Genomic DNA, 72,089 nt, shown 5'->3' on the forward strand with positions numbered 1-72,089 from the left:
AGGTCCCTTACTTCATCGAGTAGGTCGAGGTTGGTACGTAGCTCATCTTCGTTCGTCTGGTCACTGTATGCTTCCAGTCACAGCGTAGGTACTTCGATCTCTACGGGGATAACTGCTTCGATGCCGTAGGTGAGGTTGAAAGGAGTCTCTCCTGTGGCAGTCTTCTCCGTGGTTCAGTAAGCCCATAAAACATTGGGTAGCTCATCTGCCCATAGTCCTTTAGCTCGGTCCAACCGTGCCTTCAGTCCGTGGAGGATGGCTCTGTTTGTGACTTCTACTTGATCGTTTGCTTGGGGGTGTGCAACTGAAGTGAAATTATGTCGGATCCCCATGTCTTGGCACTAGTTCTGGAATTTGATATCCTCGAACAGCTTGCCATTGTCAAAAATCAGTACCCAGGGTAGCCCGAAGCGGCACACAATGTTCTTCCAAAAGAAGTTTTGGACATTCCAGGTTGTGATTGTTACCAGAGGTTCGGCTTCCACCCACTTAGTGAAGTAATCCACTGCTACTACCAAGAACGGCTGGTTGACAACCATGTGCCACTTGAATTCTTTGTGTGTCACGCCCTTCTTGCTGCTGCAAGGCGCACTGCGAGATCCAGGCGCAGTATCTGCATGCATGCATCGTTGAACCACTTGATATAGCTCTGGATGGACTCTCTCTCTAGACTATGTTGAGAAGGCTTTCCTCAGTTCGCGGCACCGCTTGCTGGTGACAAAGTGGGATGTGAAGGCTTGCGCGAACTGTGCCCAACTCCTTATCGATCCAGGTGCCAAGTTTCGATACCATGTGCGGGCCACTCCTCTGAAAGTGGTGGAGAAAGCCATGCACATGCAAGACTCACTGGCCCTCGCCAGGTGCATCTGTGACTGGAAATCGTCTACATGATCATTCAGGTCGAACGACCCGTCATACTTGTCAAGAGGGGTGAGCTTGAAGTCCTTGGGCATTGGAACAGCCAGGAGCTCGGGAGACAGGGGGGATGGAACAGAAAGGAGGGGAGCTTTAACTTCACCCGAGCTTACCTCTTCCCTGCCTCTGAGCTCGGGCAGGTTGTGGGTGGTAGTTTGGCGAGCTCGGCGGCGACGTCTTTGCTTCTTGGCGGGCTCGGCATTGGTGTTGCTCGCCTCCGTACTGTCAGGGATAGTCTTTGCAGAAAGTGACTCGGGCAGCTGGTGATGGCTGCGGACGAAAGGGTCCTGCTTAGAGTCTGCAACCAGGATCTCAAACTGGTTCTCAAGGAGCGAGGCCTCTAACTTCGATTGCTGGGGTGACGTAGGCCTGGCAAGTTGGGATCCTCCTGACCTAACTGCCCGCGGTGAGACCGAAGTGGCTGGTCTTTCCTTCCTACAGCGGGAGGAGGCTTGGATCTTAGGGAGGTTCTGGGAAGCCTCTTCTTGGCGAGAAGGGCGTTCATTCTGGCAGCAAGACCTAGCTTGTCGCGAGGCCGGGTGCCTGGGAGGGAGTTGAGGCTAAGGCTGAGGTAGCTAAGGGAATTGCTGCTAATAGTGGTATTGAGAGACTTGGTGCAGTACCTGCTACTGGTAGAGCTGAAATTGCTTAAACTGCTGCATTTGGGCTTGCATGGCCCTCATGGACTGCACTAGGTTGTCGAGCTGGCTCTGGCTGGTCGCCAGAGGGACAACAGTTGGTTCAGCGAAGGTTGTCTCAACAGAGGGGGGAAGGGGAACACTCACAGGCGCCACTGCTCATAGAACGGTCAGGCTAGGGACTCCGTCCACTGAGAGGGGAATGGTGAACTGCCCAATGCAGACCAGGGGGACCTGGAGTCGTTCCCTCATGATGTCCATCTCCATGCTACGTCCGGCATTGCTTGAAGAAGCCATGAATGCTGAGTTTTCAAAAAGAAGGAACTGTGAAAGCTTAGAGGAAGGCTTTTAGAAGCGTTTCCCATAGACGATGCCAAATGATGTGGCACGATCCGGGCACTCCTACATGGTTGCTGACTGGCTCCTTGCTGGCGATGGACGACACCTGAGAAGATGGAAATGAAGGATTCTCGGGGATTTTACCCAGTGGGAATACTCCGATGCTTAAGTCAGAACGTAGGGGAAAGAGAAAAGAAGAGTGTAGGTCGTGCTTTATCACTATGCTCAAGAGATTAGCTTGCGAGCTATGATGTATTCAGTCTAAGGTATGAGAATGCTAAAATATTGCAAAGTCTGAAGATCCCCCTTCTCTCCTGCCTCGAGGGCTTTTATAGAGGTGTTTTTGTCAGATTGGGCGTAACTGCCACTGGGCCCCTGCCATAGCCGTTACTTGCCAGGGCTGCGCAGGTGGCCGTTGCAATGTATTCCTTGCCCGGGTGAGTGACACGTCTCCAATGGGCAGGCGCGCCTTCGCCTGCTGAGAGTCGTGGGTGCAGACTGTCGAAAGGATAGGGACTATGCCGTCAATCGAGGGACATTGCACAGTCTGACCAGTACGGCCTGTCAGATAGAAGCTTCCTGAGGAATGCTCACGCTGCTCGCTTGCGAGCTACTTTGTAGCGAGCTTAGGAACACATCAGTGTTACCCTTATTAGAGTTGGTCCCTGGGAAGACTTATCTGCTTGGGGGCCTGAGCGAGCTGGTTTCCCTAGCTCACGAGCTAGAGTTGCCTCGGAATATCCCCTTTGGGGTAGCTCGGGGAACCTCGGAGCTCGCATTGTAGCGAGCTCTTCCTTCAGCGAGCTACTTTATAGGTTTGTTACTTGGTCGCACCTGGCCACGACGTTGAGCTGTTACTTGTGCTGAGTCAGGTCCACGTGTCATCGTTTCGTAGGTCAGGCCAAATCGTCCCCCATCAACTAGTCCAATGCTTTAGGTATATATCATTGATGTTGATACGTATATATAAGTCAACATATAGAAACTAAATGGTTTTTCATAAACATTTTTCCAACCAGTAGAATGTATTTTGACATGCTTCATCTCTAAAAATCACAAAAAAAGAGACTTTTGTAAAGGAACCTATAAGTAAGACGGGAAGGATATAGAAGACCGTCTCCTTGAAAAATGAAGATGGAACGGCGTTTAGGTCAAGATTGCTAGTCAAAGTAATAGGTATGTCTTGGTCTTTCAGGAAGGTTGGGAAGCTTCGGATGACAATGATGGCCGTCCCTAGAGATCATGCTATGTTCCTTTTTATAGAAAAGATCCCAAGTTTATAAGGAGAATGATCTAAACGAAAATATTTCCTATTAGGAAAGGGAATCTTTGTCTTTATGTTGGTTATCATAAAAACATCATTGGAGTTTCACCACGTGTCTAGTGAGATCCTTCAAAGACAAAGTTTTCTTTCTCCTAAGGATTCTCACGTGGAACATGTTGGCTATGTCCCTTTATGGGTTTCCTTGCGGCCACGTGTCAAAGACAACATTTGAGTCTGGTTGACGCATTTTGGCATCTGCTAAGTCACCTTTGAAGCGCCTCATCACAACTCGTTGTGACCAGGAGGAATGCCAATCACCTGAAAACGAGTGCTACTGATCTCAGGGTCCACCAAGTGTTACAATGCGAGTTGCTTTTTCATGCTCATCGTAAGGTAGCGGTAACAAGGATTAAAATATTGAAATGATACGCTTGATACGGGGCACTCGATATAGGTAGGCATGGGCATAGGATACGCTTCGGTACAGGAGTGTATTAGTCATAGGTATCGATACAATATGGCCCTGTATCACACCCTAGGTTAACAAAAAGGTAAGAATGACTTGATTCAGCTTTTGTGGCATGTGTCTTTTACTTTTTGAATAGCTTTCACATGTTTTCGATGGAAAGTACATTCCACTATCAAGAGCCCTACTTCAAGATAAAATAAACTGTAAAAACATTTTACTTTAGGACAAAAGAACGAGGAAGAAGAAGACTCTATCATAGTAAAGTATACTTTTGAATTTTTTCTTATTTAAATTTCTATGAATTGTATTTTTATTTTGTAGATAAAGAATATGTTTGTAATTGCAGTTTTAATCGTAATTTATAGATAGATTTATTGTTAGTTTTTTACATGATTTATATGTCATGCATTCATGCTCAAAATTTGAATATTTAAATTGATATCAATTTATATAATGTTATTATATAAGAATTTTAAATAATTAAATTTCTCTAAAAGTTTAACAAAAATCAAACTAGAAGTTAAAAATAAAAAAATAATAATATTACAAATTTATATGTTTTATTCTACATATATGTTAAAAGTAAGGCATATTTTTATTTGAAAACATATACTTATTATTTACATAAAATACTAAAAAAATAAAAGATAAATTATAATGATAATAAAAAACTAAAATAAAATAAAAACTAAAATAGAATGATAATAATTTAAAAACATGTCTCTTTTCAAAAAAAAATATAGTTGTTGTTTATATAAACATAAATAAATATTTAAAAAAATAATGAAAAAATCAAAATTAAATTTACGAAAAATAAAAATACAGTGATATAAACCCATAATTATAACAATGAAAAAGTGTATATTTAATAAATAACTCAATGAAAGCACACTTATTATTTATATAAATATGCTAAATAAGTAAAATAAAAAATTATAACTATAATTGTAATAAAAATTAAAATGATAAAAGATAAAAAAGAGTGATAATTATTTAAAAGCATATTTATTATTTACATAAAAACTAAATAAATAATTTTATTAAAAATATAAAAAAAATGATCAAAATTAAAATTATGAAAGACTAAAATATAGTGATACAAACCCATAATTGTAACAATGAAAAATTATATATTTAAAAAAATAATTCAATGAAAGCATACTTATCATTTATATAAATATACTAAATAAGTAAATTCAGAAAAGTTATAATTATAATTATAAAAAAGTAAAAATTAAAAATCATAAAAACTAAAACGAAAGCATATTTATCACTTAAACAAATTATTTATACATGTTATTTGTTTATGTATATACAAAATTTGCATATTGTTCATGCATAATAAAATAAATATCATTTATGTATCATCGTTATCAAAGTGTAAGCAGATATAGTGAGAAGATTTTTGTACTGAAATGACACCATAAAAGCACCAAGAAGATATTACAAGATTTATATCAAAAAGTAATGGCATTATAAGATTTAAACAACATTTGCTTGGTGAATTTTCAAACTCTAATGATTACAATGCATCTTCATGGGAAATTTCTATGCTGATGAAACATTTTTAAGAGAAAATGAGCTCAGGAAGCAAAAGGAAATAAAGAAGCAACAGTTACAAGAATCACTAAGAGCTGGTATTATTGATGAGGGTGATGAATATAATGACGAGCATGAAGAAGAAAGAAATTTTTATACAACAAGTTGCATGTCCCAAGCTGAGAAATGGGAGCAAAAGCAAAGATGTAGATTAGAAAGAGAAAGGCATGTCTTTCAAGAATCACAGCATCAACAATGAGATTCATCAAAATCATCATTGAATATAAGCCCAAGTACAATTACACGACAATTCTCTGTAAAATAGTTGTTAAGTAAATTTAGCATCTCCAAGAAACAATCAAAATCAAAAGGATAATCTCCAAGTGTTGAAGAGTTGATCCATATACGTACAAACGTCAAGATGCGGGACAGAAAAAATTAAAGGAATGCTATAAAAGGGCTTCTTACCAAAAAGGTTATGGATTTAATGCCAATAACTCAATTGCAAAATTCTTGTTTTATAATCACATACCAGCACATAGCAACAGTACGAAAAGGAGTTAAAGACCCTATACCATATGAGATTATGGGAACTTTTCTTAATGAAGAAGTTGAAGAGCTTAAATAGTATTTTTAACTCTTATTTTCAAAAAGCTAATACATATGAATTTACTATCATGTGTAATTATTGGATAGAGCCTATAACATTACCCATCATCAATTTCATGGTTTATTGTAATTGACAAACAATTTTTCATAAGTTAGTTAATACATCAGGAAAGACACATGATGCAAATTATTTGTATAAATTGATTAGTAAAGTTGGAACAAAAAAAGTTATTCAAATAATCACTAACAATGGGAGTGCATACAAGAAAACTGAAAAGTTATTAAAAAATAAGAGAAAACACTTATATTAGACTCCATGTGTAGTTCATTGTATTGATCTAATGTTGGAATATATTTCAAAACTTACACATGTTGCTAAACTCATTGAAGAATGTCGAAAAGTTACAAAGTTTATTTATAATCACCATTCAATTCTTCATTTAATGAGACAACATACAAATCATGAGCTAATACTTACAGGGCCTACTAGATTTGCAACAAATTTTACTACACTCTAAAGAATTTTTAGTCAAAGAGCAAGTTTGAGGGTTATGATAGATTTCAAATAAATGGAGATAGTTGAGAACAACCTCAGCATCAATTGGAATAGAATAATCAATAACATTAACTTTTTGAGGCAATGTGAATTATACTATCAAATGATTGAGTCAATTATGAACATGTTAAGAATCATAGATGGTAAGAAACAAGTAACAATGGGTGTTGTCTGTTAAGCAATGCGTATAACATGTGTTACTACTGAAAATGTCAGTTTAAGATCTTGTAAGCAAATATTATCATACAAAAATAGATAGAATAAACAACTTTTTCATGATTTGCATGCCATAGGCATGTTTAGTTAATTATTTTTAATTATATTTACATAATTTGGTTATTTAAATTGATATTAATGTAACCGCTTCTAGGAGAGGATGGTGGAGCTCCCTGGTGGTGAGCTACTTGGTGATGAGCTCCCTGGTGGTGAGCTACCTGGTGATGAGCTCCCTGGTGGTGAGCTACCTGGTGACGAGCTCCCTGGTGGTGAGTTACCTGGATGGACTCGTCACTTGACCTGCTCCTAGGCGGCCTGTAACTCAGAGGGTGGTGGAGCTCCCTGGTGTAGTACAACCCAACTGCCCTTTGCATGAAGTGATCTCCTCTCCTTTGTAGGCGACAGGAGCTGAGAGACCTGCAAGAACTCCATCTTTTCCTCCTCTTTGTAGGCGGCGGGAATTGAGGAACCTGCCAGAACTGAATCAGAGGACCCAAGGGTATTTACCTGGTGGGGACTCTCCGATGCCTAAGTTAGCATTCTAATTGCAGAGAGCTTGGAGAGAAATGAGAGAGCTAGAGAGCAGGGATTACCTCCGTTTTTCCATTCTCTCCCCCCTCTTCTTTGGGGGTTGGAGTCCTTATATAGCGGTGTCCAGTCAAATCAGGTGTAACTGCCTCTGTCAAGTCAAGCATAACCGCCTCTGTCTCTCTGCCGCAACCATTACTGACAGAGCTGAGGTGGCGGGTGCAGGCAGTTGTTGCAGGGTACGGCTCTGCCAGGCAAGGGACAGCTCTCAGGGGCTGGAAGGCAGGCGTCGCCTGGCGAGAGACGTGGGCGCAGGTCTCCGGATTTGTCAAATACGATTGTCAGGCAGGAGATCTTCCTGCGATACATCAAGCTGCCCCTAAGTGGTGAGCTACCTATGCCGAGCTACTTGTAAGTGCCGAGCTCTTCGTAAGACGCCAGACTGCCTGTGGGGTGGCCGGCTGCCTGTCGCGAACTACCCATGCCGAGTTGCCTGTAGGTGCCAAACTGCCCTAAGTGGCAAGCTACCTATGCCAAGCTGCCCCTAAGTGGCGAGTTCTTCGTAAGACGCCAAGCTGCTTGTAAATGCCGAGCTCTTTGTAAGACGCCAGGTTGCCTGTAAGTGCTGAGCTGCCCTTAAGTGACGAGTTGCCAAGAGGTTGCACTTAATTGGCATGAGGTGCCAGGTGTCATATTTTCACTGGAGGGCCAAATCTGCCCTCATCAGATATCAATAATATTTTGTTATTTTTGAATTTTAGCATATTATTTACACCCAAAATACCAATATTCCTTGGATTTTAATGTCAATTAAGATCTACTAGGATCCTTAAGTCTTGTTATCATGAAGTTGAAAAGAGATGAAGATAACGCAGTTAGGGCATTATAAGAAGTAAAAAGTAAAAAATTAAATGATTTTATAATAACATATTTAAGCTCTTATATTAACAACCGTTGGAGCACTTTTGGCCCTATACACTCAGAGTAGCAAAATCGTCTATCATATAAGAACTTAGAAATATTAGCTTATGTCTACTACAACATGAAGTTAAAGATAAAAAATTTTATAAATGATATGAAACGTTTAGAGAGATATCTTTGAAATTTAAATGATATGAACTTAGAAATAATAATAATAATAGTAAATAATAATAATAATAATAATAATAATAATAATCTTTGAAATTTAAATGATATGAACTTAGAAATAATAATAATAATAATAATAATAATAATAATTATTATTATTATTATTATTATTATTATTATTATTATTAATAGGAAAAAGATCCATTAATAGAAGAAATGAGAAAAATAACAAACTTAGGACATTACATTTAGAATAATAAGAAAAATGTTCATTTGATTTATCCAAAAGAAACTAAGAAGTTAATTTGTCCCTTTTGCAATGAACTTACAATAAGAAAACTAATAGAATATGATTTGCCTTATTAGTTTTTCTTTTTTATTTAGGTTATAATTATTGATATGTTTTTTCTATTTTTTCTATATGTTTGAAATTTTATAAATGTATATTTTTTTGCATTAACTCGCTAAGTAATTATTGATACTTGAGGATTATGCCTCACGCCTTGAGGTTTGTAGCTTACACCTCATTCTAACAAAGGCTTAAGCCTCACATCCAAGTTGTGTGGCTTAAGCCTTGAGGCAAAATTTGTGCGCCTAATCTCAAAATATGCCTCACTACTCAAGGTTAAGGTTTAAGCCTTTTAAAACAACAAAATGAGCAATATATTTAAATCGCATGTGCACCTAGTGGTGTGTACCTAAGTAATTGGAGAGAGAGAGAGGGCTAGCCGCAAACAGTAGTAAAGAAAATGACTTGCTATAATATGATAGTTGAGAGAATGACCACTATCCAAATGAAATCAACTTGAGATTCAAGTAGTGATCAGCTACTACTAGAATGTCAAGGACATATGTAACTACAAAAATGTAAATATAATTGAATAATAAATAAAGCAATTGTAAGTGTAAATGTAAAGCAATTAGAACAATAGTTAGTAGTGGAAAGATTTAGAAAGCAATAAAACCCTAAAATTGCTAAACTAAAGAATTAGTGCAGTCAGTAATGTTAATGAATTAATAGCTTAATATCTACACTAAACGACCATATATCTTGCATATGAAAGCAAAAAAGGAAAAAAAAAAGAAAAACAAAGTAAAAAATATATACATAATTTCAAGTGATCAAGCTATTGCAGACCGAGAATGTTAGAAATGAAAATAAATTGCAAAACTTGAGAAGAAAAAGCAAACAACACATGGGACACAAGTTTTTTTATTGAGGTTGAGCCAACCCTACCTATGTTCTCTACCTCAGACCACTATTGAGGATTTTCACTATTTGACTACACTTCTTAGGCTCTGACCAAGCCTTTACAACTAGCAAATATTTTATATGTGCCAAGCAAATTTGGACCAATAAGACTTTTGGGTGCTTGCAAAACCTTATAGTTGGGCTTAACAAATGTGCCAACAAGACCTTGATGGTTTTCAACAAGTTAACACCTACACAATGTTCAAAATATCGCAACGTATCGATCGATACATATCGTTCCAACAAGATCTCGATACACGGCTGATACGAATCCGAAATAGTCCGATACAATTTGATACATTTGATCATTTCAATTCATCATTACTTTAGTTAATTAATAGTTAATACTAAAACTCTCATTAGTGTCGTTACTCATGTATTTTAGTTTAATTTCTCTTTCATTAATTAGTCAATTACTCCAAAGCAAATGTAAATTTGAATTTGAATTTTAGCGCCTAATTTAAACTCTCTCGTTAATTCCTTTAATTAATGATCCCCTCTCATTAATTTCGTTTTGTTAGTGTAAAAATTTCAAATTTTAGCTATACAAGACTTGAACCTTGGTCACTTGATTTTAACAATCATAAATTCGCCAATGAGCCACACATACTTGTTTGCTATGATCATATGTATTTTTAATTTTAAGTAAATTTTCACTTTAATTAATGATCCCCTCTCATTAATGCTAGAATTAATTATTAAAATTTATATATTAATAAATATTAAGATTAATTATATTGTTTTTTTAATTGACATTCACGTTTTAGTTTTTTTTTACATTTTAGTTATTCCATCATTTTTCAATGATTACTAATTTTCTTGATATGTCACATTTTACATAAACCATTAAATTATGATTTTTTTATATTTAAATAACTTTTACATTTATATAAAATTTGTACATATTGTTAATAATATATTTTTAGGATTTATTTAAAATTTTTATTATATTTATGTGTACTTTGATTTTTTTGTCTCTATCCATACATATCCAAAGTGTATCCTGATACATCTCTTAAAATTGTCTTTTCGGTACACATTACGCTTCCGATACTTTGAGCCTTGCACCTATATACTTAAATATTCTTTCTTTCTTTAACATAGGAATATGTTTACAAGTTAAAGCAACCTCTCAATAAACAAATATTAACAATACAAGCACAACCTATTCTAGTTGCTATAATACTCATAAATGCTCAACTCTGAGAAAAAGATCCCAATAGATGAGTGAAACTATACAAGCACAAATGCTTCTCAACTTTGCTCACCTCTAACATTATTGAAGCACAAGGATTTGTTCTACAAAAACAATTCTATTTAGCTTACTTTCTCTGAAAAACAACTATATACAAAATGTACAAGCAGTGCACAAGTTCTTTTTCACAAGCTTTGATTTAAACATCTTGCTTTCTCTTTTTTTTTTTCTTTGAATGAAGTTGAATTCTTCTATTTATAGAGTATTTGAGAGCAAGTGACTATTTTCTAGTCGTTGGAGGGAGTTTTCTCTCTCTAGTAATGATTCAATTTTTCCTTACATGTTAAAAGGCTTTTCAAAGATGGCAATAGTTGTTAAAGCCTTCAAATGGTCAAATCTCTTAAAAATAGTCAACTATCAATTTTATTAGTTGACCACTTGATGAAGGGAGGAATCTTTTTTCTCTCTTAGTTGATTGGTTCCTCCATTACAGTTGACTAGTAAATTTTGAATTTAGTCTACTATTTGGGGTAGTCAACTTTACTTTTTAGGGTAGTCAACACATCTTTGCAGACATAGTATTTTGCATGCCTTGTTTGTCACAATTAATCGACACATCTTTTCAGGCTATTTGACTAATCTCCACAAATCTAACATTTAATGTATCGGCTATCACAATTAGAAATACATCTTTCTGGGGTCATTGGCCACTCTTCACAATCAAGACAAACTTGCTTGACAAACACCCTAACACTTAGAAACCTTGTAGATTTTTGTCCAAAGGTTTGAAAATTCTTTTATTGATTGTCAACAAGTATTTTTCTAATATTTAACTCTTATTTAAGCTCAGGAAAGTCTAAGAACCAAACCCATTAAAGTTTGTGGTTTTAAAGCTTGATTGATTAAGTTTAGTCTTGTTGACCATCTACAGAGTGCACCGTACAATTGAATGCATCAAGATCCTGAAATGATATATACAACTAAGTACAACTTAATGTAGTCTTCTCCTTGATGAGGTGTTATAACAGATCTTCTTTAAATAGCTCCAAAATAATTAAGTCATTCATTAGCCTTTATTATTGGATTGCTCAAAATTTTTCAGTTGAAGAGATGATGATGATGATGATAGTGGTGTAGAAGTTCTTTAAAGCAAACACAACTAATCCCAAAACTTTCACTTTGTCTTTTATAACATTCTAGCTTTCATACTCTTTTAAAATAAAGAAGATTGTTAAGGATTGTTGCACACTTGGATATCCATTGGTACTCTCAATGAGTTTGTTATCGTCAAAATACATAGGGTCAACAATTAAGAAGAAAAAGACAATTAGTGATGCTTCTTCCAAAAAGGATAATATGAAAAATTTGATAAAACAATTTATGATGAGTTTAAAAGAAATTGGTTAAAGTCATGAGTTTCTTATAGGATTTTTTTTTAGCTCTAGCAACCCTTAAATGTTTTAAAAAAAAATTCACTTTTGACCCCAAATATTCAAAAGGACCATTTTTGCCTTCAAACTATGGTGAAAATGCCACATTGAACCCAAAGGCGATGATGTTAGAGACATCATTGATGATTTTATTAGACAAATAATAAAATAATAAGGCCTAATGGTGTGGCACTACTCATGTCAAAAAAATCTAGGAAATTACAACCGGGTTCCACTTAAAATTCCCAATTATTCACACATGGGCCCATTCAAATTTTGACAAAAGTTCAATCTAATCCCATTCAAGTTGCAATTTATACCCCTACGCCTAGGTTAATCAATTAGGCTTAAGTAAGCCTATTGGACCTAATGTGTTAAAAATGGTTCCTAGGCCCATTTAAACATCAAATAAAAATAGCGTATGTATGTTTATATCTAGTGTGTGTATGTACATATGTATATGGGATAGAATTAGGTTAGCATTGGTCTAGGCTTAGGTCCAATACAAAAAAATGTTAAAAAAAAAAACAAGGCTCTCAGGCCCTGGCCCAACTAAGTACTAAAATGCCAAGTCCAATCCATGCAAAATTTCAAGTTGGTTTGGTTAAAGCTTCGATTAGGGTTGATGTTGCAATAAAAAAAAGGTAGTTGTAGTAGAGATTAGGGACAACAATTTTTCTCGTAAAACCGGGGTCCCACCCTACCTTAAATGGGGTAAGTTTTCCCTGATCTTAAGTCAGGATAGAAAACATTTTTTCTCCAAATCGGAGACGAGGTGGGGACGGGGTTTGCATATAATTCCCTAAACCTGTCCCACCATGTCCCCATCTTGAACATAGTGGTAATTTATTAAAATATTCTTAGGTTTAATATTAATTTTTAAAATACCCTTACATTTCCCCAAATAAAAAAATAGTATCCCATAATCACATTTCTAAAATACCACCAAATTCCCTTAATCTCCTAAAATTTAATTTATTTTTAGTTAATTTTTTTGGAGTATGGAAAAAATTAGGGATTCCCCATCCCCAACGAGGGAAGGGTGCCCCGCCCCTAACATGTCCCATTGCCATTCCTAGTAGAGATTTGGGACCAAATCCTGCATACACGAGTGTTAGGTGGGACTCATGGGAGAGGGGGTTATCTAGTTATGGGTTTGGGAATGGAATATGCCCATTATGTAGCCCCATAAAGAAAAGGAAGAAGAAAAAAAAGTGTTGCTCATGTAACTTAACCCAAGAGAAGAGTGAATTGGGTTCTACAAGGTTTCCTCCCTAAATAGACTATATCTCTTAAAGATATTTAAGTTTCTTGTGAGATTCAATATAGCATAAGTGCTATTTCACTTTTCTCACATAGATGAAACTTCTTTCTAACTCAAAAATCTGTTCACACTCTTTTTTTATGTTGCAATTGATATTTCCTTTTACCTTTTGAACACTTTTATGCACATTTCACTTCATTTTTCCTCCTATAATTCTTCAGCTCAAATTCATGCATAGCATGATTTATGTTCAAAGGGCTTGTGACCGTTATAATTAAAGTTATTAGAAAGGGATTAAGCCATTCATGAAAATATTTATAACTTGTTTCCAACAATGTTGAAGGGTTACCATAAGAGGAATTAAGCCTTTAAATAGTAAAAATTGGCCTTTCTTTATGAAGTAGTCAACAATCATGACCAAAATAGTTGATTGCTTCATATTGTTTGAAATAAGCAATCAACTGGTAAGTCCAAGTAATTGACTACTACTCACAAGAAAGAATGTCTTCTCTTTAGTGGTCAACTACTACTTGCTACTAAGTCTTAGCTGTCATGCATAGTCAACTATTGGCTCTTGGGTAGTTGACTATTGGTTAAAACCAGTGTAATATGAAGCTCGGTTATCATATGTAGTTGGCTACTACCTTATGGGAAGTCAATTACTAAGTATTTTTCAACCTTGAAATTTTAAGTATGTGACTCCAAGGTTTTGGGAGTTGACTTCTTAGATTTCCAAATTTATATTTCCACAGTTAGGTCCAATATTGAGTACGTGAAGAGTATAAGAAGTATTTTTAATATAACCACTGGTCTCTAAGGTCAAAGTATATACCATGATTATGTATCCTTAACATTTGATCACAAGTTTTAGTAAATGTGCAAACCTTCTAAATTCCTAGAATTTGAAATCCTTATTTCTTCTTTTTACACAAGAGTTCTTTGAAAGCTCTTTAATCTTTCTAAGGGAATCATTTGATATAGTTGCACACTTATATTTCAAAAATTAGTACTTTCAATAAGTTTGTTATCGTCAAAACACATAGGGTCAACAAAAAAAAAAGCACCCCTATATAGTAAATCAAATTTCCTCCTCACATAATTGGTTCTTACACCCACCGATAACAGTTCTTGTAGCTGTGCATTAGAAACGTCTTCCCATGAATAAAAACATACAAGTAGGAAGTTGTTCTCAATGTGCAAGGTGGAAACCCAAACTCCCTAGATAAGTATCACCTTATGGTGAAAGGAACAAATTTGGCCACGTGTTCACTATATGATACACCTTAGCATTATCAACTTTGCCTGCCTCTTGTATGTATTGACCTCACTTTTTTATTCTTATTAAACAAATTTTAGGCCTTAAAAACACATATTGCATAAAAATATTACAAAATACATAAATCTGTTGTCTTGGACGAGAATACTCATTGGGTCATGGTTTAACCACTTAGTTGAACAATTTGCCCATTCAAATCATAAAATTCGTCATTTAAGGAGGGGTCAAGTCTTTGTGTAGAATAAGTTCAAATGGTCTACAATTTTACTTATAATGTTGTGTACATCATGGTATCACAATAGCTCCATTTACATGTTGGATCCACGTGTCAGTCTAACATCCATATTGCAATGTTGGGCATTCGAATTTGGATTCAGGGGGAGAGGGCATTGTGGGGTTGTGAATTGTGATTGGTTCATAAAGTTTTGATGGGAAATACTTTGCTACTACCATAGTCATTTTACACACTAGTTTTAGGATTTAGGGTTTAATGTTTTGGAGTTTAGAGTTTATATTTTAGAGTTTAAATTTTAAGGTTTTTGATGTAGCGCAATCCGATCACTCTTATGTGGCACTTACATGGCTCCTAGAAGATACCTGAGAAGAAGAAGAATCCTAGGGGGAGTTACCCGGCGGGAACACTCTGATGATTAAGTTAGTACTCGGTAGGAGAAGCAAGGAGAAGATGAAGGGTAAGAGTGTAGATAGCGTGAGTATAGAAGATGAAGATAATGAAGATAATAATCCAGGTCATACCTGTTCTCCTTGGTACTAAACTCCTTATAGCAGAAATCGGTTGCCCCTGGCCCCTTGGCTTCTGACAGGGTGGGTATAACCGCCACTGTCAACCTGCCGCAACCGTTACTGGCAGGGCTGAGGTGGCACACACAGGGCCGTCGCTACTAGGTACGTGCCTATCAAGTGTACGACACCTTCTAAAGGTGGCAGGCACGATGCTGCCTGACGAGGGACATGGTTGCTGTCACCAGATTTGTCGGGTACGGTGGTCAGGCAGGAGATCTTCTTGCAATATGCCGGACTACCCTTTCGCGAGTTACCATGTGTTGGGCTATCTCGTAAGCGGCGAGCTGCCTGTGGCAAGCTAAGCTGAGCTGTCTGGCCCGAGGTGTCTTCACCTCGGGTGTTTATAGGCGGATCGGTGTGTTCCTGTCTGGGAGTGACCCGAGGTCCATTGGGAGGAGCTCGGGTATTAGGAAAGGTCAGGGGACCCCCAGCTCGGAGGCAGCTCGGGGTGCCTTAGCCCTAGGAAGGGGGTGTAGGCTAGGCGGCTCATTCACGAGCTAAAGTTACCTCGGGGTATTCCTTCAAAGGGAGCTCGGGGAACTTGGAGCTCGTGTCGTGGCGAGCTTCTCCTGTTGTGGGCTACAATACAACGAGCTGCTTTATGGGCCCGACACTAGGCTATAATGCTGAGATGTTGCTCGCGCTGAGTCAGTGTCCACGTGTCATCGTTTCATAGTTTGGGTCAAACCGTCCTCCATCAATTTTAGATTTAAAATTAGAGTTTAGGTTATAAGGGTTTAGATATATTAAGGTTTGGGGTTTATGAATCTATATCTATATATTAAAATGGAATAGTCTAATGCGGCGTGAATCTATTTTCTCTTATTTATTTTTTTTATGTTACATAATTTGTTTATGATACAAGGGAGATTTTCATGAAACAAGGAATGAGAATAGCCAAGGAGATTTTTGTGTGTTGCAAGAAAAACTTCCAATTAGTCTTTAAAATATATAAAATAATGGAGAATAATGCAGGTATTAAATGACATATTTTTTATAAATCTTTTATGTAATGATTGTGTTAAATGGATAATTATTTACACTTTGCAACCTTAGGAGGTCTATTTTTTGAGTTCACAAGCTATAAGACATATGGGTGTTAATTTTTCAAAAAGGAAAATTTAGAGTTCAGTCCACCTCATGGACTTTTATTAGTTTTTGGGGTTTTATTTACCAATACTTCCACCTAAGATTCACTACCTCTCTTGAATTTTGATTTATTCTCCCACTTGTCAATGTTCCAACTATACAAATTGTACCAAAGTTTATGGGGGTGCACTAAACAATAAAAGCCCCCTTCCAAAAAGAAAGTCCCTAGGTTGTACAAGTTGTACTAGAGGTACTAATAATTACTTTTTTATGATATAAATATAATTTAATAAAGATAATTTATTACTCATATATACTCAAGTATTATTAATAGGTTGTATTTATTAACTATCTTGTTTATAAAGCATAAAATAATAATTATTTTATTTATAAATAAATTATATAAGTAGCTATTTAATTGATTAAACTTAATAACCTAATTAATTTTAACTAATTGATAACGCAACATAAAATTAGCAAAATTAAAATTAAACAAAATGGTTATTTTTAAAAGGCTAAATTTCTTTAAGTACCCTTATGGTTTAGCTAATTGACTAACTCCACCCTTACTGTTTGATTATTGTCTTAAAGTACCTCTATTGTTTTGGACAATTATCGGCATCATTAAATCTAGGGGTGGATTCGAGCCGAGCCAAGCTGAATAGTACCTGACTCGAGCTCTGACTCGAGACTATTCTACAAGGATCAAGCTCAAGCTCAAGCTCGGTTCGAGCTAGAAACTTGAGCTCGAGCTCGACTCTGCTCGGCTCATTTTATATTTTATAAAAATATTTAGAAAAAATATTTTATAAAAATAAAATTATATATATATATATTTATTTTATATTTAAAAAATTAAGAATTATAATAATTAATAATTATAATATTTTTATTATATTTATATATATATATATATATATATATATATATATATATATATATATATATATATATATTCGAGCCGGCTTGCGAACTGAGCTCTAGTAGGCTCGAACTCGGCTTGTTTAATAATCGAGCCACTGAATTGGGCTCGAGCTCGACTGAAACCGAGTTGAGCCCAGCTTTTCATGAGATGAGCTCAAGTAGCTGTGAAAATCTTGACTCTTTTCCACCCTAGTAAAATCCTAACGAGGGAAGGTGAAATATCACTTTTGCCCCTATTTCAATAAATGCGCCAACTTGGAAATTACGTTTTTGTTCATCACTTTAATAGCATATTGAGTAGAGAACTCAGTCTGAATCTGAGAATGAACACCATCGAGTGTGTGGGTTACCGTTGAAACTCCCTTCTTCACTCTCATCATCGCTCAAGTCCAAGCCCAAGCAGAAGAACGTTGGAAATCTAATTCACATCCACCGCCACTACTGTTCCAAGGATGCGCAATCGCCGCCGCTGCTGCTGCAACTCAAACCAATGAAAACCAGATCCAATGGAATATTATCCAAAGACCTCCCAATCTTTTCTAGTGCCAAAATCGTCTCCATCTTGTTCTTGTCGCCAGACTCTCCTCCTTCTCCACCATGACCACTACTGTTCCGAGGATGCACAACCGTCGTCGCCACCGCTGCAACTCGAACCAACGGCTATAACAACTTCTGTTCTCCCTCCTTTCTTTTTTACTTTTTCTTTTTCTTCGCTCTCATCGCTGCTCAAGTCCAAGCCCAAGCCAAAGAATTCCAGAAATCTGATTCACATCAACTGCTGCTACTATTCCGAGGATGCACAACCGCCGCTACAACTTGAACCAGTAGCGGTAGCAATTTCCTCTCTCCCTCCTTCCTCTTCTTCTTTTTCTTTATTCTTTTTTTAATTTTTATGGGAAAAAGCATTGTTTTGCCCTATTTTACAAATTTTAAAGGCGACTAGTGAACTATTTGTATTGTAATGGCGTTAAAACATTGTTTTAAAGGTGCTAAGTGTGCAGGGGGTGTGGGGCGTGCAACGACTGGCGGTTTGGGCAGTGTGGGTGTGCATGTGAGAGGTGGGAGATGGTCATGGGGCATCATTGGGAGGTGGTCATCACGCATTACCTATTCAGCCCCTTCCCCTTCCTTCTTTCTTCCTTTTTTCCTTCTTCCCTTCTTCCTTTCTTCCTTCCTCTTCCCCCCTCCTTCCTCCTTCCTCCTTCCTCCTTCTTCTTCCTTCCTCCTTCAAATTTATTCGATCGGTTGACAACCACTACTTCAGGTTTGTCTGGTATGGTAGAACCTGTGGCTCTGGCTATGGCAGAACCTGTACTCTAAACCTGGTTCGTCTGGCAAAACTTAAGCCTCTAAACCTGTACTCTAATGGCACCCTGGTTTAAACCGTAAAGGGCATTTTTTACCATCGAAGTGTAGTTTTAGTATTATATGATGAATAATCAACCACGTGATGTCACATGTGAATGGCTCCCGACAGAGACTTGATGGTGAGGAAAGTGTTAGTCAATTGTCCAAAACAATAGGGGTATTTTAAAATAATAGTCAAACAGTAAGAGTTGAATGTCACATGTGAATGGCTTCCGATAGAGAGTAAAGTGTTAGTCAATTGTCCAAAACAATACGGGTACTGTAAAACAATAGTCAAACAGTAAGGGTTGAGTTAGTCAATTAACTAAACCATATGATTACTTTAAGAAATTTACCCTTTTAAAATCAATATTTCTTTATTTCAAGCTCACTAAACTTTAAGGGTGACATTTTCAGCCTAAATCTTGCCGGACTCCATGTTAGTACAACAGACTTCAAGGCTAGGCTTGGGCCCAAACACTCTATGCCTAGCCCAAGCCCTGCATAGCCCACACATATTTATATTATTTATATGAATAATATAATGTAAAAAAGTTTTAAATTTTGGATTAACAAAAAAATAATTTTAGCACTAATTTATCCAAGAATACATAACTAAATCTCAGTTTACTCAATTGTAAATGTTACAACACTTGTTACAATAAACTTTAACAAAGCCCCAACTAGTTTAGGGTTGAAATCTTAAAAAAAAAATGAGGAAAGTGGTAGGAGGCATGTCCTCCAACGTGGTAGAGGACATACCGAAGCGAAGAGACCATGGATCGTTTAGATTCCTGACTATCAAGCTCTTTTCCACGTTTTAACTTCTAAGCCTTAGAAACGGTATCAATAAAGCCTGGAGTAATGATGTTCGTGGGACTAGGCTTTACCATAGAATCGTGACAATCGTCTTTTAACCTACACGAACAACTAACGTCCACCGGGTGAGTCAGAAGGAGTATTCCGCTCATTTTAGAGTGGAAGTGTAGCTTCTTCTATTTATTTTTATTTTTATTTTTATTTTATTTTTCATTTTTTTTGCTGAAACAATTTGATTACAGGAGAGCCCGCGCCTAAAAGAACATACTTCAAATCTCATGGCCTTTCACGTCGCTTGCCCAATTACATGGTTCGGTTCATTTCACTTAGAATCTCTCTAAATTTAGCAGACCTCTCTCTCTCTCTCTCTCTCTCTCTCTCTCTCTCTCTCTTGATCACGGAATTACTTGTTCTGTCGATTGCAGCCGAAAAATCTGTTTCTGCACGCTTGGGTTTCCTCAGAAGCTTCAGAGTGAGAAGGGCCGGAAGGATTTCTTGGAAGAGGTTTTTAGGGTTGAGGATTTCTTGCGCGATCCGTGGTCGCTTAGGGCTAGAGAGAAGGGCACCGTTCAGGTAGTGGTCCCTCGGATTATTGTACCGACTGTAGCGGTAACTTCGGTGGCTGATGGGCTTGGAGGTGGAGATGGAGATGGGGAGGAAATCTTGTCGGCGCAAAACAAGCGGGCCGCGCTGCAGAAGAGGGCAGTTGCAGCGTCATTGGCTGCTGAGGACTATGCCCGGAGGTTTGAAACTGGAAAATTGGCGGTGAGTTTCTTCAAATTGTTAAATTGGTGGTCATGGCATGCTATGGATGTTTTACTTTTATCCGCATTTCACTTCGTTTATGTTTTCAGTGATGCTATACTGGATGTTTTATATAATTTCTCATTTTCTTGCCGTAGTCATTGTCTGTTGTGCACCTAATTTATAGTGGGATTAAACCCATGAGCTACATATTAAACTCTGAGAGGGAGTAATTCAGCAGAGATTCTGCAGGAAACAAGTATATCAGAAAATTTTTATGTCAGGAATATTAGCCATCTTTTTATTGATACAATTGAAGGGCGGAAGAGAGATCTTTATGTGGCATTCATTAATCTAGAGAAAACATATGATGGATGAATTTATTAAACAAACTTACCATGTCTTGTGGTGCATGTTGTTTGTTGATGACATAATATTAATTGATGGGACTAAAAGGGGATTAAATGCAGAATTTGGTTTATGGACAAATGCCCTAAAACAATAGGTTTCAAATAAGTAGAACTAAAAAATATGTTAAATGCAAATTTAATAATAAGAGAAACTTAGGATTGGAGACAAATAGATAATTCACAGTGACCTGTTTCATTACATTGGTTTGATAATCCACGACAAGGGAGAGATTGAGAATGGTGCCACCAATAGAACTAGAGCATGATGAGCAAAATGGATGAGTGCATTTGCAGTCCTATGTGATAGGAGAATACCACTTGACTAAAAAGAAATTTTATAAAATGGTCTTAAGGCCAGCAATGCTATGTAAATGACAGGATAACTGATCTATTTCAATGATTTTTCAGTAGAAATTACCAAAACTATCATGCTGGGTTTGAGTCAGAGAGCAACCATTTGCGCAAAAAAATGCCAAAGGTTAGGATTTAGGACTGCATCCAGTCTACCCCTCCCATGACCCCAGATAATGGAACCAACACTGGGCAATGGCCTTTTAAAATTTCCAAAACTAAAGTGGAAAATTGAATCAGAAAAGCTAGAAGTCAAGCAAGCAAGCTGCTGCATGTTTTTTGGGTGAAGAAAAATATTCAGATCTAATCTCATTATTTGCTGGGTAGGGGGTAGGGCAATGGTAACTTAAAGTAAAAGTACAAGAGTACCTCCATGGCTTGAAAAAATGTACAGGAGTCACTAAACTAACTATGTTTTATGCCTAATAGAATTGAAAAACAATTACCTAGTGAAATCAAAAACCCGGTTTCTTCCTTTTCCTTGATCTTTTTAAACTTGCCACATGTCTATTCATACTTGAATGCTGTTCCCTCTACATCAAATGCTCTATGAAGCTGAGTGTTAAGCAGCCAAGAAATTACATATCCTAGAAATGAGTTTAGCAGAAATGCGAATGCTAAGTTGGATGGGTGGGAAACTAGAAAGGATAAGTATCAGAAATGAACTTGTTTGGAACTTCATCAAAAAAAAAACCGAACTTGGGAGTAGCTCTATTAGGTGGTAAAATGAGGGAAAGTAGACTAGGATGGCTTGGTAATATGCAGAGAAGACCATCTACAGCACTGGCATGAAAAGGAGTTGATTGATGCTTGGTTTGTTTTTCACAAGTGATGTTGCAAATATATTTTTCCAAATTTTCTCTACTCTTGCATTTTAAGTAATTGGTTTGTTATTTATTCTTCTCAAAAGGTGCTGCTTGATGCTTATTAAATCTGTTTTGACAATATCAAAACCATTTGTGGGTGTATTAGTTGATGGAAGAACAATTATAGTTTGGTGGATTATCATTCAAAAGGAAGTAACTGTAAGGACAATATTTCAGGGAATAGAAGGCAGATTTTGTATTTCTTTTTGCCATATGGATACTGTAAATTGCCTTGATTTTGTTTGAGCTCAAAAATGGTTGAGTCGATGATTTTTTTTCCCACCACATTATGCTTTATGTGGATATACCATTCAGTTCATCCTAGATGCTTTGCAGAACAATTACGCTTTATTTGGTTATTTCTGTGCTAGAAATATTTAAGAGGGAATAGGTTCCACAAGTCTTATAGGATGTTCTATTATCATAGTCTTTCAAAGGCTTTTGCAAGGAGACAGGATTCCTTCAAAAAAGTTATGCATTTCTATTTATTGGAAGGAGTGGATTAGGATACTTTTCAAATAGAAGAGATCCTCCCTGGATGCAAATATTGGAAAGATTATTGAAAGAAAATGGTTTGATGCCATCTATTTTGGAGGAGTGTCATGGTTTCAATGCAAATGATTTCATGAATCAGTGGGAGACTAGGAAGCAATACATTTTTATTCTTCTTTTGTTGTGCAGGCATCTTTTGCGTGTATGTTGCATATGGAGCTTTTAGGTTCAATACTTTTTTATTTTTATATAGTTAATGCAGATTTCCTCTCTCTACCAAAATAATATTTATTTGTTTTTCTTTTCAATTTCAGGATGCATCTAAAGAAAATGCTTGGAATCTTGATGGAGAAAATCAGAATTCCTCTAATACCAAAGTGATGTGTCGGTTATGTTTTCAAGGTGAAAATGAAGGAAGTGAGAGAGCAACAAAGATGCTTCCGTGCAAAATTTGCAACAAAAAATATCATAGAAATTGCCTGAAGAGTTGGGCCCAACATAGAGGTGCCTTAACTGTCTCAAATCTTTCCAGATAAATTATGTCTGGATAGTTCTAGCATTTTCTGATGATATGTTTATATTGCATGTATTACAGATTTATTTCATTGGAGTTCATGGACCTGCCCCTCTTGCCGAATTTGCGAGGTGATTGTATTTATTTATATGTACTTTCTTTAATAAGAAAGTTTAATTTCAATTTTTTATTATTACATTAGAAGAAAGATGAACCCATGCTCTAGCCTTTGTTTGGCAAACTCACTAGTTATTTGATATTTAGATGATGGGGAAAAAGGTGGTTTAGGGGAATGATGTTGTATAGCAATTAGCGGCAGGAGGATGAGCAATTATAATTACTTGTCATGCTTCTTTGTCTTTCTCTAATTGTTTGGACAGGTTTTATGTACATACTGTGCTATGAGAGAAATTAGTCAAGTATACTTCACATCTATTTTTAGGTATGCAGTAGCAAACATGACTGGACTTTAGCTGGAGTATTATCCAGAGGAGGTTCTGCAAGAGTGGAGTGTGCAGCATGAGAATTCGAAGCCATGTTTTCTAGATAACAACTAAGAACACAGTTCCTTGGTTTTGGTTCATTTGTAGAACTAATAATAAATAATGATTTTAAAGATACATCTGAGGCGTGCCTAGGCACACAGGCTACACACATTTTAAGCTATGCGCCTCGCCTAGGTCCGAAGCACACCACTTTCAAAAGGTACTCGCCTGGTCCACCTTGCACCTCAGCCCAGATGTGCACTTTTTTTTTTTTTTACGCTTTTTGGTGTTTTTTAAGCATGGTGGATGGGCCAGGTGTTCTGCCTTGGACTCCTGACCAAGCCTTTATAATTTTAATTATCTTTTATTTAAAATTGTAAACTCATTTTTTTTAGGGATTGAGACCCTAACATGGACTTGTTTGGACTTGCCTTAAGGGGCTTGGTACAAAGGTGACTTGTAGAATTAGGAATGAAAGATGTAACGTCACATTAACTATTTAAAATAATGCAATTGAGAAAGAAATAAAGAAATTAAAAGTTTGACATGCTAGAATATGTTTTGTATGCTATTTTTTGTTTTATTTTTGCATTCACTTTGAATATGTTTTATATGTTATGTTTATGTATTTAAGGCCATGTTTGGGAGTGCTTAAGTTAAAAATAAGTGCTTAAAAACAAGTGCTTATTCGAATAAGCACTTATTTGCATTTGGCACCCAACTTTTTCAAGTGCTTATTTTAAAAAATAAGCACTTATTTTATATTGGGTGTTTGATAGTCTTTTTCTCTAATAAGCACTTAAATAAGCATTTGTGACTATTTTGTCCTTCATTTTCTTCCAAATTTTCGAAATATACCCTTTGAAAGAACTTTTATAAAAATACTTTTGTGAAAGCACTTTTAAAAAAGTACTTTTAAGAAAGTACCCTTATGAAATCGCTTTTATGAAAGTACTTTTGTAAAAGCACTTTTATAAAGTGCTTTCGTAAAAGTAATTTCATATAAGTGCTTTTTTTATAACACTTCATAAAAGTATTTTCTTAAAATTGCTTTCATAAAAGTATTTTTATAAAAGTGCCTTCATAAAAGTATTTTTTTATAAAAGTGCTTTCGTTATAAAGTTCAACTAGGGATAATTTTATAAGTGGTATTTTAAAATTCAACTAGGGATAATTTTGGAAGAAAAAAATTGAATAAGTGCTTATTGTAGAAGCACCCAGGTTCAGAATTTCGATATTTATTTGGCCGTATCAGCCAATATGTATCATATTGGGGCCTTCCCGATACGCCCCTACAAGGGGTGTTTCGGGTCAGGCAGTGGTTCAGGGGATAGACACTTAAACCGACCCCCTCAATCAGATTCGAAAAAAAAAGAGAAACAGGCACCTATACAGGCCGATATGCCCTATTGGCATATCAGCCTGTATCAATATTTTGAACCTTGATAAGCACTTAAAAAAGTTGGAAATTTGGGCTTAAAAAATAAGCCCTTATTTTTAAAATAAGCACTTATTTCGGGCTTATTTCCCAAATACCAATAAGTGCTCAATGGCCCAAATAAGCACTCCCAAACATGGCCTAAATTTTATCTAATAGGCTCTTTTAAATACATTTAGTTTAAAATCAAAATTTGAAAATTTTAATTAATCCTTTTTTAATATTTTCTTTATTTATTTAGATTTTTTACATTTTTTTGCAATTTTTTGATTTTTTTTATTTTGTGCCTTTCTTCAAAAAGGTGCATGCCTCGCCTTGTGCCTTGGGCACAAAATGGCCTTTGCACTTTTAAAACACTGATAAATTTTTTACAATAACTTGGCCCTGTCTGTACCTTTTGTTGACAAAATGCAAGAAACCTTCCAGTTAGGATGTAAGCAAGACTCCCGTATACATTTTCTTGTTCACTTCCTTAACTTAATGCTTTTATTGTGCCATTCTTGTCATTGCCATCGTCGTCGTCTTGTGGCCATCCAAGTGGGAATGACAGTGCACATCCTGTTCCTCCTTGCAGTTTGGTGCCTCTTGTAGTTCTTTCTTGAAGAAATTAGAACTTACCTGTTTAGCCTTGATGAACAAGATGACAACTTGCTTGATTAAAGTTAAACAACATCAAGAGCAACCATTTCTTATCTCTTCTATTAAATGCAATTTCTATTCCCTTATGGATTAAGAAATTTGTTTTCTTTTTAATCTTGGAGGCAGATTTCATGTGCCCCCTATATTATTGTTGAAGGCACACAAGTCAGTGCCTTCAGTAGACAATCTTTTTGAATTCCAAATAAACTGATCTTGTTGAATTAAAAGAATTCCTAAAAATGCTTGCCTGTTAACCCCTTTTGTAGCAAGCATTCCAAAGATTTGGTTTCTTTGATGAATACAACTGTTTACTAATTAATTTTCCACCCTTGGGATCCTTCTGAATAAATAATTGAAAACTACAAGAAGGATTTTACTTATCTGATTAAGTCCTAAGGACCCAAGGCTTCAACTGACGACAACTTAGGAGAAAGTTGTATCCTGCCCAAATCCCAAGCTGTAGCCCACCATGAGATGGTGCAGTAGATTGTAGATTTCTGCTAGAGAATCCGTTATCTATTATGGCTAAAAACAACTCAACATTTTTACTCTTTCCTTTTCTATATTGCTAAACAAAAAGCGTTAAACTGGTTGATAGTCTTGCGATACTTTTTCAAGATAGAGGATGTGTTTAAATTGCTACAACTTTTTTGAAAGAAAAGGGAAGGTATTTCATTCAAAAAATGAGATATATCATGTACATATATAGACTAGTTTACAGTGAATACATCTGGGGAGGGTCTATTATCTATCAAATTTGTCTCCCACCCTGCCAGCTACACAAGTGAAGTCAAATGATAACAAAAAACAGCATGGGATATGTTCTTGAACAACTTATGAGCCGCCAAACAAGAATGTGTCGTGGCTGTAACCTTGTCAATCAAGAACATTTAGTAGGAGAGAGAAGAGAATATTTGGAAATAAATCTGGGTTGTTTCTGGAATATGTAGAGGCATTAGTCCATGCATTTGGGATTCGGTTTTGGTTTTTAAACAGTTTAAGAGACTTAAATTGGATGTATGGTAAGACTCAATGGAGCAAGATCATGAGACATTGATATGGACATCGGATTTTTGGTAAGACAATATGGGGCTCTGTATACTGTATTTATTATTATTATTTTTGTAATTAGTGTATATCTCAATGTCTCTGAAGTCTTCTATGTATTTTTGAATTCCTTTTTTGACAAATCTCTTTTAATTTCTTTTATTACATGTTAATGAGATCACTAGTTATCAATAAAAAATGTTTCCATGCCATATCTATACCATAATCCATACCCATTTCCTGTTGTATCCTTTGGATACTGATACTTAAACCATGTATAAGTACCTAGATATCATAGGTACAGTGCATTATAGGAAACTCAATGTTTGCACAACTGTGAGCTTCTTCTCCCTGTTTTTGTATTTGAAGGGTACTTTTGTAATTTTTTACAATTTATCTCATATTAATCATGGCAAATAAGTAATTAACAGTGGGAACACCACCACACCTTTAACAAGAATTGTGGAGATGTTAAACCAACTTGTCAAGTATTTGAATATTGGTGGTAGCCTAAAATCTAACAACTAAAATGGAGGGGGGGGTGTACACAATCTGATGTTATCAATTTTCACATCAAGTGTAGGTTCTGACAAAACCTTGCCAGGATTTTGATGGATAGTTTCCAATGTTATTCCTAAAACAGCTGCTGTGGTAACTGACCAGAATGAATGGCCTGTGGTGTGGTATCCAAATTTTGGGAGACAACTTAATGAGTGGGGAAAGGAAGACTTGGCTAGGCTCTTTCAACAGCTGCAGGCCTGCGTCCCTGCCCCTGAACAGAAGACTGGTTGACCCAATTGTTAATGATTTCCCATGGAAGGAAATTTGGTTCCCCAATGGCCCCATAAAGGTACTGCTCCTAGTCTGCATTGCTACATTGGGGAAATGCCTCATAATGGATGGTTTGACTATGGGGGGTATGTGCAGGTAAACATTAGAGTGTCTTTTGTTGCCAGGAAAGGGAAACAGTGTATCATCCATTTATAAGGTGCTGTTTTGTGAGAAGTATTTATAACTACTTCTGCGATTTAGCTACTTGTTCCTGGTGATATCCAAGAAATGTGGGGGAAAACTTGGAGGGGTGTAAATTGAAGGGCATGAGCAAAAGGAGTAATGTTCTATGGACCACCATACTATTGGTGGTAACATGGGTAATTTGGAAGGAGAGGCAGTAAAGGCAATTTGATATCACAGGAAGGAGTCATGCAGAGGGCTATAGCCACCCTTTTCACTTGGCGGGCAGCACATGATCCCATTCAGCAATATTTCACACCATTCTTTTTTCTGACCATGGTACACTGTATAACTATCTGTTTTTCTGTGCATGCATGTGTGACTAATGTGGATCCTCATAGTGGCGATCATTAACACAATGCTTTAACTTTTTTCAAGAAAAAAAGAACATTTCTTTGATGCATTAAAATGTACTTATCCCCTACCCAAACACATGATGTTGCTAACTTGCTAGTGCATCAATATGCATTTAGACAGACAGTCCAAAAAACCACTGACATTTACTCATGTGGTTTTGTTTGTCAGTTAAGTCTTGTTCTAATCCACTTGTTGGTCTTGTGGTGACTACTTTAAATTGTTTGCATCAAACATGGTTTTAAATAGTATTCTTTCTTTGATCCTATTTTTGATGCACAATGCCAAAAATATTATTCTGATTCGCTTGTTCTGTTTTTTTCCAGGTATGTCGCAGAACGGGGGATCCAAATAAATTCATGTTTTGTAAAAGGTGTGATGGTGCATACCATTGCTACTGCCAGCAGCCTCCACACAAGGTGAGATTCTCCATTTATTTCTCTTAAACTTCCATAGAATGATTCAAATAACCACCCTACTCTCCTATTTGTAGCAGAATGTTAGTGCTGGCCCTTATTTGTGCCCAAAGCATACAAGGTGTCATAGCTGCAGGTCCAATGTTTCTGGAAGTGGCCTAAGTACAAGGTACTGTTTTTTTTTTTTTAAATCTCTGAATACTGAAGGGAATCCTTTTCATATTATTCAAAGTCAAAATTTCACTTGTTAGCTGTTGCACTGTGAGGTATCAATCATAATGTATTAACTATTGAGTCGATTGTTAATATGGTTATTCTTGCCTTGAAGCTTCACATTATCTTGGTATCTTGGCATAATTCTTGAGTTGTAAAATTGCAATTCTGATTGTATTTTTTAGCAAGTTGTTTTAAGATGCTTAAATGGATATGGTATAGCAGAACCAAGTGGTGGAACAAGATTCATGTAGCCGACCGCAGAGTGAATACACAAGTAGGAGAGAAAGAGATCTGAATATTGAGATGGAGTTCAAACAGCAATCCACATGGAGACGATTCTTGAAGGCTGAAGTAAAAAAAATTGCTCTTTGAGAAAACCAGAATGCAAGGTAAAATATCATTGAAGATGAGGGAGATGAAGAAAGCCATGGTAATACTGGTAGGGGCTGATGTAGTTGAATGGCTTTGAGGTTGTCTGGATGGGGCACTAACTGCCAACAGAAATGCAGAGTGGAGAAGCTCGAAGGAAGGGAATAATAGGAGATACACAGCAGAGAGAAGTAATGCTAAAGGCCGGTTTCTGGCTGTATTGGTAGTGTTCGGTGAAAGCAAGAAACAGTTAGTATGCTTGCCTGAAGGAAAAAAAGGTGTAATATGGAGGGAGATTAGAAGCATCTTGCAGGAGTTTCTGAAAGTGCAGAAGGAAGAGAAGTCTCCAGAGATTTCTATAGAAGAAGTAGGAAGCTATACTTCTGAGAAAGAAATGGGGGTCAACTTGGTAGTGGACGGCCTAGGCATTGGGAAGCTAACCTGCGGAATAGAGAAGGATGAATGGGAAAAGAAATTAGTAGCTGTTGTGAAGAAGAAACTAGAGGATTGGAGGAGAATCGCAGAAAACCTAATCAAAGTATTGAGACTGAAGGGTCTTGTCTTAATTACTCCTTTTGAAGACTGCAAAGCTTTGATAGACTTGCTGGAGGATGAAGTGGAAGTAAGTGCATTGAACTTCCAATTAACAGAAGAAACAACCACAGTTACAAAATGGTCCCCTAGCTCAAACTTGAAGGACTTAGAATTGATGGATGGAATTACGGTCAAAATTGTTGGACTACCTTTCCACCTATGGAAGAAAGAGGTGTTTGAGTCCATTGCTTTGTTATGTAAGGCTCGACTTGATGGTGTTTTCATCTTAGATCTTCGATCAACAGCCATTAGACTGGGTAGAGTTAAACCTCATGAAATCTTAAGGAAAATTTAAGTCTTTGCAAACAACTGCTTCTACTCAGCTTGGCTTCTATCCTCCATTGAAGCTAGCTTGTGGAGAGAGTCCAGAAGGGAGGAGGAAGAGAGGGTAGAGGAAGATTATCTAGGTGGCGATTACCAACTGACCAATTTCAAATTGGCAGAGACTAACACGTTTTTGGAAGGTCTGAAAAAGAAGAATATAAAAGGCTCACAAGCAGGGGAAAATGTTGAACGTGCAAGGCAAGAAAAAGGAGGGAGCAAGACCTATGCCCAAGCCTTGACAGATGGAGTAAATGCACAACCAACTGTTCAAACTTATTCGACCAACGTTGGGCCATCAATTGAACCTTCCAAGCTTTTGAGGTTTGAATTGGGATCATTACGTGGAAAGGCCCCTGCGAACCAACTCTTAGATGGGCCTGCTTTAGAAACTGGGGCTAAGTGGGGGAATGCTTTAAACCAAGTTGGGCTGGCCTCTAACGAATCAAATAACTTAAAGGGCCCTACGAGTGGGCCTAATTCTAAGAAAAATTCAAAGGTGGGGAGATCAATTTTATAAGATGGGTCGGTTATAAGAGAGGGGTCATGCGACAGGGGTAGGGATTAAGACGATAGACCACAATCTAGGTCTATCATCGTCTAGCTTGAGCCAGATCTTGAAGAAGCCAGCTACAAAACAATCGATGGTGGAAAACTTTGATTGGAAACTGAGATTGGTCCCATACTCCACAACTCCTAAGCGCACCAACCCAAAGTTTGACCACCAGAGTGTAGATGAAGAATGGACTGGGTGCATTGTGATGAAGGAAGGTTTGAAGATGTGGTTTTGTTTGACGAGTCCAGTCTAGGCAACATAAAGAGCATTTCGAAGCTATTGTTGGTAGAGGCTGATTTTGGTACATAGCTTCTCTTTGCAGATGTATCACTGACAAAAGAAACACTTTCTTTGGATCATGGTAGGAACAAGTTGTTAGAGGGTCGCCCTATGGGTGAGGTAAATCCTTCGATTCAAGGTGAAGGAGATCTAGTTCTGGGTCCAGAGCTAGGCCAAGAAATTTGTAGTCCAAGCTTATCTTCTCTTAATTCGAAAGGCAAAGAAACAGTCTCTCCATGTTCCCCTTTTAGTGCATCACAAGATAACTTGGAGGAGAGCACCCATAATGAAAGCCCTTTCCTTCACAAGTCCTTTGGGTCTGGAAAGATATCGAGTGTTGGAACCTCTGGTATGTTTAGTCAACCCCCTGTTTTTCATAAAGTTTATTGTACTAATCCCTCCCCTTCCCCTATTGTTGATTTTGTCCAACCTACAGGTGAGGCCTTGTCCATCCCAGATGCTGCCTACCCCGGTGAGTTGGAAATAACAGAGGTCTTAAGGGAGGTGGGAGAGGTAGAAATTTCAAGGAAGGGGAAAGGATTTGGGCCTTAGTACTACAAACCTTTCACATTCTAGTAGAGGAGGAATTAGGCAAAGACCTGGAAAAGGAAGAGGAGGTTAACACTCCAAATCCTGCTACTAGAAGGAAAGGCAATGAGTGCTTTGAGAAAGATACAACAGCTAAAAAAACAAAAAGGAAGGGGTAGAAGAAGAGTCAGAAAAGAGAGACAACCACAAGTCAAGAGGAGAGTAAAAAGGTTTTAGAAGAGACACCAAAGAGGAGAAAGAAGTTGAGTGAGATGTAGAAGCTCAGGTGTGGAGTGAACTATGATAAAGGTGGCACTAGAAGGAAGGGAAGGAAATTGGATTAGGTGGGAGCCTTAGGTAGGGGTTGTTTGAAGGTTTGATTTCATGATGAAGATAATTAGTTGGAATGTAAGAGGTTTGGGAGTTCAAGGAAAAGAAGAGTGATCAAGGAAGTACTTAGAGAGATTAGACATTGTGCTAATCCAAGAATCAGGGGACTCCTCACCCATCTTGGGGGGCCTCAGGGGATTCTGACAATCTGGAAAAATGAAGAGTTGGATTGCTCCAAAGAATTATTTGGTATTTTCATGGTTACAACAAAATTTAGGAGGAGACAGGATGGGTTGGAATGGGCACTAACAAATGTTTATGGTCCAAATTTGTATAGGGAAAGAGAGGAGCTTTGGTAGGAGCTTGCAGCTATAAGGGGACTATAGGAGGGTCCATGGATTTTGGATGGTGATATTAATGTGATTAGATTTGTCTATGAAACAAACAACCCCAACCATAGGATCACCTCAAGCATGAGGAAGTTCAACCACTTTGTGGACTCCTTTGAGTTAAGGGAGTTGCCAATGCTACAAGCTAATTTCACTTGGTCTAACTTTCACGAAGAGCCTAGCTACTGTAAGTCAGATAGATTCCTTCTCTCTTCAAATTGAGAGAAATTTTGGAGAGGGCTGACTGTAAGAGCTCTACCTAGAACTATGTTGGATCATTGCCCAACTAGACTGTCACAAGAAAGATTGGTAGGTCCATGCCCGTTTAGATTTGGAAATATGTGGCTGCTTCACCCGAAATTTAAAAGTAAAGTGAAAGATTGGTGGGATGAGGACCAGGTAGCTTTTAGATGGAAAGGTTATAGATTCTATAAGAAGCTACAAAAGTTGAAAGCTAGGATTAAAGATTGGAATAAAGAGGAATTCAGTAGAGTTGAAGAAAAAAAAAGGAGACTATCATTAAAAGGATTCAAGATTTAGACCCAGTGGAAGCTTGTGGAAGTATGGGGGCAACAGAGAGGGAGGAGAGGTGGAGGTTAAAAGTTGAACTAGAGGAATTCCTTAGAAGAGATGAAACAAGCTGGAGACAAAAATCAAGATGCAAATGGATGAAAGAAGGGGATGGTAATACAATATTTTTTCATACCTTGGCAAGTGGAAGGAAAAGGAAGAATACGATAGAAAGTCTGGACTGGAATGGAGAAGTGCTGACCAATGAGGAGGATATTGCAAGAGCCCTAGTTGAGCATCTTAAATCCATCTTTAACAGCCCTAGTAGTGTGAGAGAGCCTCTAGTTGATTTTGAATGACAGATGGATGACAGAGAATTGATGGAGTCCTTGGGGAGACTTTTTGAGAGTCGGGAGACAAAAGCGACCCTTTTCTCTATGGATAGGTCAAAAGCCTTGGGTCCAGATGGCTTTACAATGGCCTTTTACAAGACTGTTGGGACATTTGAAGGGAGGACTTGATGGAGGTATTCTTAGAATTCTTTGAAAGAGGGAAAATTAATTCGGGTGCAAATGCGACTTTTTTAGCTTTGATCCCTAAGAAGGTGGGGTGCACACTATCCTAAGGATTTTAGACCCATCAGCTTGATTGGGAGCATGTATAAGTTAATTTCCAAAGTTCTTGCCTTGAGGATTAAAAACGTACTCCCATCTTTAATCAAGGGGCTTTTGTAGTAGGGAGACAAATCATCGATCAAATCCTTATTGCTAATGTGTATAAGGATTACAGGAAAAAAAAGGTGAAAACGGCTTGATTTGTAAACTTGACCTAGAAAAAGCCTACGACTTGGTAGATTGGGACTTCTTGTTGGATCTTTTGAAAAACAGAGGTTTTGGAGAGAGGTGGTGTAAAACTGGATTAAAGGTTGTATAACTACTTGCCACTATTCCATACTGGTTAATGGTGTAGCTAGAGATTTCTTTCATGCTAAGAGAGGTCTCAGACAAGGAGACCCTTTGTCCCCCTTCCTTTTTACTCTGGTAGCGGATGTTTTGAGTGTGTTGATAATTAGGGCTGACGCAAGAAATTTAATCAAAGGTTGTAGAATTGGGACACATCAAGTGATAGTCACACACTTACAATTTGTAGATGATATCATCCTTTTTTGTGAAGGGGAACCAGAGGAAATGGAAACTTTGAAGCTCTTAGTGACATACTTCGAGAGGGTTTCTAACTTGAAATTAATTGGAATAAGAGCTATGTAGCGGGATTAAATTAAACCGGCAAGGAGAGGTGATACTTGTGGCAACATCTCTAGGTTGTGGGGTAAGTGATTGGCCAATGGTTTATTTGGGTTTACCCTTAGGGGGAAACCTAGATTAGAGAGTTTGCACCTAGTTTATTTCTTGTCCACTTTCAAGTCTACTTTGGCCAACCTACCCATTTATTTCTTGTCCACTTTCAAGCTTCATGTGAAGATAGCAAGTCAAATTGAAAAGTTGATGAGGGATTTTCTTTGGGAATTGGGTGACTCGAAAAAGGATCACCTAGTGAAGTGGGAAGTTGTCACTAGGAGGCGAGAGGACGGGGGCTTAGGCATTGGTAATATTAGATCAAGGAACCTAGCCTTGTTAGGAAAGTGGTTATGGAGATTTCTTGAACCTAGCCTTGGTTCTCCTCTCTCTCTTTGGTTGCAAGTGGACTCCTTCGTCTATGCAGAACCTTTTCGATTCTAGCTTCTTCCAGTTCCAAAGAAGAGAGGCAGGGTGATGTGAAAAACAACTAGAGCAGTTGTATTATGGTCAGTGTGGGAGGAGAAAAATAATAGGGCTTTCCAATGATAGGAAAGAACCAAGGAAACACTTATAGAGGGCATCACTACCAGGATCATACATTGGCTGAAAGCTTTGGAGCTTTTTAAAGACTTTTCTTTCACTGGCTTCACTAGAGGATGGAGTGTCATAGCTGGTTCCTCATCTTTCTCCCCATCAGTTCAGGAAAGTTGGACCTCGCCGCCTTGTTCTAAAGTGAAACTAAATTTTGATGGAAGCTCTATAGGAAACCTGGGCCCCTTGGGAATAGGGGGTGTTTTCAGAGATGAGGGAGGTAGATTGCTGGCCCTGTATTCATGCCCTATGGGGATGGGAGACTCCCTAAGAGCAGAAGTTTTTGCTTTACTCCAAGGTTTCAGATTGGCAAAGAATTGCGGATTGCAACAAATAGAAGTGGAGGGAGGCTCCAAACTGGTAATAGGCTGGCTGCAATCTAGAAGCTTGGGCACGTGGCTTTTCAGACATCAACTAAGGGAAATCTCAAGCTTAGCAAGGGAGATTGGGGTGAGATTTATTTGGGCAAGATGATCAGCAAATGGTATGGCTGATGCTTTAGCAAAGCAAGGAGTCAATAGGCAAGAGTAGTTTTGGGCCTGTTTTTGAGACAATTTGTATCAAAGGGTTCTCCATCCGGCCCTTAGATGGTGGCAGATGTAATTTTTATCCATTATTATTAATGAAAGTTACCGTTTCCCATTAAAAAAAAGATGTTGCCTTAACACCTTGTCCTTTGGATGCAATCAGACTTTTTTATTTTAATTTTTTAATAACATTTCTTTTCTTTTACTATTTTTTTGACTAAAGGTAAGGTAAAATTTTATTAATTCAAAGATAATGATACAAGAGAATTTTATTGGAAGGCATATTATCTTTACCCAACGAGATGACTAACTCTTACTCTTAAAATGTGCAGATGGTTTCTAGGGTATACTTTCTGTGATGCTTGTGGCAGATTGTTTGTGAAAGGAAATTACTGCCCTATTTGCTTGAAGGTGCCACTTTTTTGCTCCAAAATAATGAATTTGTTGGCTTTTGCTTTTAGCGTACCATTACTATTACTTTCCGAAGGGATCCTTGCTTAATGTGATGGTCAAAATGTGGGTTTGAGTCTAATAGCGCAATAATATGCTGGAGGTTATGTTCAAATTCAGAACCCTCCTCCCAAGACATGTGGGTAACCAGGACTAGCATTGGACAATAGCTTTTTACTGGTGGTACTTTATTTGTCGAGTACATTTATTGAAAGATCACTAGAACTTGAAATAAATATATAGGTGGTTAAGGAATCTTAATCTTAATGGGGTGGTCTGTGGAAGGTTCAGAATGATCTGGTATCTGGGGTGTACTTATTGATGCTAATAGATAATTTTCCTTACATAATACATACCTTGTGCCAGTGGGATTAAGAGGTTAAATCAGAGCAGAGCTATTATTTCTCATCCAGGTTCTCTGTCTTTCCTTATCTATGTAATATGGGGGTATCATTATTGATAGAAATTCCTAGGTTTTCATTGACTGGATGATGGTCTAGAGAGCCTTTGAAGTCTTAGCTAATTGGCTGAGAGAGCCAATCTGATGTGGTTCAAAAATCTGGACTACATAATTACAGTGGAATTGGATTGATTCCTAAAGTTTATCCTTGATTGTAATGTCTCCCATGCATATCAAACTTCAAATTAGATCAACTTTCCCGTTGAAATAGTCCTAAAGAAAGCCTTGGGATTTCAAGAAAATAATCCTCAAATTCTACATTAAACAAATTTGCTTTCTTAACTTAGGGCTACAAGTTAGACAAATGATCAATTTATTGTTTTTTTTTTTTCAATATATGCATGCATACTGTTTGGCATATAAAACTGGGTGTGCAAATGGATTGGTTCAAATTTGGATAGGGGTATATTCAAATTCAAGAGATCCAAACTTTATCCGATATCTGATGGATATGCAAAACATGGATACAATTTTGATTCGTTTACATATCTGAGTATCTGATTCAATTAAAATATCAATAAAGTTTTATAAAATTAGCATTAATTCAGAAAGTTAATTATAAAACAAGACATATATATATTATGAATGAAAAAGTAGATTTATATAAATACAACTCGTGCCTCCTCTTGGGTCTCCTGTGTTGCCTCATATTTCTGGGTTAATAAATTATCTTCATTCATAAAAAAAAAATTAATTCTAAAGATTTTTATTACTAAAAGTAATATTATATGTATGTATATTTGATCGAATTGGATCGGATTTTAGTGGATTAGATCAAGCAATATCTAAATTTGATCCAATTAATAAGCAGACCATGTTTTCAGTTCCAATCTGATCTGATTATAACTAAATGGACATCTGCGTCCAACTTAAACAAATTGGGCTCGAATTCAAATCTGATTAAATCTGATCTATTTGCAGACCTATATAACTAGGGAATTAACCTAGAATTTGGATTTCTCTTTATTAAATTCAATCACCTATTGCCTCCAGAGAAGATGTTGACCAGATTCATTTGTCTAACTTGTAGGTTTATAGAGATTCTGAACTAACACCAATGGTTTGCTGTGACGATTGCCAGAAATGGGTGCACTTGCAGTGTGATGGTATCAGGTTAGTTGCTGCTGTTCTTTTAGTTTTTTGATCAACAACTGAAACTTTTTTGATCTATTATGAAAGAATGAGTGAACTACAGTATTGCAAATTGTGCCAAGCAGTCTCTTTGGTAAGCTGACCCAACATATCAACCTCCTTAAACGTCCATTATATATAGGAAATATCCCCGATATAACTGATGTTTATGAGCCCTTTGTCCAGCTAAATCAGCTAGACTGTTGGCAGTTTGTCCAGTCAAAAGATTGCCATATTTTCATAGTCCCATGATGTGCCTATTATATCTGGTCCTTGTTATTTTAATCCATCCCATTCTTAATCATTGTAACACTGCCAGTACCTCAGTCCATGTAAAGCCACTGTAGCCTATGGGTCCAGAGTAAATAGTTAGCAATAGTATAATGCCATGACTATATTTTGAACATTTAAACAATTCCTGACTACAATTTCCGGCTCTATTTGCATTCTCCACCCTAAAAAATGAACCAATTACCAGTTTCCTCGTTTCCTCAAACTCAAATTCCGGATTTGGTTGGAACTTGGGTTTGAGAAGAGCACTCAGGGACACAGAACTGGATAATGTTTCTTCTCTTTTGTCCATTCTTGATGGAATTTTCTTGGAACCCACAAAGACAGATAGTAGGATATGGTCTTTGTCTCCCACCGGATCCTTTACTTGTGCATCATTCTTTAAAGCCCTGATACAACCAGAAATTCCTATTGGACTGTCATTCCCTATCAAGGAAGTGTGGTGTACGCCTATACCTCCGAGGGTTAGGAGCTTTTGTTGCGGAGTTTTCCTTGAAAGAATCAACACAGGTGACCTACTTCAAAGAAAAAGACCCAATAGCTGTTTATCTCCACACCGTTGTGTTTTATGCAAAGCTGCTGGTGAGTCTGGGTACCACTTAATAATATCTTGTGTTTTGGCAAAAAATATTTGGTATTGGTTTGCTTCTTTATTTGGGTGCAGGTGGACACCTCCAACTAGCCTGCAAAGCTTGTTTTCCTCTTCACTTATTGAATGTTCAATGAAAAGATCAAAGAATTATGTGGAGATGCGTGAGAGCTGCTGTTTGTTGGACATTATGGGAGGAAAGATATGCAAGGATCTTCTCGGAAAAGGAGAGAGGCTTGGAAAATATGGTAGAGTTGATTCATATAAGAGTAATATACTGGCTGAAGACAATGAAGGAGTTTACAGATTTTTCAACAAACGATTTGCTAAGAAAGTGGAAAGAAGTTGCTAGTTCAGTTACAGAAGAAGAATTTGAATCTCATGTGGAATCCTCCACCTCCTGGGTTTATCAAACTAAAATTTGATGGCAGTAACATGGGGAATCCAGGGCCTTCGGGTATTGGGGGGTTCCTAAGGGATAAGAGAGGTAACGTAAATAGCTTTGTTCTCTAGTCCAATTGGAGTGGGAGACTCCTTGAGGGCTGAGGTGTTAGCAATGTTGGAAGGGGTGCAAAGAGCCAAAGAAATTAAAGTTAAGAAACTGATTATAGAAGGAGATTCTGCGGTTGTTGTGGATTGGCTGAAAGAAGACACTTCCAAGATGTGGAGCTACAACAATGAGAAAAGAAAATTCAAGTGGCTGATTAAGGATATGGAAGTCCTATGTACTTGGGTTAAAAGAAATGCTAATTCCTTTGCTGATGGATTGGCTAGGCAAGGAGTTTTTAGAAATTCTGGGTTTTGGGCTTAATTGTAAGGTTTTGAGTGTTTAATTCAGATGTATTTCTGTTCTGGGGAGTTAAGGTTCTTTAGCTCCTGTTCCCTGTAACTTTTTTCCAATATTAATGAATTCTGTGGTTATTGATAAAACAAAAAAATCCTTTTACATGGCACTGATAAGGGAGCAGATGGTTGTCGATCAGGTGGAAGGAGTGTGGGGGAATTCTATCCCCCACCCCAGAGTGTCATTGGATAGCATCTTAACTTCAGACCATCTGAAGAATAGAGGTTTCTGCATGACAGGTTTCTGTTATCTTTTCTGTTCGGATGAGGAAACAGCATTCCACCTGTTCTACACTTGCAGGTTGGCCCATTTCATGTGGAGTTTTTTCTCCTTTCTATTTGGAATGAACTTATTTCAGTCTTTGACTACGGCAGAGTTATTCTTTGGCCAAGATTTAATGGTAGCAAGAAAGCAATTATCATGTGGAACTGCATCCCTTTTTCAGTCTGTTGGCTATTATGGAGAGAAATAGAAGATTATTTGAGAACAAACAAAAGAACATTTGAAGGCTATTAGTTATGGTTGAGAATTCAGTATCCGATTGGATTCTGGTGCATCCAGATTTTCTTCAGATTAGCAGAACAGAGTTGGGGGAGAATTTTCGGAATTTTCTTGAGTTACAGATTTGTAATCTTGACCAGTTCCTTGTCTCCTGATTTAACTATTGGAGTGTGATTTGTGTTAGGTTGCGGCTGGGTGTTATCTTAACGCCCCCGGGTTGTATGAATCTTCTTTCTTTTAATGAAATTTTGTATTCTGATTCTTCAAAAAAAAAGGGGGGGGGGGGAAGAGGAGGAGAATAGGAGGAATAGAGAGGGCTGATAATAATCAAGGATGGAACAGTGGAAATTAGGAAGATAGTAGAGAGGGAGGTGACAATGGGAAAATCCTTGGGTCTGTTCTTCACTTCTTCTATGGAAGGGAAGAGAAAGGCATTTGAACAGTTTGAGATAGATAGGAGGAAATTAAAACAGGGGATTTGGAATCAGATCATTTAAGCCAAGATTAAAGCAGAATTCTTCTCAGCTTGGCCAAGCATCTGTGACAGAAGGAAGGCAAGATCTTTGGAGCCATATCTCTTCTGTGGTCAGCTGGGCCTTGTTGAATGTAAGGATCCAAAGAGTATTTGAAGATAAATCTAAAAACATTGAAATACTTGTAGCGGTGGTGGGAAACTAGTGGTGAATTGGGCTTGGGTTCTTCTAGAATTTGCTCAAATCAGTAATTCAAATATGGGGGAGAATTTTTGGAATGGTGAGGTGACATCTTGCCACCTCCTTGTTTGTACTTCCTTCTTTTGTTTAATGAATTATTTCTTTTTATTCTTCAAAAAAGGTATGAAGAATAAAAGGATTTTTCTGAAGTCAGAAAGAAAAAGAAAAAAGGTTGAGGAGATGGGTGAGAAAATGGGAGGAAGGAGAAGGGAGGGAAGAGGATTTGTTGGGAGTTTATTGGAGGGACTGTTTGCAGAAAAGAAGGATGGTGAAGGGTGAAAGTGGATATGAGATGATGATTAAGGAATATCGGGGGCTGAAGTAGAAGGTTTTAGGTAAGGAGTGTGGTAAGAATTTTCAAGGTGGAAGAAGGAATTAGTTGAGATGTTGAAGTCAAGGTTTGGAATTTGGTTAGGTTAGTAGCATCTGTGGTTTTTTTGTTGCTGGATGGGTTGTGGTGATGTCTGAATTAATCAAGTCAAGAAAATTGTCTTTGGGGATAGTGTAAGGGATAAGATGGAATCTCAAAATTGTAATTTGGTTATTTGGTGTTTTTAGTTTGGTTTTGTTTTTGTTGTTGTTTTGAGTTGTTCTAGGTGTTGCCTTGACACCTCCTCATTGTATTTTTTTTTCCTCAATGAAAATTTTTCTTTTACTAATCAAAAAGAAGAAGAAGAAGAAGCTCAGCTCTGTATTCCCTTTGCTAAACTTTGTCTAAAAGGAACTTTTGACCATTATCATAGAGCCATTGGTTGAACAGAATAGCTTGCTTGACCATGTTAACTAGACACAACATGGACAGACATGGATATGGTGTGGGTACAGATCTCATACCTGAAATTAAGGTATCCAAGATGAATATGAAATCAACTATCTGGGGTATCTAGATAAAATAGATGCTTGGATCTGTGCCAGCTCAGAAATTTTACCCATTTATGAAGTTAAGTCTCTGAAAATTTGGTTCACCATGGCTAGGCCTTGGTGAAAGTATTCTTATTTGTGGAGGAGGTTCTGGTATAATTCTTGAATTCCTGTAATTGATCTTTGTGGGGGTAAATTTATTTTCTTGTATTGTGTATGGAATAAGCAAGACATACTATCCTGCTAAACTCTGGTGGTAATGGTTTTCATCTAGTGCTAGCACAGCAGAAATTGGGGTTGTACAACTTCAGTGCTGACTGTCATCTGAGAGAGTGATATTTGAGCAAACTGTACACTAATAGGGTCTTCATCCAAAATAAGATTTTTTTATCAATCTTTGAAAGAAGTTTCATTGGCAGTAGCATTTAATGTCAGAGAGGTCGGGTTCTCTTTGAATTTTGGGTTCACTGTTCTATCCTTTTCAAGGTATCATTTGCTTTCTATGCATAAGATTGTTTTTCTTAGCTACAGTTAACTTTTTCAAAAAGATTGTTTTTCTTAGCTGTAGTGTTCAAAGAATTGTCTATGGAATTTTCTTCCCTGAATTTTAATGGCAAAACTGTGGTAATGATAGAAACTTGTTATCCAGTAATGGTGTCATAAAAGAAGGAAAAATAGAAGAGGGCCAATAGGGGTTGGGTGGGTGGAAGAACATTTTGTTATGAAGTTCCATCAGGATTCCATCCTTATTAGGGTGTCAATAATGTTATATGGTACTATATCCATGCTAATGAGGTACTCAAAGAAAGAGCCCAATTGCTAATGTCTAACGACTCTAACCACCTGAAACTTCTGCTTCCTTTTATAACCACTGCGTTTTCCTTCTTCATATCTCATCTGATTATGATTTCTTTTAGTTAGTCATCGAATTTTAGTCTTCAAGTGATGATAACTGAAGATTTTGCTGTTAATAGACCCAATGCAAGCACCAGTCTGTGTTCACTGCAAGTGCAAGCACATGACTTCTGATGGTTGTACTAAGAAGTGTACATCATTCAAATTTTCTTTGTTTTGATTGATCCTGTTGGCACAAGTACGATGCCTTCCCCATCTTATCTTCAACTGAAGCATGCTGGAGATAAGAATAGTATCAGCAGAGAGATTACTGTGAAATCTGCTCACTGTATTGGCTTCTGCAGTAGTCTCACTCTTTTTGCATAGAGCTATCAAATGTGGTACCTCTTGTGTGGCTATTTCTTGGGTTAACTAGGCATTATATATTCCCCCTTATTTATGCTCAATTCAAACTGCTCCCTTCTTGTACTTTTTTAGCAATTATCCTGATTTGAACTGTCAATTTTCATTTATTAAATTTCTTATTTCTACATACTATGTGCAGTGATGAAAAATATCTGCAGTTTCAAACAGATAAAAATCTATACTACAAGTGTGCTGCATGCCGAGGAGACTGTTACAAGGTATGCTTAACACTTCAATTTATATGAGAATCTTTTTGGCTGAGAATACTTGGTGACTTGCCACTATTTGGGTGGTATTTTGCATATACTAGGTTGGAAAGAAGCCTGAAGAAGCTATACCTGAACTTTGGAGGAGAAGAGATGAAGCTGATAGAGAGGAGATTGCAAGCTTGAGGGCTGCTGTGGGATTGCCAACTCAAGAAGAGATATTTTCCATCTCACCATTTTCAGATGATGAAGAAAGTGGCCCTGTTATATTAAAAAATGAGTATGGACGCTCTTTAAGATTTTCAGTCAAAGGATTAGTTGACAAGGCCCCAAAGAACACCAAGGAACATGGGAAGAAATACTCAAACAAAAAGTATGTAAAGAAGAAAGGATATCACCTATTGAAAACTGAAGGCCATCAGAGTTTTGATACACAGCATGATGCACAATCACTTGAGAATAGCATGGATGAAGAAAGAGATTATCAAATACGCTCATATAGAAATGAGGGGTCAGATGCATCTTTGTCTCCTGCTGGAATTATAGTTGATGACAAAGAGAGATGCTCTATTAATCAACCTGGAAATGTAAAGCACAATTTTATTGAGGATACTATGGTAAACAACAAAGATAGAGCCTCCAGAGTTCTCCAAATTAGCAGTGGTAAACCACATGGTATGGAGGAAGATATGGGAAAATATGCTAGCAAATCAGAAACCAAGGGAAAGAAGCTAGTTATACATTTAGGTGCAAGAAACAGAACTGTAACTGGCTCTCCAAGGTCAGAAGCTTCAAGCTGTCACAAAGAGCAAGATGTAACATCTAATGGTATGTCATCTATTTCAATACAAACTAGTTCATCTTAACAAATGATAATATTTACTTCAAACAGCAGATAAGAATCTTAGTAAAAGGCCAAAACAAACCAAGAAGAAAAAGAAACAGAACAAAAGATGGTTGAAAAGTAGTAGGGACAAGAATAACATATGTGCAAGTACTTATCTTTTTCACTGCATTGCCTGAACGGGTCTTCTTGTAAAGTCCTTGTTTTGGTACTTAAACTTTATAGCATCTCTATTTGAATATATCTGTAGTTTCTCATGCTTGCTTATGCTGAAATTGTTATCAAGAACTTAGTAGATCTGGAAAGTAAGAACACACTGTTTTTTCTATTCTTCATCATGCTTTTATTCAGTAGCTTTTTGGTATGCAGAATCCTATGTTATTTTTTAATACTTTCCTACTTCTACCATTCTCATTAAGATGTATAGTATTTTGTGCCCATATACCTGCCCAAGTGTGTTCACTTCAAATTCTAGTGTAAATTCCATATCCAACACCTTGTTCAATCATTTCCCTGCTGTATTTGGGGACAAAGTTCAAAGCAGAATAAGACAATGGAAACCACCCAACCATTTTAATTGTAAATGCATATTGGTTGTAAGGCATCCCTTGTAATGAGGAGTCACGGGGTTCAAACTTGTTGATATATGGTTAAACAATCTATATTGTGTCAATGGGTCTGATACACACTCTATTGGTAACTTTGCCTTAGTCGGGCAAAGGCCTATAATTTCCAACCTAAAATTTTGGCACCTATATTGATAGCTTCAGAGTTATGCAGTGATTGAAGCCGAACTAATTATTATAACCCTTAGTAATCATAGCATCCGTGACAAAGATAACTTAAATATCTCAGCTGGGTAATTTAATAGTAGATTTGGTATTGTTATGTCAAAGATGAAACTGATTCATTTGTTTTGATTTTTTATTATTTACCTCATGGAGTATGCATATATTCATAATCAAGTTGGCCGTAAGCCATCCCTTGCAATGAGGAGGCATTGTTTCAAACTTGTGAATATATGGTTAAGCTTTCTGCATTGTGTCAGTGGGTTTGGTGTTCATCCTATTGGTAAATTTGCCTTAATCAGGCAAAGATCTATAATTTCCAACTTAAAAATCTGACCTCCCTATTGTTAGCTTCAAAAGTAGTGGCTGATTCTAGACCACTTAATAGAATAACTATCTATTCACAGTCAAGTTAGTTGTAAGGCATCCCTTGCAAAGTTGCAATGAGGCACGGGTTCAAACCTGTGGATAATTGGATTTATGGTTAAGCTCTCTACATTGTGTTGGTCTGATATGCACCTATTTCTAACTTTGCCTTATTTGGGCAAATGTCCATTATTTCCATCTTAAATGTATAATTCCTCTCTTGGTTAGCTTTAGAGTTGAGGGCTGATTTCTTAGCCACATAATTATTATCAGCCTTAAAGTTATGACATTCATGATGAAGTTAATCTAAATAGCGCAGTTTGGGTAGTTTAAAAGATGATTTGTTATTGCTAGGTCGAGGATGAAACTTATCTCATAGAGTACCAATCTACTCATAGTCAAGGTGGCTGTAAGCCATCTCTTGCTTTGAGGGAGGCAATGATTCGAACCTGTGGATATATGGTTAAGCTCTCTACATTCTACTAGTGGGTCTAGTGTGCACCCTATTAGTAACTTTGTCTTAATCAGGCTAATGTCCATAATTTTCAACTCAAAAGTCTGACATCTCTTTTAGTTTCTTTTGAATTATGGGATGATTCCGAGAACACCCTTTGCTAATGTTGTTCATTTATTTTTGTTAATATAGACATTTTTAAAAGATAACTGAAATTATGAACCATTTTATGACCCTTCTAAACCAGATAAGGGATGATGAATTGCCTTCCCTAACTGGATAAACATATTTGGACCCTTCTAAACTGGATAAACATATTTGAATCTCTTTTGAGGGGTATTTTTCCTTGTGCCCGCTTACTTAAGTCTATATTGTTCCTCCATTCCCCCTATTGTGTTTCTGTCCAAAGAGTTTTGGTGTTAAACGCATCCCACCTAAAATAGGAGCTTTTGTTGCTTAAGTCTTGTGCTCGCTTGCTTAGTCACTATGTACATGCTACAAAAAAGGCCATTTCTTCGTGTTTCTCCTAACTGGTGCACTTTGTGTAAATCCAATTGTGAGTTATCATTTACTTGTTTCTTGTCCTTTTGTTGCTGATATTTGGGATTGGTTTTTCTCTCTTTTAGGTGCAAGTGGAATCAACCAACAGAGGTAAATTTGTTATTTGATCCCTTTACCTTTGCTTGGCCTAAGAAAAAGGGGAGAATCATGTGGAGGTGTGTTAGAGCTGCTTTGATTTGGACGATTTGAGAAGAGAGAAATGCAAGAATTTTCACTGAGAAGGAGAAGGAGAGAGACAAGGAAGCGGTAGGAGATTGTGTGATGGCCAGGGCGATATGCTGGATTAGAACCTTGGACTTGTTCTCACGGTTATCTTTCGATGATATTTGGAGAAATTGGGACGTGGCTAGAAGCTCCTCTAAGAAGGAAAAAGTGCAGATGGTTTGGCAAGCCCCTTCTATCGGATTTGTCAAGATGAATTTTGATGGAAGCAGTCAAGGTAACCTAGGCCCCTTTGGAATCAGAGGGGTGTTAAGAAACATAGGACATGCTGTTGCTTTATTTGCAGGCCCATTGGGAATCAGGGACTTGGCTAGAGCTGAATTGCTTGCTCTATTACAAGGAGTCAAAATCGCAAGTGAGATGAACATGCTCAATGTGGTGATTGATATTCAAAACTAGCGGTTAGATGGTTGAAGGAACCAAAATCCATAACTTGGTGCTTTAGGGATGAGATGAAAAATTTTACATGGTTCACTAGAAGTATGAATTTGAGAATGCAATAGGTGAGGTGAATGAGTAATGGGGTAGCAGATACTTTAGCTAAGCAATGTGTCACTAGGTTTTGTTTGTATTTAGAGCACGACTCAGTCCATGTCAGGCACAACCCAGTCATTTTTATATTAAGAAGAGTGGAGATTCATAGCACTAGGTGAAAGGGGACTACCATCAAAGCTCTTGGCAAATGTGAAAATAAGATAAGGGGAATCCGGGACCATCGTGAAAGGGTGATATTTTCAGAAATAAGGACATATTATTGGAGTATTCTTGTGTCCAATTGATGTAGGAGATTTGCTAAGAGCTGATATTATGGCTGTAATGGAGGGTGTGCAAAGGGCAAGTATGAACATTAGCAGACTAATAATTGAAGGTAGGGTGCCCAAAAAACCGAGAAACCAAACCAAAAAAATGTGGATAACTGAACCGATTGGTATATATATCATATATTATCTATGTATTATCTATATATTATATGTAAATATTATGTATGTATTATATACAAGTATATATTAGATGTATAGATATTTATTTATAATATGTTATATATTTATAGTATTTATATAATAAATATTTATAATATATTATAAATACAAAAAACCGAAAAGCCAAACCAATAAGCAGGTTAACCAATTGGTTTGGTTTGGTGTTTTTTAAAAACCGAAGGACGGGCTTGTTTTCAAATATGTGCCCATGGTTTGGTTAACTGAACCATTAGCAGCCCTAATTGAAGGAGACTCCAGGCTGGAGATAGGGTGGTTGCAGAATAAAGAGACAACTTTATGGGTATATAAAAATGTAATTAAAAAAATTCAGGTGGCTTACTGGAGGCGGGGAGGTTAGATTCAATGTTTTGAAAAACGACCCAGAAATGGAACAGTTTCCCCCTTTGGGTCGTGGGTCAACAGTTCAACTTTCCGAGTCAATGATTCAACCCGTAATTGTGTTATAGCCTTTGGATCAGGATCTTGAATATACTGCCGTAGATCTAGGTTTTCAGGGTGGATGGGAAAATAAGAGGAAAAGAAAGGGAGGGGAAAAATAGTAAGATTGGAGATTTGTAGTTACGAAAGATTCAGAGAGTGAGGGAGGGAGGGGAAATGTCAAGAAGCCACAGCTGGTAGGTTGACAATAGCTCTCCCACAGCTGCAATAGAAGTAGAGAAAGGAGCACATATGGAGATCCATCTTCCCAGAGAGAGAGAGAGAGGAACAACAAGGGACAGCTCTCCACTTAGAGAGATCTACCCAGAGAGTTGAAAACTTGATATCCATCTGTTTAGAGAGATCTCTGCCCCAAAATGCACACTAACAGCTTCCCTTGGGCTGTTACATAGGAGTAGTGGTCGCACAACACAGATCTGTTGTGGTTCTAACTTGTAAAGCACTGATGGCGGCAATAGGTCTGCAGTGGCAATAAATGGCAGCAGCAGAAGTGGATCTGAGAAGAAAAGTAAAAAAGAAGGAATAAAAGGGAACAAGAAAAGGAGTCAAAGAGGTTTAGGGTTAGCTCTTATATACATTGGGATTGTTTGAACTGTGACCTGTCAACAGTTCAAATGGTTCACCAGTTTGACCGTCCAGGTCGATGATTCTTGACCAAATTCAACAGTTTTTTTTTTTTTCAAATACTGGGTTTAGTGTGAAAAGGACCCACTTTTTTGCAGTTGACAGTTTGAATGGTCCAACAGACGGGTCAACAACGGTTTAAAAACATTGGTTAGATTCAAATGGATATATAGAACAGCCAATATTATGGCTAATTATCTAGCAAAACAAGGGGTGGGGTGAGATCAATTGTTTTGGGCACAATTGTAAAAATAAAAACAGGGGAGAGATAACAACCTAACAGGTCTCATCTCTAACTGTAGGCTTGTATGGATGTACTATATGCTGTATTATGATTAATGAAATTGCTTGTTATGTGTCTGAAAATTATATTAAATCAATCAACCTTGGAAAACCTCCTTATAATATTTGTGATGACAATTTGTTGGATCAAGTACATAGTGGTTTGTACTGCATCTCCCCAAAAGCGTATGGGAGCATGTGTATGGAAAAGTAGACAGCTAGCAACCTCCACAATATGTCAACTTTATCTCTGCAACTCCTTTCTGCTGGGTACAGGCACATACACGATCAAGGGTCTTTTTTCTCTTTGAGTAAGGATTGCAGATGCCTTTTTTCTAGGTATTTTTGAGCATTATTGAGGTACTTCCTCTCTGCTATAATATACATGTATCTTGAGAAGTCATCCACAAATAAATGAAAATGTCTATAGCCATTCAAACAAGCAGTAGAATTTGGCATCCACATCAGTTGCACGAAAGAAACATGACCTAATTTTTCACTTGAAATACAAGTTTTTTTTATCAGTAAATACAAGTTATTCTACAATGCTTGGATAAATGACAAACGTATACCTTCAAAAAAAATGACAAACTTCACATTGGACATCTTGACTAGAAATTGAGTAAAATAGTGTGGATATCAAAGACGAATGCTTTTGCAGAAGATTGAGTATGTTCAGACTTAAAACACTGTCGCTCCTTTAGTATGTTAGTTTGTATTTTTCTCCTATGACAATTCATTTTTACTGTGATAGATGATCTAATGTCAGGGACTTGTTTATTTGGTTATGACTATGCATTTTTTTTTCTTATTTTGCTGACAGGTAATGAGGAAACCAGCCAACAGAAGGCCAATGGTAAGAAGTATATGATTGATGGACAAGATGGGGTAGCAAGATTTGTAGACGGTAGAGGTATTTCTTAGTTCCAGATGATAATTGAGATTTGTTTTGGGAAACCAGTTCTTCCTCTTAGTCAGATGTCTGGACTTCTTGTACCATCCCCATGCTATATTATCGAACATACAAAAAATGGAATACACTTCTTTTAGCTTCAATTTGTTAGCAAAATCATTTGGTTATCTGATATGTGCAGGAGAGAAACTTGGCACAACCAATTTAAAAGGTCTTAGAGGCAGGGAAGGCAGCTCGATAAAGTTGGGAAAGTTTAAATCAGATGTTTCTGATACAGACCTAAATATCAGCAGAGGAAATTCCAGAGACGGTTACCAGTCTAGTTCTTTGGAAAAAACTCATGTTTTATTGTGTAAAAATGACACTGAAGGAAATTCTGCCATGGCGGAGCCTGTAGCCGAAGCAACCACATTGAAGGATGATGACGCCTTTCTGAGGAAGCATTCAAAAGGCACACTTAACAAGCATGGTGAAATCTGCAATAACTCCACTCCCACACCCTCCATTTCTGATTCATTGACAAAAGACCCCAAACCGTTGTTGAAGCTTAAATTTAAGAATCCTTACCTTGACAACCGGAGTTCTTGGGTTCCCCAAGGGGAGGAAGAAAAGAGTTTTATCAAAGGGCAGAGGTCAAAAAGAAAAAGACCATCACCTTCAACTGAAAAGGCTTTAGTTAGGGAAGATGGAAAAGAATTCCGTCAGGAAAAACCAATAAATGAGGTTATGGATGCCAACTGGATCTTGAAGAAATTGGGCAAGGATGCAATTGGGAAAAGAGTTGAGGTTCATCAACCATCTGATAACTCCTGGTGAGTCTTATTCTTCTTGTGCCTCTTAACATTTTCTTTTGGGTACACTGCAAGTTTTTAGAAGATGATTTCTTATCTTGTGAAAATTGTAAATGACATTAAAATAGTGCTTTTATGCTTTTATTTAGATGCCTTGATTTTTCTGAAATGGCAATGCTATCAATATCAATAGTTTTACTGAAATTGTTAATAAGAAATAGAGATTTCCTGAGGACAGAATCTGCATCGTTTTGCTTGCAGGCACAAGGGAGTGGTTACTGATGTGACGGAAAGCGCATCGTCTTTAACTGTTCATCTAGATGATGGAAGAGCAAGGACGTTGGATCTTGGGAAGCAAGGGGTTCGCTTTGTTTCTCAAAAGCAAAAACGATCAAGAACATGAGACTTGTCTTGTTTCCCTGGGGATCCATATTTGTTTGCTAAGTGATTCATTTTACAGATGCAGAAGCAGTTCTCTGGTCTTGAAACTGAAGAATCATGGGCTTACTTTTTTGCCCACCAATTGTCTTCTGAGAGTGCCTTTCTTGTCCTTCCATTCTTGGAGTGCAACAGCCGAGTGGAGGCAACAAAAACAAACTCCATAGAATGATAGTCGGTGTAAAAGCCAAGGTCTTGTCAACATTTGTACCCAAATTTGTTTGCCCAGTGAAAGTATCCTCTCCTCCAAGTTCTGTGAACGGATTTGCGCATCTTGTGTATTAACTTATTTAAGATGAAAAAAAGTAGGTTTTCAAAATGCCTATTCAAGAATAGCTTGATACACATTCTGGTGAACATGCAAATAGTTATCTAGTTGGGAATTATTTTTCTTTTCTGTTCTTCTCTTTTCTTTATTTTTGGTGTATTATTACAAGGAAATCGAGCGGGGGGAGGAGCAGAGTAGGGTGCACGTAAAACCCGCTGACCATACCACAGTGAGCCTACGGTTATGCTGGTTCCATCCCGTGCCTCCTATTTTGGAAGGATGCTGAGTGACAATTTCAACTTGTAGATCGTCAGCTAGTTAGGATCAAGTGTGCAAGAAATTATTATTCATTGTTGGAGAATGGGGTCACTTAAACTTGGAAGAGGAGAAGCTCTGAGGTAAGAGTGATCATTTTAGCCTGGGCCTGAGCTTACATCAGGCCTGCAAATTTTAGGGTCGGGCTTGGGCTTAATACTTCAAGCCTGGCCCGGCCTGCATATATTTAAACTTACACATTTTGTGTATAATGTTTACATATTATACATGTTATTTTATATTATATCATATATTTATATATAAGTATTATAACATAGCATGTATAATTTATATTATATGTAATATTTTATATTATATAATGTATAAAATAAGTTTATATGTATGTTATGTCATTTAATATATAGATATGTAATCTTTTATATATGAGTGACATTGACCCAGAACCATGCCCGTTCTGGCCCGGGCCCATATAGATATGGGTTAGGCCTTATGTTTTAGGCTTGGAATCCTGGATCGGGCCTGGGCTTAAGCTATAGCCCTTATCATAAGTGCAAAGCCCAGCCCATGATCACCCCTACTCTGAGGCGCGTTTGAGGACAGTTTTTAGAACGTTATTTGCCCCCACTTAGTTTCATTGAGTTTGCTGTTGGGTTACAAGTAAATCTGTTCATAGGATACAACAGAGCTTTAGGCGAGAATCTGCAACTAACAAAGTTGAAGAGTCTCCGAAAAAACTTTCTATTAGATTTTAGCAGACCGGATTGAGAGAGAGAAAGTGATTTTTGAAATTGTGTATGAAATGCTTAATTCACGCTCTTTAAATAGTTTTTGAAGAGTTATGAAGAAGAGTAAGGTACTAGTTTAGGGAAAGGTACCTTGAACAAGCACAATTTCAAACATTGTGATTGTTTAAAAGGTAGTTAACGGTTAATGATTGTTAACTTTGAATTGTGCCTCTTAATCACACCCAATCGAATCATGGTCATTGATCACATCAATAGTCAGCATCGCACCAAAAAGCTAAAGCCGCCATTCGTAAGCAAAGTGCGCCTCATTGCGTTGCACATGCATGCACACATATGCGCATACATTGCGTGGTAGCAAGCCTCCATACTCTCTTCTTCTATTTCTAAAGAGTGTAAATCAGCTCTTATTAATAAACCCAAAATAAAACATGTAATTATCCAATGTGGGACAAGTTAAAATTGGTTTTATTAAGAGAAATGCTATTTTTCAAAACATGTGTGCAGGTGAAAATTCTCATGTAATTGACCAATCAAACCCATCAGATTTAATCTCTAATGAGATTAAAATCCAACATTCACTAAGTCCCTTTTGTTTGCAATGTAGATTTCATTTGCACCAGTGTAAATACAGGGGCGTACAATTGCCTGAGCGTAAATTCATGTTTACTTATGTTTCAGATTTGATGTAAAATGATGTGATCTCACTTCACATGAAAGATGTGGTGCAATGCAAAAAAGATTGCCATCTGAGAGGTGGCTCGGTTGATATGTTAGCTAGTTTGCTCCGGTATAGCTATGGATTCAATTCTTGCAACCACCACTTTGGAGAGGGGGTTAATAGAGGTGCGCATCACCGAATACTAAAAAGAAAAAATGCAAAAAGATAAATGCTGAATTGAACTATGAGCAAAATTTGTATCCAGTTCAGATTTGCACTGCATGTCAAAGCACTAATATTTCATTTAGTTTTTCACTCATTTACTTCAACTTTTTTTATTCAATTTGTTAATTATTTTCTAGTTTGTTAATGTTTTATTTATTTTAATAATCTTTTATTCTTTAAATTAATTTTTAGATAATTTTATGAATTAATTATTGGATGATTAGTTTCTCAATCATTCAATTACTTTTTACACATTTTATAAAAATTTGATCTCTTTATTATTTATATTCTAGTTTATTAATATTTTATTATATTAATTAATTTTTAATCACTATTTTGATTGTTAGATTTATTATTTTCTTAATAATTTAAATATTATTAATCCGGTATTGATATGTAATCACTTTGTTATTTGTTTTCTACTTTGTTAATATTTTATTCAGTTTATTGTTTTTATATGTTTTATGAATTAATAGTTAATTTATTAATTTTTAACAATTTAATTGTTTTTAATTTATTTTATGACTATTTAATCAGAATATTAATTATTTTCTCCTTTGTTAACATTTTTATTATATTTATTAATTTATATTATTTTTTTAATGTTGCAACCACTTTATTAATTTATTATTTTTAATTCATTTTCATACAATTTAATCACTTTATTAATTAGTTTGTATTATCTTGATATTTTATTTAGTTTTTTATCTTGTATTCATTATATAAAATTTTATTTATTTTTTTAACTAATCATTAATTTATGAAATTTTAATTGTTTAATATTTAACCCATTTTATTAAAATCTAATCACTTTGTTAATTTTTATGAGTTCATTAATATTTTATTTAATTTATTAATTTTTATCATTTTTAATTTTGTACCATTTTATCATTTTATTATTTTATTATTTTCAACAATGTTATAATTTTTTAATTACTTTATTAATTATATATTTGTACTTTACATTTTTAATCATTTAATTGTTTTCAATCCACTATATTAATTAATTTCTAGTTAATAGTTTATTTTGCATACAAATTTTTAATCAAATTAATTATTTTTTAATCCATTATTAATTTTTAATCTCTTGGTTAATTATTTTTTAATATTTAGGCACTTTTTTTATGCAAGCCTAAAAAAGGGGTCTAGGCTTGAGAGACATGAGGAATATGAACTTGGTGCTGCTTGCAAAGCAAGGCATGAGGATGATGGCACTTGGCAGACCCTACTTCCCAATGGGCATGGGGTGTAAAAGTATAACAGTGGGCAGAAGCTTCTAGAAAAAAGGGTCATGGGATTGGAAGGATCCGTGGGTTAGTTCCCTACCTAATTTCAGAATTTCCATGGATAAGACTCAGAATTGTGAGTTTGATAAAAAAAACCTTTATGGATGTTAGAATGGTGATCGAGATAGGTCTGAGATTCACTCTCTCTCTCTCTCCTCATTAGATATAGCTAAAGCAATCCATAGAATCAATGTTCTCCATCATGATATGGAAGGATAAAATTTCTTTGGTACTTGAGAAGCATGGACATGGAGCCATGGACGGTTCTCTGTCCGCTCTACCTATCACTTGGCAAATAGAGAAGGTATTGGGTTAATGAATCAAGATTCATCTATGTCTAGTGGGACCTCTAGCTCTTGAGAAAGGCTTACTATGTTGGCACATTTGGGGATTGAAAACCGATTCATAACCAAAATGTGCTTTAGGCAGGTCTGTCATAACTCATAACAACATCCCTCTTCAACTTTCTGATTGAAAGAGTTGGAAGATTACTATCCAAGTGGAATGAATCCTTACTATCTCAAGCTGGAAAAGAAATTTTGTTAAAAGCTATTGCCAGTGCCATTCCAAAGTATACCATGTCCTGTTTCTTATTCCTAAAAGAGGTTTGTAATGATTTAAAAAGAATCCAAACTAGATTTTGGTGGGGGGATCAAAAGATCATAGGAAAACTCATTGGGTGAGTTGGGAAATTCTCAGTAAAAATAAGTTTGCATGAGAGCTAAGATTCAGAGATCCTTATAAATTCAATCTGGCTCCTGTAGGATATGCAATGATGAGGATAATCTCTGGGTAAAGATTATCAAGGCTAAATATTTAAAGAGGAGAAATTTCCTAACTGACAAGCTACCTACCAAGGGCTCTTGGGGTTGGCAGAGTATGGTAGCAACAAGAGAGGTTCTCCAAAAAAGAGCATGTTAGGCAGTGAACTTTAGAACAAAAGTTAGGACTTGGGATGACCCTTGGCTACATCAGATAGAATTATTTAGAATTATGGGTCCTAGACCAAGTAACCCAAATTTGGTTTGGGTAAAAGATTTGATGGATGAGAGTGGAAGAAGTTGCAAAACTAGACTGATTTAGGAGAATTTTGGAGAGGCTATTGCTAAAAACATCATAAGTGTAAATTTAGCTAGGGTAACTAGGAAGATAAGCTTAAGTGGACCTATCACCCGAAGGGGATTTATACTGTAAAAACTGGGTGATATGCTTTACTTTCAAACTGTAGTAATCCATCAATTGGGGGAGCAGACTTTGGCAATATAGGGGGTCTGGGGAAGATACAATGGGCTGAAATATGGAAAGCAAAAATATACCCAAAAATAAGAAATTTCATTTGGAAATGTTCACAAAATGCCTTAGTTGTAAAAGAAAACCTCTACAAAAGAAAGCTTTCTAATGATAGCAATAGTCTGAATCCATTTTACATTGTTTATTTGAATGTAAGCATGCTAAAGTAACTTGGTTCGGATGTCATATTAATTATATGGGCTATAGGGGAAGATCTTTTACTTCTTTTAATCAGTGGCTCTCGGTTTGGTTGGATATTTGCTTGAAAGACAGAGGCGGAAAGGATGAATTACTTCCCTTCTCATTCTTGTTATTGTGGAATATCTAGAATTCTAGGAATTGTAAAGTTTTTGAAAATGCATATCCTTTACCTAGAGTCACTCTTGCTATAATATACATGATGTGGAGAGAGAGTGATGATTTCCCAAGCAGTCTTTGGCAAGCACCAGAGGCAAGGAGACTAAAGCTGAATGTAGATGGAAGCTTTTTGTGTTCAGGTAGTTCAGGTTTTGATGCAGTACTGAGGAAAACTGATGGTATAGTGATAGCGACAGTCTTTGGCAAATCCTCAACCTCATCTCCCAATCCAAGCTGCAATGGCAATTCTCAACAGCTTAGAAATTTTGAGTATGTTCAAGGAAGAAGCCATCATAGTGGAATCTGATTGCCTAACTCTGGTGTGAGCTTTGAATACAGGAAACTTTGGTCTTGGTTTTGTGCATGGATATCAACTTACTTACTGAAGACTTATCTACCTCTTTTGGGCATGTAAATAGGTCTTGTAACAATGTTGCACATATGCTAGCTAAAAAAGGTCTAAAAGAATCTGGGTTGTTTGTCCATGACCCCCTGAGTGGATCCAATATATGGCCAACCAAGACTTAATTAGACCTTAACTTGTGTTGTTTGTATTTCTAAGACTAGTTAATACATATTTTCTTACTTGATTGTACCAAAAAAAAGGAACCTTGTAATTCACCTCTAGTTGAATTCTTGTAGGTTGGTATAACCACTTGGTTACCCTATAATTCATCTCTTTGTGCCATCTGTATTACCAAAAGTGGGCTGTTGTCGATGATATTGTCACAACGAGTTGCAGCCGCAGTGACAATGCAAGAGGAGGGATAGAGAGAGAATGAGGGGAGAAGGAAAATGGGATCGAGGGACTTAATGGCAAAAGGGACATTTCATCCATTATATTACGATTTAATGGCAATGGCGATTGTCAGAAACAGTAGGGGTGGTTTAAGACAATAGTTAAACAGTAAGGGTACAATTTGTCAATTAACTAAACAATATGGGTAGTTTAAGAAAATTACCCTTTTTATTTTCCCAAAGTCTATATCACTTAGCAAAAATGAAAAATAAAATAATAGAAATGTCAAAAAAAAAAGATTGGCCTAGCTCGGCCCATAGTCTACCCAACCTAGGCATGTGGCATGGCATGGCACGGATGGGCTCGTGCCAGGCTTGACCTTTGAAATATCCTATAAGAGACAAGCACAACCCAGCACGGACAATGGGTTGGCATGGCACAACCCTCCAAAGCACGGGTAGCCCACTAAGTCGTGTTGTGTCAGCTTGACATGGCCTGATTTACACCTCTAAGTTAGGTTGGTAAAACTCAAAGCTAACCCTAATCTGTACACCGCAACCTAGACCATAATCTAGACCCCCTTTCTAATCTATACACCGCAACCCAAAATCTCCTCTTATTTTTTATTGGTCAGAACTGCACATCGTCGTGACCACCCCTTTACGATCTCAAACTCATGTGTGTGCTCAAACGTGTTTTGTTCCATGGCAGTAGAGCTCCATCTGTCCATTTGTTGAAATAGGCAACAGGAAATGCTTGGATGTGCTCTCTATGACAGTGGAGCTCTGTGAAAGTTCGTCGAGTTGCAGTGGTTCGATTGGAATGTCGGAGGCCTAAGAGGGAAGGTCTACTAGAAATCAAAGTTGTCAATGAAGCTTTGTAGCTAGAACCGATGTGTAATTGCTGCTAGTGTTGTAGTTGCTTGAAGGGTTCGTGAATGAAGATCTCGCACTTCTAGGTCGAGGGGTCTAAGAGGTTTGCGAGCTTTTGGTCAGTTCTAGACTGCCAGGAGAGAGAGAGAGAGAGAGAGAGAGAGAGAGAGAGAGAGAGAGAGAGAAATTGCCAGGTTCGTAAGCTTCTTGGTTTTGATTTGCTATGACGCTATGTACCTTCTCAATGTCGATGTAGTGGCTGAGCAGAGGTGACTAGATTTGGACCTGAGGCTTTGGAAGAATACAAATGCAATATGTAGAGTACAAAACCTTATATTTTGTATGTATTTACGCTGTACATATTTGCATTTGTATTGCTTCCAAATTGAGCCTGAGTGGCAAAGACCAAGAGAAAATTAAGGGCAAAGCAAACTTTTAAACCCTTCCACCAATATTTCATCGATAGTCAACAATTAAGGGTATACTTAATCAATTAACTAAATCATAAGAATAGTTTAAGAAATATACCTTTTTTAGGGGGATTGGATGAGGATTGGATTTATGCTAAACAGATACAGGTTGCAGCCCTAACTTTGTGGTCTAGATTTCTTCACTGAACGTAAATTTACAAATGTAATACGAGACCCACGTATGAGTAGGAATTTAAAACATGGGCCTGGCTCGGCCCAGAGAGGCTATTCATAAGCCCAACAAGAAATGAGGTGAAGCACGGGCCAGAGAGGCTGGTCATCTGGAACGGTCTTGGTTTTAAAAATTGGGTAGGGATCTATTACCAACAAACGCTAACAACACTGTTCCAACAATTCATTACAGTCGCACATTGAAAATATTTCTTCATGAATGACAATAGATGTTCCCAACGTGCGGCTTAAATGAGGGTGCTGGGATAGGGTTGGGAGCCTTCTATTGATAGCAGCTTCGTACCCAGTTTATAAGCAAGCTCGTTCCAGTATTCCAGAGAACCGAAGCCCGAAATTCAAGCCCAACCTGCGAGAGAGCTTGGGTTGGCCGGTTCGGTCGAATCATTTCTTCAACAAAACCCTAGACTTATAAACCCTATCTTTTTAGGTTATCCTCAGTTGTTCCACCCCAACCAGTCATACCTCAACCCAACCCTAGATTTATAAACCCTATCGTTTTGGGTTTTCCTCGGTTCCTCTTTCGATCTCTTACCGCAATCAAACCTAAACTGAAGCAACATGGCTGAAAGAGGTGGGGAGAGAGGTGGCTTTGGCAGGGGCTTCGGCCGTGGTGGCCGTGGTGGCCGTGGAGATCGCGGCCGTGGTGGTCGAGGTGGTGGGCGTCGCGGCGGTGGCCGTCGTGATGAGGAAGAGAAATGGGTTCCTGTAACTAAGCTTGGACGCCTTGTTAAGGAAGGTAAGATCAGAAGCTTGGAGCAAATCTACCTTCACTCGCTACCTGTGAAGGAGCACCAGATTATTGAAACACTGTTGCCTAGTCTGAAGGATGAAGTCATGAAGATCATGCCGGTCCAGAAACAGACCCGTGCTGGTCAGAGAACTCGATTCAAGGCCTTCGTAGTCGTCGGTGACGGTAATGGCCACGTCGGGCTCGGCGTGAAATGCAGCAAAGAAGTTGCCACTGCTATTCGTGGTGCCATTATCCTTGCAAAGCTGTCGGTGATTCCGGTCAGGAGGGGTTACTGGGGTAACAAGATCGGGAAGCCTCACACTGTGCCGTGCAAGGTTACTGGTAAATGTGGTTCTGTTACAGTGCGGATGGTACCAGCTCCTCGTGGTGCTGGAATCGTTGCTGCTAGGGTTCCAAAGAAAGTTCTGCAGTTTGCCGGTATTGAAGATGTCTTCACATCTTCTCGTGGATCCACAAAAACACTAGGCAATTTCGTCAAAGTTCGTATTTTAACAGTTATATTCAATTTGTTTCCGATTTTATGGTTTCGATACCTGTTGATTGAGCTTGAATATTGTTGGAACCCGTAAATATAACTTCGATATTATTGATAAAACCAATAGGGATTTCTAAATAATACAGAGAAGATAATACTTGTAAAAAAAGTAATACAGAGAAGATAATGAGTAGATAAATGAGGTTATGATTGAGTATTTTTCGATTGCAAACGCGGTGAATGCAAATGATACATATGGAATTTTATGCGAATTTGCTAGTTATTGTCAGTGTATTTAGATTTGATTTCTTATGCTTTTCAAATTTCGTTAAGGGTAATTGTTTTTACTCGTTCAGTTTGTCATCTGGCTTTTAAAGAAAACGTTGGTTTGTATAAATTCTGCTGATCATTTTATTCGCTGAGGTTTGGAGTTGTTTCGAGTAATTTATTTTGTGATCACATGATCTATTTAAAATTTCTTGGGCTTTCCGTAGAAGGATCAAGGGTGGTAGTATATCTGTTTATATTTGGACTTACAGGATTTATTGCCCTTCATAGCTTGGAATGTGAAAATAAAGTTGTGTATTGAATGTCATATGGGTGAGGCAAGTCTAGTCGAAGTGTATTATTTAGTTATGTTGCTGGTGTAATGGTTTTTTTGGGTGCCATCTGCCTTCTTCTTTCATCAGCATTACAAAAAGAAAGCTTCAGTATCCACATGACTGTAGGATTACAAATGCTTGGACCATTCATAGTAATTCTACCACTGATTAGAAAAGAAAGTTGTCTACTGTTTAATCCTTCAATTCCACTTGTTTTTAGGTGTTATATAATTCATTCCATCAGAAGAAATTTTTATACATAATCCATCAAATCCTTCAATTCCACTCATTATTATGTATTAATTATATGGTAGTATTAGTTGGTTGTAACATAACAAATCCTATTGTTATTATTGATATCAAGTTTATAGAACTCAAGATCTTTTTTTTCAGTTTTTACTATATAATATATGAACTGTTGTGTAAGAAAAGAGCATTTATTATTTTGGTAATGTTTAAGATTTGAAGTTGATTAGGACATATTGCATGTATACATCGACATTCTTCTTGTAGTTGTTTGTTGTGAACATATTTCCTTCAAACTAGAAAAGTATTCTTAAGAAGTGTTTGGTAGTCTAACATATCATAGCTAGAAAGAATTTACTGTATCTAGATTCCTTCAGGTTGTTGGTGATTCCATTCCTAAATTGGTTGCATTTTTGCATTTGAAACTTTGCATTGACTCCGCATGTTCTATTGTATCACTTCAATTGGTGGGATTTGTTGCAAATCCTGGTTGCCGTTTAGAATATCATTGATATGGATCTTCGTAGATGGTTAAGCAGGTAGAATGTTGTTAATCTGTCTTTTAAATATGTTACCTTGCTGACTAAAAACCTTGTGTGATTACGAAAGTTAATAGGTTGAGACTAAAGGTCATGTCTCATGATACTGGATAGTCACTTGCAAAAATGCAAAGGCTGAAAGGACACTGACAGTAGAAACATAGGCCACGTGGAAATGGAAATTTATCTTTCATAATCATGGTGGAATGTCTTTATGAAATATCTGTCATATCTGGTTCATTAAGAATTATGACCAAGTTTGGTGACTGGATTTAGGGCATGTGCGGATGTGCTGGATCCGGGCATGCTAATCTACCACATCCCATATTTTAGGGATGGTGTGTATATGAGTGGTTGGTTGGTTAAGAGTGGGGCAGTATTCAGTGTTTATGATTTTTGTATTCCTACTTTTCCTACATGGTCATAGCATAATTGATGGTTTATGATATAAGGGTTTTTATATCCATGTAAAAGGGTTTCCTATAATGTGGCAAAATGGGATTACCTGTGAAGGTGAAGGCATTCACATGGTTTGTGTTGGAGTAGACAGTGAGTGTCACCAGAGCTCCTATCTTTATATTGGAATATTCAGTTCCATAATTCCATTTTCATGGCTTTCTTTCATTTGAAGCCAGATTGTGAAGGTTAAGAAATTCTCTTGTATGTTTCATGCAATGATGCTATGTGATTTACTCTTTAAGATGTTATATAATCTTTATAATACCTTCTTTCCAGTTGGCTAATTAGGTGCTTTTGTAGAATTCTACGTATTATGTATGATGTTGTATCTACAATCCACTTATGCTACCAATGCCACTATGGCCTTTGTTTTTTTTTTTAATTGCAGGCAACATTTGATTGTCTCCTGAAGACCTACGGGTTCCTGACACCTGATTTCTGGAGGGAGACTCGCTTCACAAAATCACCGTTCCAGGAGTACACAGATCTATTGGCCAAGCCTACAAAGGTCCTCATTGCCGAGGATACCAGCAAGTTGGATGATTAGTTAAAAATTTAGCGAGAGGAGTCGGGTATTCTTTTGTTTTGGTAGCTATTCTGGGACATGAAAATCTCTATTTTGAAAGCGCAAACAAATAGGCTTTAAGAGTTTATTAAGTTGACAAGTATTTTTTTTTCTTTTGTTTAAGAATTTTGAATTGACATTTACCATCATGATCTACATGGTTGTATTTCTTTCCTTTGCGTTTCAAATTGCTTTCAAAATTTAACTATTCGTACGAGGATGTTTCATAAATCGCAATAACTTTTGAAGTGCATTGGTTTCATATTCCATGGTCATAAAACTTTGTGAATAACAGGGCTAGAAAATGATTATTAATTTAAGCTGAAGTGCATCTTTGGTACTACTTTTTCTGCCTAAAGGAAAGAATGAATTTTCCACACGAGGCACGACAACAATGACCTTTGGCATCCTCTTCCGCTATGTTATCTGTGTCATGTAATAACTTGGAACTCGTATGGTGGATTAGATTGTTTTATAATTAGTTAATCAGCCTTAGCACCACTAGTATTTGTATAAATGTACAACAAAATAAATGACTGCGGTTCAAGTAACCCGCGATAGAGCTGTAAATCTGGCCATGCCGCCTGTGGCCAGGCCGAGCACGGTATGATAAAATGCGGGCTATGCTAGGTCTGGGTTTTAGGGCTGTGCAGTCACAGTACTTGGCACAGCACAGCATGACTTAGGCTAGACCTGTTCATGGGCTGGGCCGGGCCGGGCCGGGCTCGGGCCAGGCTTTTGCTCTTTATTAACATAAACTTTTAGTAATTATTTATTGTTTTTTTGTAATAAATGTATTTTTCAATGATTATGTATAATTTTTTATTTAAATATAATTTACTGTAATTATTGTATTTATTGTATTCTTGTTATAACTACTATTATTGAATTTTTTAAATATAATTTACTGTACTTATTGTATTTATTGTATTCTTGTTATAACTTATTGATTAATTCATATTTATTAGAGATTAAACTATTATTTAAGATTATTTTATTTGTTGACTATGTTAATATATTTTTAGTACTTATTGTATATTTGTAATTATTGTATTTTTTCATTATCAATATATTTTCAATAATTGTGTGTTTTTGCTATAAATTTTTAATAAATATTGTAGATTAAACTATTGTTATTTATCGGAGATAAGACTATTAATTTAGCTAAAATTATAAGTGTTCATGAGATGGTTCGGACTGGTTGTAGGCTGGGGAGTTGGTCAGCTGAAGCCGACTGACCTTTTGTGAAAATCGACCCACTCAAGTTGTATCGGTTTGGGTCGGTTTTCACAAAAGGTCAGTTGATTCAAAATATTTAAACTTAAAAATTAAATTTAATTTTAAAAATTACAATGCAATTGTAAGTAAATGGTGGCCACTTAGACCATCAGAACGAAGGAGGTGTCAAACTAATACTACACAAATGCTTGTAATGAGTCTATAACACATCGCACATCTGCGATGAGTTCATAGCTCATCACACATCTGTGATGAACTCATAGACGAAACAAGTTGTGATGAACTTTGAACCTGCACGGACTTGCAATGAATTTAAATCCATCGCAAAACCGCAATGAGCTCTGAACTTGCGATGAATTTAAAGTCATCACAGAACTGTGATGAGCGCAGACTCATCGCAAGTCATAAACAAATAATAGAAACACATGCATCGTTATATAATGCGCGTGACAGGACACCCCATTAATAAGGGTGTGCAAGCTAAATAGTGACATCACCCATGTCATGCTTTTTTAAAGGGGTCAAAATGAGGTAGTACATGTGTATTATGAGAATAGTCAAACAAAATGAAAGTTCGTCCTTGAAATATCTCATAAGACACGTGGCGAAACCCTAGCAGTGCTCCCTAATAACTAACACCAAATCCAAGATTCCCTTTTCTAATGAGAACCAAACACTTTTGGCTCATTCCTTTTAGGACCTCGGGATCCCTCCCTATAAATAGGGATCCAATTCATAATGAGATAATCATTATATCACCTCATTTGCCTGACCTTTAACCTCCTTCAAGGAGACTCCCATGCATAGCCTAATCACCTCACTCACAATAATTATTAAAAAATAAAATAAAAAATTAGATTTACGAAATGAAACATTTTAGACTAAGAAATATGAGAAATTTCTCACATTTTCATATTACAAATCACATTTAAAATATAAAATATTAATTTATATCCATAGTTATATCATTCAATTTTGGTCGGTTTACAAATGGACAAAGTGAAACTGATCAAACTTAATCAAATTGGGAAGTTTTTTAACCAAAGCTGACATCAAATACTAGAAAAATGACCAACTCGGGTTGAGTTGATCGGGTTGGTCGGTTTCATAAGTTTGATGGATAAACCTAACTGAAATTAATTATTGCTATTTTTCTATTATAAAAAAAATTAAAAGTAATATATAAAATATGAATAATTATTAATTATTTAAAAATTTAAAAATATAAAACAATTGTATACTCTTATGTGTTTCTATTAGGGTCATTTACTAGAGCACACCTTATAGTTTTACATATTTATTTAAATCTACCTTATAGTTTTCATTTTACTAAAATATCCCATATATTTTACAATTTATTTACTTAATGAACATTTCATTAAGGAGTGTCTATTTTGCCATTAGACCCATGAATTTTTATTCCAAAAAATACCATTAACACTTTTTTTATACCAAAAACAAAATTGGCTAAATATAGCCAATAGAGTGGTTGCTTGTGTCTTATTAAGGGCAAAATTATATTTTTATTTTTATTTTCTTTTGATTAAATAAAAAGAAATGAACACTAGGGTCAACATTGTCATTTTCCACTATCATCTAATGGAAGATTGATTAAATTCGTTGCAAATTATAAGTGGTGTTTTAGTGAAATGTTAACTATATGATAGATTTTTAGTAAATCCATGAAATTATAAGGGTATTTTAGTAACACAGGAGTCTCCTTGAGAAACAAAGGAAAGCCAAGTGCAAGAGGTAGGCTAAAGACTAGGGTAAATTTAGAAAAATATATTTAAACATTTGATTTAGGATATAAAACATTTTAGACTTAGAATATGGGAAATTTCCCACTTTTTCATATTAAAAATTATATTTACAATATAAAATATTAATATATATCCATGGTTAGGTCATTCAATTTTGGTTGATTTATAAATGGGCAAAGTGAAACTAATCCAACTTGATTGAATTGGAAATTTTTTAAACCAAAATCAACCTAAAATACTAGAAAACTAACCAATTGAATTGGAAAATTTGGTGAATAAACCTATCTGAAATTAATTATTTTTATTTTTGTATTATAAAGATTTATTAAAAGTAGCATATAAACTATGAATAATTATTGTTATTTAAAAAGTTGAAAATATAAATCAATTGTATACTCTTATGTGTTTCTATTAGGGCCATTTCTAGAACACATCTTATAGTTTTATATATTTACTTAAACCTACCTTATAGTTTTCATTTACTAAAACATCCCATATATTTGTTTTTTATTCCAAAAATACCCTTAACACTTTTTTATATAGAAAACAAAATTGACCAAATATAGTCAAGAGAGTGGTTGTCCGTGTTTCATTAAGGGCAAAAATGATAATTTTCTTTTTATTTTCTTTTGATTAAATTATTTAAATGAACATTAGGGTCAACACTGTCATTTTCCACTATCATCCAATGAAAAATTGATTAAATCCATTGCAAATTATAAGTGGTGTTTTAGTAAAATGCTAACTATAGGATATATTTTAGTAAATCAATGAAACAATAAGGGGGATTTTAGTAAATGAACATTTCTATTATTTATCTTTGGCATAATAAATCCTGTGCATTGCACGGGTCCCCATTAATATACAATAAAATCGGCCTATAATTTGGAAGAGGAATCCAACTTAGAAACTAACCATACAAGAAGGAATGAAAACTTGGTAAAATGAAGTACCTCCTAAGATAACTTATTTTCTATATCTTTTGATAAATAAAAAACTGCTATCAAAAGAGAGACTTCATACATGGGGAATGAGTTCAAGCAGGTATGACAGTATGAAGGGAGGATGATATAAGAGAAGTCATACCGCAACATGGGGGAAATATAACAGCATGGTGGTCCAAGATAAGAGACATACCCATGTCAAGAGATAATGAGCTTCTTTTTGAAGGTCTCAATGTAATACTATGCTACATATGGAAAAATAGGAATAGGAAGGTATTTGAAAAACAAGGGTCTTCCTACTCCTATTATTAAAGAAATGGTGAAAACATGGCATAGAGATTACATTGGATATAATGTTAAGGAGGTAATCCGAAATGAAAAACATGGAAGGAATAAAGTACAAAAGATGGAATCCACAAGAGGATGGTGTGATTGAAATTAATTTTGCCGCTTCGAAGAGAAATGAGGGTAGGAGTGCGATAGGGGCAGTGGCTAGAGATAGCCTAGGTAGAGACATAGGCAGTGTTTGGCATCGGTTTTGTTTTCTTAGAAATCAGCACAACAGAAAAATCAGTGTTTCAGAAGATAACCTCTTATTTGTATTGTTGTTAAAAAAAAAAAAACATTGTTCCAAATCACACATTAGAAATTGGGAAAATGTGGTTTGAATAAATGTCAAATTCAATATTTTCTTAAAAAACAGCATATTGCTGCCAATAATGCAATGATGTAACATCAATGTGGCATCATCTTGTGGCATAGAGTGTAACTACTCCTCATGGGTTGTAAGTTTTTTTTTTTCCATCTTCTTTATAAATAAAAGTGCTTTATGGTCTATGCAAATGCAAGATTGGTTTAATTTTACATTGATTAATTTATATTTTTGCAAATAAATTTTTAACCGCAAAATTTAACATTGATTAAATACAAATCCTGAGATTAAAATATACCTTTTTAACCGCAAAATTTAACATCTTTTATTTTCTTTTTTCACGTAAAGTTTGCTCTCATTTTATTTGCAGATATGTACTATTTAAGTGCATTCTTCCCAAACACTGAAATGACATTTGCATTCTTCCCAAATAGAATCAAAAGAAATTTGCTGAAATAGATGTTGGAGTCGCTTAAGGTAGAAAAATCGATATGCATGTATGGGATTGATTATTGTCTAGTAATGTGAAATTTGCTTGGATCAAACTAAAGTATTTCAAATACGTTTTGGAAACTTATGACAAATAAACACAATTGGTGATAGTTGAAAAATGAAAAAAAAGAACTAAAATATGTATAGAAATACGACTCAGATTAACTACTAGCTTTTTTTTTTTTTTTTGGTAATGAATTAACTACTAAAGCTTGGTGGATGTTTCTATGATTGGCAAGAGTTCTAGGGCTTTCACTCTCGAGTCTCGACATTCGAATACCGCTTTGTTCATAAAAGTTGCGTTTCCCGCCAATCCGGGTGAAAGCAAATATCGCAGGAGTGGAGGAAGAAGACTGTTTCCGTCGTTTTCAGGAGCACTATGCCAACCGGTTCCCTTTCTCGTGTGGACTCGCCGTGATTTTATACAACAGTCTTCTTGACGGAAGAAGACTGTTTCCTCCATCATATTACAGAATTTGAACCCTGAAGCAAACGATTTGGTTTTTATTAAAAGGAAGAATTTGCTGAATATTGAGCTCTATAACAATAGTGAAGCTGAGGAGATTTTGGTGCTCCTACAGTGAGAACGTTTTTCGTCTAATCATCATTTCATGGGTTTGTCTCTCGTTTCCCGACAATGGAAGAGCATTCCTGCAGCTCTAATTTTTGGAACTCGACCTTTTCGTTCACAGGCGGCACTGGATGCTCTGTCAAGAGCTTCTGATGAGAAGATCTCCAATCTCGTTCTATACAACTACCCCTCCTTCTCTGGTGCTTTCTCGGCTCTCTTCGCCCATCTCTATCATTCTCGTCTCAACCTCCCTTGCCTCATCTTGCCTTTCTCATCCGTCGAGCCTCTCAGGGTTGATGATCTCCTTGTCGAGGGTCTTGAGACTTGTTATCTCCTCGATTTTGTTGGACCCAAAGGATTTGCTCTCGAGCTTTCTCAATTTATGAACCGGTGAGCTTATTTTGCATTTCCCTCTTATTGTGTTTGATCTATTTAAAATTTCCTTTAGATAAGCTTCTGATTTTGATGGAATAATATGTATGGAATGTGGTTTGGCTTATTCGATTATTGTTGCTTCATTTAGGGTGATAGTGTTTGATCACCGTAAATCTTCACTTCCCAAGATTCCTCCAGCTGAAGATTCTCCAGAGAACCTGACGTTTAATATTGATGTTGAGAAGAGTAGCTCTACTAGTGTGTATAATTACTTCTCTACTAAACTCGCAGAGAAGAAACTTCCATGTGTAAGTGGAAATGATTTATTCCATTCAAATTCAACAAGGCATTGATTTTCTTTTGGGGTGGTTAAAAACTTAAAATTAAAGGCTCTTAGGCTAATGAGGCTTTCTTTGTTTGAAACAGGGAGAGGTCAAGAACCTAGTAAACCATGAAATTAGAGATCGTTTGGAGATGGTCCTGAAGTATATGGAGGATGGAGATCTTCGCAGTTGGAGCCTACTGGACATTAAAGCGTTTAACATAGGACTTGATGAATGGCGGTCAAAATTGAATTGCATCACCAATCCTTATCTGTTTGATCAGGTTCAGCCACTTGAGCATGTTTTCCCGTGATTAGCCAATTGTAGTTGTTCGAATGAATTATTACTTTATGGTTAATGACACATTAGATAGAGTAATAGTATTACCCTTTACTCCTTTAGGCTTGATGATTACATTGAAAGAATTTGACATCTGTCTTGACATCGATCATTGTATGCAGATTTTTTTCTCTTATTCTCTTTTTTTATCGATCTTCTGGCTAAACCTTCCACATGCACTTTATACCAAAAAAAATCCATATACACTTTGACTTTGACTATCCAATATAGCCGGAGTGTCTGTGTACTCTTTTAAATAGAACATACACCCCAATAAATACATGGAACTTTCCATAGCAAGAAACTAACGTCCTAACAACTCACCTACTAACTTAACATACTTTTCAAACTTGTAATCCCATCCATTCTTTTTCACAGGCTTAGAGAACCCATTTTGTTTTCTTATACTGAAGTTCCAACATATGCAACATTTACCCTCTTCCTTTCTAATACAACTGGTCAAATGGAATTATGTTTGTCAGCCAATGTAGTTAGATGGGCTTGGTTTCTGTAGAATGGATGCTATGGACAAGGCCCTCCTGAGGAAATGGATCTAAAGATTCCTTGGGAGGAATTGATTCTCTGGGAAAGAGCAATAGCTATTGAATACAGGAATCTACTAATGGTTGGGCATCTAGGATGTCACTTCCCTATGGTGTAAGCCTAAGCCACTGGAAAAGCATAATGAACATTTATGGTAAATAAACCCCTTGACTGAATCTAGAGTTGGGTGATAGCTCCATGTTTATATTTGTGAAAGATGTAGAGTCATTTTAGTAGCTTTACTCTCCTCATGTAAGGCTTTGTATGGTCTCCACCTAAGTTGGAAGGAACATCTCAGATTTCTTGATTTCTTCACCAGTTTAGGGAGCATAGTTACTTGAAATCATCTTTTTGGAGGACCTTTGTTAAAAGGAGAAATCACAGAATACATTCTCCTTTAGAAGCTCGAGCAAGTTCTTATATATCCAGATTTGAGGAACAACTCTGGTGGAGGGAGGAGCCTAATTTGAAAATTGAAGTTTGGTCTTTTTATATTGCTCTCGACAGAGGTACTACTGAAACATCTGATTCCAATTGTATTTTGGGGAGAAGATTGTTTCATTGTCTGGAAGCCTTTATGTGGTTGTTTTTTCTTGACAAATACCTAACCATAAACAACTTGAATAAGAGGAGTATGTGGATGAGCTATATGTAGAGATTTTATGGGGGTTCAGTGTATTATTTGTTTATTCTTTTGTCCAGTGACCTCCTTTGAGAAGTCTCTTGCTTTCTCTATCAGATTCTACATTGTTGGAAGCAATTATGTCATGGCCTTATGGCTCGGTTGGATTTTGGGTTGCTATTTTCTAGTCTATGGTTCTACATGCCATATGTTGGGCTGTTTGGAAGGAGAAAAAGTAGAAGAGCTTTAAAACTTTCGGAGGCCTTTAGTGGGTCTTTGTGCTGATGTTTGTCATCTCTTAATGGACTGGACTCTTAATTTTTAAAGTGTTCAAGGTCTAAATCAAAGAGATTTACTTCATAGGTCAGTCTCATGCTTTGGGTGTAGAGGTTGGTTTTGCTGTAAAGCTTTGGACTGTGGGTCTTTTTATACACTCTTCATTATTAACAAATTTTCTTGATTACTTACCAAAAAAATAAATTAGAATTATTTTACCATACACATGGCTAATCAAATCACGTCCAACAATAACTATCATATTTTGGATACTTCTGGCTACATCATTTGCCATTTCATGTATTAGAAATTACATGTTATTGCCAAAAAAAGAAATAGGATAAATAGAAACTCTCATGTATATAATTGTGTTTTTTTGTCAGCATTTATCTCTTGTTCCAAATTTGGAATCTGAATATCTTCATTCTTCAACTTGGTGCAAACTTTCTTTCTTAGCAGTTGCTAGAGATCGATTCGACGTCTCTAATTGCAAAGGGAAAGTCTTATATTTCCTCCCGGCAGGATGCAGCAAATAAGTTGTTAGATAAAACTTTCAAAGTTCGTCTTGGTAAAGGTTTCTATGGAGAATGTCTGGTATCATTCGCTTTCCCATTAAGTGTTAAATTGTTGTCTCTACCTTTGTTGTTGACTGCTTCCAGGTTTAGTGGTTGTCTTTGTAATCCAAACGGATTGATAACCAATTGACATATATGAATCACATTAATGATATGGGAAAAGTGGTATTTATCTATTTTCTTGCAGATCTGTCCTAAATGTAGGGTCTATAATTTGCTTTTCCGCTTACTAAATGCATCTTGCCACATCAAATATTAGGAATAGTACATGGACCTTGTTTCTTAAATTCTTGAGAAACCATTGGCCTTTTTCATTTTGGAGTACCTGAAGAATCTTGATCCTTGTATATTTTTCTTTTGTTTTTTGTTTTTAGGGGGTTAGAGCTGATGGAAATGCTGACTTAAGTGATGAAATTGGCAAGGCACTTAGCATACGTAGTGCTGCAGCTGGTTTAAGGTAATTTTTTATTCACAAAAGGTGTTCTAGACAGTCCAACCTTTTTCTTTTATTGGTAATTTTCTGGTTTGTCAGATGCGTTGGCTGTAAACTGCCGATGTCTAAATGCTAACCCAATATTTGGAGTGGCAATGGGCATAGTTCACCCAACATATTGGGGTTATCCTTTATAGGATAGGAAGGATTTGCGAGAAAAATGTTCCAGGGATTGGAAGAGAGATATCCTTTGAATGAATAAAAGCTTTAAGGGGGAGGATTGAATAGTGAAAGTTGTTAGGGTTGGTGCTGGTGTGGGATCTTAAGGGGGGATTTTTTGAGCTTTGTAGTTTATTGTTCTTTGGCAGTGAGTTTTGTTTTTGTTTGTAAGGTTTGGGGAAGAAAAAATATGTAGTAAAAGGGGTTGGAGGATATTGGGGTTGTAGAAGTTCAAGACTGCTATCAGCCTTGAACCCTAATAGATTTCAGGTTTGAAATTAGAAGGAAAAAGTAGAGAAGAGAAGAGAAGAGGAAGAGAAGAGAGAACTGTAGAACACAAAGGGTTGAAAGGAGGGACAGAATCTGAATGTTCTGCCGCCACCACTTCTATGTAGTATTTATAGGTTATGCTCATTACATGGAAATGACAGATCTGCCCTTAGTATTTACATAACAAATAGAACAAAAATAAAACTGAAATAACTGACTGACCACCAGCTAACCCTAGGATGAATAGAACACATTCTACCCCACGAACACAGTGAGACCATAGCTGTGGGGCCCACATCAGTGTTCTCTACACTCCTCCTCAAGTTGGGAATAAATGTTTATCATTCCCAACTTGGATAGATCCTCCTCTAACTTCTTCCTTGGTACAACTTTGATGAGGATATCTGCTAGTTGCATGTTGGATGTGATGTACGGGAGACACACTTCTTGTGATGAGACCCTCTCTCGTACAAAATGTTGATCAACTTCAATATGTTTAGTTCTGTTATGCTGCACCGGATTGTGCACTATATTAATAGCTGCTTGATTATAACAATACAACATCAGGGGTTTCTCATACTCAATACCCAACTTCTCAAGTAGTGATTTTAGCCATAGAATTTCAGCCATTGACCTATATTAAGCTTCAGCACTAGATCGGGAGACAACACTCTGTTTTTTACTCCTCCAAGAGACAAGATTACCTCCCACAAGGGCACAATATCCAGAGGTAGACCTTCTGTCATCAACACCCTCAGCCCAATCGGCATCCGTATAGACCTCCACCTTCATGTGGTCATTGTTCTTGAACAGTATACCTCTACCCGAGCATCTCTTCAAGTATGCTAATATTCTTTCTGCTGCAAGAAGATGCATGGTTCTAGGAGAATGCATGTACTGACTGACAACACTAACTGCATAGCTGATATCTGGCCGAGTGAGGCAGAGATATAGGAGCTTTCCCACTAATCGCTGGAACATAACTTTGTCTTCAAGAGGCTCCCCACTCTCTGCACTAATCCTGTGGTTCTGTTCAATGGGTGTATCCGCAGGCTTGACACCTAACTTTCTAGTTTTTGCCAACAGATCTAGAACATATTTCCTCTGAGAGACAAAGATCCCCTGTTTAGATCTAGCAACCTCAATACCCAAAAAATACTGTAGTGCACCAAGATCTTTCACCTCAAACTCTTGATGAAAGAGCTGTTTGAGGGACTCAATCTCATGGCTATCATTTCCTGTGACCACAATATCATCAACATATACTGCAAGTAGTGTCAGAGAGGACTCCACCCTCTTGATGAACAATGTATGATCTGACTGGGCCTGTACATAACCGAACTTCCCAATGGCTAGTCTGAATCTATCAAACCAAGCTCTAGGTGACTGCTTCAAACCATACAATGCCTTATTGAGCCGGCATACCTTCTTACCTGTCTCTGTATCATAAAATCCAGGAGGCAACCGCATGTAAACCTCTACCTGCAGGTCTCCATTTAGAAAAGCATTTTTAACGTCCATTTGGTACAAAGGCCAAGTGTGGCTTGTTGCAAGAGATAATAGAACTTGAAT

At 36.7% G+C, this 72,089-nt stretch overlaps 3 protein-coding genes across 5 annotated transcripts in view; all 3 read left to right on the top strand.

Annotated features, from left to right (window-relative positions):
• The first annotated feature begins 17,709 nt into the window (after positions 1-17,709).
• Positions 17,710-50,198, top strand: LOC148872428 (uncharacterized). 2 transcript variants are annotated; one of them, XM_088972949.1, is made up of 14 exons: positions 17,710-18,226; positions 19,805-19,872; positions 19,988-20,327; positions 22,740-22,929; positions 23,021-23,070; positions 28,243-28,335; positions 28,413-28,501; positions 35,170-35,248; positions 36,778-36,860; positions 42,077-42,155; positions 42,248-42,971; positions 48,547-48,636; positions 48,818-49,448; positions 49,689-50,198. In XM_088972949.1, exons 1-14 carry the CDS (start codon positions 17,903-17,905, stop codon positions 49,828-49,830), a joined length of 2,982 nt encoding a protein of 993 aa, XP_088829075.1. In that variant the 5' UTR covers positions 17,710-17,902; the 3' UTR covers positions 49,831-50,198. The 2 variants fall into 2 exon arrangements, with proteins under 2 accessions (XP_088829075.1, XP_088829076.1); XM_088972950.1 differs by lacking the exon at positions 17,710-18,226 and adding an exon at positions 19,630-19,687.
• Positions 50,199-57,455: 7,257 nt separating this feature from the next.
• Positions 57,456-61,069, top strand: LOC148872429 (uncharacterized). The gene is made up of 2 exons (XM_088967480.1): positions 57,456-58,474; positions 60,705-61,069. Exons 1-2 carry the CDS (start codon positions 57,803-57,805, stop codon positions 60,861-60,863), a joined length of 831 nt encoding a protein of 276 aa, XP_088823606.1. The 5' UTR covers positions 57,456-57,802; the 3' UTR covers positions 60,864-61,069.
• Positions 61,070-66,139: 5,070 nt separating this feature from the next.
• LOC148872430 (heat shock protein) overlaps positions 66,140-72,089 on the top strand; it is a 24,233-nt gene continuing 18,283 nt past the window's right edge. For both annotated transcript variants that reach the window (XM_088967262.1, XM_088967261.1), the window contains exons 1-5: positions 66,140-66,932; positions 67,066-67,225; positions 67,344-67,523; positions 69,480-69,614; positions 69,970-70,052. In XM_088967262.1, coding sequence (XP_088823388.1) covers positions 66,583-66,932; positions 67,066-67,225; positions 67,344-67,523; positions 69,480-69,614; positions 69,970-70,052 — 908 coding nt within the window. In that variant the 5' untranslated portion in view covers positions 66,140-66,582. The remainder of the gene's footprint in view (positions 66,933-67,065; positions 67,226-67,343; positions 67,524-69,479; positions 69,615-69,969; positions 70,053-72,089) is intronic.

The sequence above is a fragment of the Nelumbo lutea genome, chromosome 2 (genome assembly GCF_056320005.1).
Source record: "Nelumbo lutea isolate HS-2025 chromosome 2, American lotus-T2T, whole genome shotgun sequence".
NCBI lineage: Eukaryota > Viridiplantae > Streptophyta > Magnoliopsida > Proteales > Nelumbonaceae > Nelumbo > Nelumbo lutea.

What these genes read in the sequence shown, in the direction of transcription:
- LOC148872429 (XM_088967480.1), top strand. Translation starts at nt 57,803, where the DNA reads ATGGCTGAAAGAGGTGGGGAGAGAGGTGGCTTTGGCAGGGGCTTCGGC. An exon ending in CACTAGGCAATTTCGTCAAA is followed by an intron (nt 58,475 to 60,704) that starts GTTCGTATTTTA and finishes TTTTAATTGCAG; the next exon opens with GCAACATTTGATTGTCTCCT.
- LOC148872428 (XM_088972949.1), top strand. Translation starts at nt 17,903, where the DNA reads ATGGAATATTATCCAAAGACCTCCCAATCTTTTCTAGTGCCAAAATCG. An exon ending in GCCAGCAGCCTCCACACAAG is followed by an intron (nt 28,336 to 28,412) that starts GTGAGATTCTCC and finishes TATTTGTAGCAG; the next exon opens with AATGTTAGTGCTGGCCCTTA. An exon ending in AAGATTTGTAGACGGTAGAG is followed by an intron (nt 48,637 to 48,817) that starts GTATTTCTTAGT and finishes TGATATGTGCAG; the next exon opens with GAGAGAAACTTGGCACAACC.